This window comes from Bufo bufo, chromosome 6, assembly GCF_905171765.1.
Source record: "Bufo bufo chromosome 6, aBufBuf1.1, whole genome shotgun sequence".
NCBI lineage: Eukaryota > Metazoa > Chordata > Amphibia > Anura > Bufonidae > Bufo > Bufo bufo.
The window spans coordinates 151,169,825-151,241,913 of record NC_053394.1 but is presented as its reverse complement, the minus strand read 5'-3'; the positions used below and the strand labels follow the sequence as shown (position 1 = coordinate 151,241,913).

At 44.3% G+C, this 72,089-nt stretch overlaps 1 protein-coding gene across 2 annotated transcripts; it reads left to right on the top strand.

Annotated features, from left to right (window-relative positions):
• Positions 1 to 23,290: 23,290 nt before the first annotated feature.
• On the top strand, positions 23,291 to 44,727 carry SPATA2 (spermatogenesis associated 2). Of its 2 annotated transcripts, none has more exons than XM_040435392.1 (3): positions 23,291 to 23,365; positions 32,180 to 32,608; positions 42,892 to 44,727. In XM_040435392.1, the coding sequence occupies exons 2-3, from the start codon at positions 32,291 to 32,293 to the stop codon at positions 44,143 to 44,145; spliced, it is 1,572 nt and encodes a 523-aa protein (XP_040291326.1). In that variant the 5' UTR covers positions 23,291 to 23,365; positions 32,180 to 32,290; the 3' UTR covers positions 44,146 to 44,727. The 2 variants fall into 2 exon arrangements, with proteins under 2 accessions (XP_040291326.1, XP_040291325.1); XM_040435391.1 differs by having other exon boundaries at positions 23,327 to 23,440.
• Positions 44,728 to 72,089: the final 27,362 nt, after the last annotated feature.

Here is a 72,089-nt window from a genome sequence, read left to right as displayed (position 1 = left end):
CGCTTGCTATTACACTTTTTGTGATGTAAAGTGACAAAAAATGGCTTTTTTAAACCATTTAAAATTAAAAATTTTTACAGTGTTCACTTGAGGGGTTAGGTCATGTGATATTTTTATAGAGAAGGTTATTACGGACGCGGCGATACCTAATATGTATACTTTTTTTAAATGTACTTAAGTTTTACACAATAACAGCTTTTTTAAAACAAAAAAAAAAAGATGTTTTAGTGTCTCCATATTCTGAGCCATCGTTTTTATATTTTTTTGGCGATTGTCTTAGGTAGGGGCTCATTTTTGCGGGATGAGATGACGGTTAGATTGGTACTATTTTGGTGGGCATATGCCTTTTTGATCGCTTGCTGTTGTACTTTTTGTGATTTAAGGTGACAAAAAATGGTTTATTTAGCACAGTTTTTATTTTTTATGTGGTTCATCTGAGGGGTTAGGTCATGTTATATGTTTATAGAGCCGGTCGATACGCGGCAATACCGAATATGTCGATATTTGGGGAAAATTAAGTTTTTTGCTTATTTTTACTTGAAACTTAAATTTTTTCGGGGGGGGGGGGGGGGAACTTTATTTTTTAAACTTTTTTTTTCACTTAATTTTTTTGTCCCACTTTGGGACTTCAACTTTTGGGGGTCGAATCCCCTTTACAATGCATTCCAATACTTCTGTATTGGAATGCATTAGCTGTATGAGTAATAAAGTGTGTATTACAGGAGAGGTCCAGGGGGCTGGATCTCACAGGAAGGCAGCGCCAATGCCTAAGGAAGGCATCGCGCTGCCTTCCATGCCATCGGGTCCCCCCTACAGCCGCACAGGGAGCCGATGGCACCGCCGCAATCTGTAAAAGCCGCAGGTCTGAATTGACCTGCGGTTTGCGGCAATCGCCGACATGGCGGCGGTGATTGGAACTACACATGACGTACCGGTACGTCATGTGTCCTTAAGTACCGGGACATCATGCCGTACCGGTACGTCATGTGTCCGGAACAGGTTAAGGAACTGATAGGTCTTGTAGGGTTTAGTGACAGCAAGCCGCTATGGCATAATCCTCAACTACCGGTACTGTTCAGAGTGGAAGGCTTTTCCCCTTGGGGGGAAAAATATATTTTATTTCTTCATCAGGTTCAATCGGAAGGGGTTATGAAGCCGTTCACGCAGCTTCAGGCAGAGTTTGGCCTACCTAGAACAGTATTTTTCCAATATCTACAATTGAGACATGCTTTCCAGATGCAGTTCAAAGATGGTCTGCAGCTGTCCGCTTCCCCTGCTAAAATGCAACAGTTATTGTGTGGTGGTAACGCTAAAGCATTCATATCTCTGTTATATAAGTACTTATTTAATAAATGTACTACATTAGGCACCTGCCTGTTAAAGGGGTTCTGCAGTTTTTTAAATTAATGATCTATCCTCTGGATAGATCATCAGCATCTGATCGGCAGGGGTCCGACACCCGGGACCCCCGCCGATCAGCTGTTTGAGAAGGCAGAGGCGCTGGCAGTAGCGCCTTGGCCTTCTCGCTGTTTACCGCAGGCCCAGTGACATCATGACTAGTATCACTGTCGTGTTTAAAAAAACTACAGAACCCCTTTAAAGAAAAATGGGAGCGAGACGTCGGTGGTATCTCTCAGGAACAATGGAATGATGTCCTGGCTTTAACCCCCAACCTCATGCTTAGTGAGGCTCAAAGATTATCCCAGCCATACCTGGTACATTGAGTATATAGAACTCCCATGTTTCTATACAATATAGGTACGAGGACAGACTCAGACTGCCCCCGCTGTGGAAGGGCAGATGTGTCTCTGATACATATGTTCTGGGAGTGCTCTGAGCTGGAGGTGTATTGGGAAGACATAATGAAGATCATAGCCCAAACAACACAGATACAAATACCTAGAGACTCCAAAGTCTGTGTATTAGGTCTTTTAAACTCACCGGGAATAGATGATAAAATATCCTTGTGCATTCAAAGAATGCTGTTCTAGGCTAGGGTATTAATTGCTAAACATTGGATATAGAGGAATCCACCTACCAGGCAGGAATATGTAAACCGACTAAATACTGTTCTACCATTCGAAAGAGGGGTATACCTGAAAAGGAGATGCCCAGCTAAATTTGTGTCAATATGGCAAGGATGGTTTGCAGTTCCCGGTCTGGCGTCTTTGGTGCTGACAAGGGATTGTTTGAGGGGGCAACTGTCTATAGCAGAGCATGTGACCTGAGTCCTTGGGGCATCTGCCGAGACAGTGGCTTGATACTACAGTCACACACCATGGCCGTATCTGACATTTTATTTTCTATGTACTCATACACAGAACAATTCCCACAATGTGCCTATCATGATGCGCTTTATTTAACTCGTCCCAATAGGGGATGGGGGGGGGGGGGGGGGTTATTTGGTTTGGCTTATGTACTTTGTTATTTTTGTAGACATCACTGTAAACTGTTTATGAAACAGGACAATATTTGTACTCTTATCTTGCTTTATCATTTATTGACACGAATATACACTCACCTAAAGAATTATTAGGAACACCTGTTCTATTTCTCAATAATGCAATTATCTAGCCAACCAATCACATGGCAGTTGCTTCAATGCATTTAGGGGGGTGGTCCTGGTCAAGACAATCTCCTGAACTCCAAACTGAATGTCAGAATGGGAAAGAAAGGTGATTTAAGCAATTTTGAGCGTGGCATGGTTGTTGGTGCCAGACAGGCCGGTCTGAGTATTTCACAATCTGCTCAGTTACTGGGATTTTCACGCACAACCATTTCTAGGGTTTACAAAGAATGGTGTGAAAAGGGAAAAACATCCAGTATGCGGAAGTGCCGTGGGCAAAAATGGCTTGTGGATGCTAGAGGTCAGAGGAGAATGAGTCGACTGATTCAAGCTGATAGAAGAGCAACGTTGACTGAAATAACCGAGGTATGCAGCAAAGCATTTGTGAAGCCACAACACGCACAACCTTGAGGCGGATGGGCTACAACAGCAGAAGACCCCACCGGGTACCACTCATCTCCACTACAAATAGGAAAAAGAGGCTACAATTTGCACGAGCTCACCAAAATTGGACTGTTGAAGACAGTTGTTGCCTGGTCTGATAAGTCTCGATTTCTGTTGAGACATTCAAATGGTAGAGTCCAAATTTGGCGTAAACAGAATGAGAACATGTATCCATCATGCCTTGTTACCACTGTGCAGGCTGGTGGTGGTGTAATGGTGTGGGGGATGTTTTCTGGGCACACTTTAGGCCCCTTAGTGCCAATTGGGCATCGTTTAAATGCCACGGGCTACCTGAGCATTGTTTCTGACCATGTCCATCCCTTCATGACCACCATGTACCCATCCTCTGATGGCTACTTCCAGCAGGATAATGCACCATGTCACACAGCTCGAATCATTTCCAATTGGTTTCTTGAACATGACAATGAGTTCACTGTACTAAAATGGCCCCCACAGTCACCAGATCTCAACCCAATAGAGCATCTTTGGGATGTGGTGGAACGGGAGCTTCGTACCCTGGATGTGCATCCCTCAAATCTCCATCAACTGCAAGATGCTATCCTATCAATATGGGCCAACATTTCTAAAGAATGCCATCAGCACCTTGTGGAATCAATGCCACGTAGAATTAAGGCAGTTCTGAAGGCAAAAGGGGGTCCAACACCGTATTAGTATGGTGTTCCTAATAATTCTTTAGGTGAGTGTATGTCCATTCTTTATCCTTTGTATAGGGGGAAAAAAAACGTTATTTCAATAAAAATTATATTTGATTTAAAAATAAATACAAAAGGGGGCCATTATATATACTAATAATACACAGGGGCCATTTTATATACTAATAATACAGAGGGGCATTATATATACTGATAATACAGAGAGGGGCCATTATATATACTAATAATACATAGGAGATCATTATATATACTAATAATACAGAGGGGCCATTATATATACTAATAATCCAAAGGGGGGGACATTATATATACTGATAATACAGAGGTGGGCATTATATATGCTAATCATGCAGAGAAGTACATTATAAATACTAATACAGAGGGGACATTATATATACTAATACAGCGGGGGTCATTATATATACTAATAATACATAAGAAGCCTTTATATATACACTAATAATACATAGGAAGCTATTATACACTGACCAAAAATATAAACGCAACACTTTCGGTTTTGCTCCCATTTTGCATGAGCTGAACTCAAAGATCTGAAACATTTTCTACATACACAAAAGACCCATTACACTCAAATATTGTTCACAAATCTGTCTAAATCTGTGTTAGTGAGCACTTCTCCTTTGTCGAGATAATCCATCCCACCTCACAGGTCTGGCATATCAAGGTGCTGATTGGACAGCATCAATATTGCACAGGTGTGCCTTAGACTGCCCACAATAAAAGGCCACTCTGAAATATGCAATTTGATCACACAGCACAATGCGACAGATGTCGCAACGTTTGAGGGAGAGTGCAATTGGCATGCTGATTGCAGGAATGTCTACCAGAGCTGTTGCCCGTGCAATAAATGTTTATTTCTCTACCATAAGCCATCTCCAAAGGAGTTTCAGAGAATTTGGCAGTACATCCAAGCGGCCTCACAACTGCAGACCACGTGTAACCACACCAGCCCAGGACGATCATGGAGGTGAACATGCTGGATGTGGAATCCAGCATGTTCACCTCCATGATCGTCTGAGACCAGCCACCCGGACAGCTGCAGCAACAATCGGTTTGCATAACCAAAGAATTTGTGCACAAACTGTCAGAAACCATCCCAGGACAGTTCATCTGCATGCTCATCGTCCTCATTGGGGTCTGGACCTGACTGTAGTTCGTCGTCGTAACCGACTTGGAGTCTGGCACGTTGGAGAGGCGTTCTGTTCACGGATGAGTCCCGGTTTTCACAGCGTGTGAGTAAATGGTTTGCTGACGTTAACGTTGTAGATCGAGTGGCCCATGGTGGCGGTGGGGTTATGGTATGGGTAGGCGTATGTTATGGACAACGAACACAGGTGCATTTTATTGATGGCATTTTGAATGCACAGAGATACCATGACGAGATCCTGAGGCCCATTGTTGTCCCATTTATCCAAGACCATCACCTCATGTTGCAGCATGATAATGCACGGCCCCATATTGCAAGGATCTGTACACAATTCCTGGAAGTTGAAAACATCCCAGTTCTTGCATGGCCAGCATACTCACCGGACATGTCACCCATTGAGCATGTTTGGGATGCTCTGGATCGGCGTATACGACAACGTGTTCCAGTTCCTGCCAATATTCTGCAACTTCGCACAGCTATTGAAGAGGAGTGGACCAACATGCCACAGGCCACAATCAACAACCCGATCAACTCTATGCAACGGAGATGTGTTGCACTGCGTGAGGCAAATTGTGGCCACACCAGATACTGACTGTTTTTTTGTGTGTGTGTCCCAGTAAGGCAAAACTGTGCATGTTTCAGAGTGGCCTTTTATTGTGGGCAGTCTACGGCACACCTGTGGAATATTCATGCTGTCTAATCAGCACCTTGATATGCCACACCTGTGAGGTGGGATGGATTATCTCGGCAAAGGAGAAGTGCTCACTAACACAGATTTAGACAGATTTGTGAACAATATTTGAGAGTAATGGGTCTTTTGTGTATGTAGAAAATGTTTCAGATCTTTGAGTTTAGATCATGCAAAATGGTAGCAAAACCGAAAGCGTTGCGTTTATATTTTTGGTCAGTGTATATACTAATAATACAGAGGGGAACATTATAAATACTAATAATACATAGGAAGTCATATATACTAATAATACATAGGAGACAATTATATATACTAATCACAGAGGGGGACATTATATATACTAATACAGGGGGTCCATTATATATACTAATAATACAGAGGGGGCCATTATATATACTAATACAGAGGGGGCCATTATATATACTAATACAGAGGGGGCCCATTATATATACTAATACAGAGGGGCCCATTATATATACTAATAATACAGAGGGGGCCATTATATATACTAATAATACAGAGGGGGCCCATTATATATACTAATAATACAGAGGGGGCCATTATATATACTAATAATACAGAGGGGCCATTATATATACTAATAATACAGAGGGGCCATTATATATACTAATAATACAGAGGGGCCATTATATATACTAATAATACAGAGGGGCCATTATATATACTAATAATACAGAGGGGCCATTATATATACTAATAATACAGAGGGGCCATTATATATACTAATAATACAGAGGGGCCATTATATATACTAATAATACAGAGGGGCCATTATATATACACTAATACAGAGGGGCCATTATATATACTAATAATTAGGGATGAGGGAATTGAGCTTCTTTAGTCGATTCGCTTCAAACTTTGTTTTAACACCATACGGAGATCCGTCTCCATACAGCATTAAAATGTATAGGCTCCGGTGAGTAACTTTGGGATCTGATTTTTCAACTTGAAAACCATTTTAAAACTTGTTTCTGAAGTCAGCTTTGGTATCGAGGTACCAGTCAGTAGCAAAGCCAACAACGGATTCCTGTTAATTTTCAAAATCGAATGCCAAAGTTATTCACCTCAGTCTCACAATGCTTTGGTGATAACTCACTTCAACTCGTCGGAGCCCATACATTTAAATACTGTACAGAGACAAATCTTCCTATACTGTGCTGTCTTTAACACAGGTCAAAAGGGGCAGCTGCCCCGTTCCTAGTTGCTCCTGGGGGGCCCAAGGCAGCTGCCTCTTGAGCCCCGCTGGCCACTGGTGACGTGGGGGGCAGCGGCAGGGCACAGGTAGATGAGCGCTTCCATTGTGGAAGCGCTCATCAACAGTCATCTGTATCGCCATCCTCAGGACAGCGATACAGATGGAGGTGTTGGAGGGGCAGTGGAGGGAGAGGCGTATCCCTTCCCCGTTCCTCTGATAGGCTGCAAGCACCTAGCAGAGGCCGATGCAGGCGGCGCGATGACGTCATTGCACCGCCTGAGCCGTACAGCGCGGGACACAGGCCGGAAGAGGCCTGCATTGCATTGCTGCCAGCCTGATGGAGGTAAGCATAAGTGTTTATTTTTTTTATATGGTACTACTACTGGCACATGATTCAGGGGCATCTATGGGGCACCTGTTACTGGCACATTATTGGGGGGCATATATGGGGGTACCTGTTACTGGCACATGATTGAGGGGCATCTATGGGGGCACTTGTTATTGGCACATGATTAGGGGCATCTATGGGGGCACTTGTTACTGGTGCATGATTAGGGGGCATCTATGGGGGCACTTGTTACTGGCGCATGACTGGGGGCATCTATTGGATCACTTGTTACTGGCACATGATCGGGGGGCATCTATGGGGGCACTTGTTACTGGCACATTGGGGGCATCTATGGGGGCACATCTTACTGACACATTATTCGTGGCACTTTTTACTGACACATTATTGGGTGGCACTATGGGGCATCTATGGGGGCACTTTTTACTGGCACATTATTGGGGGCACTATGGGGGCATCTACTGAGGCCACAAAGGGGTATTTTATATGGGGGGCTCTGTATAGGGGCATTTTATACTGGGGCACATTATGGTGGATACTATGGGGAAGGGGAGAGAGGAGTACTATGGTCTCATCTATGGGGACATTGAGGGCATCTACTGGGGCACTATATATGGGGCATTTTATACTGGTACATTGAGGGGGGCACTAGGCAGAAGGGGGAGAAGAGCACTATGGGGGGCATTTACTGGGGGCACTATGGGGACATTAGCTCAACTGGGGACATTAAAAGGGGGCATTTTTTGCACTGGCACATTATAAGGAGAATTACTACTGGGGGGCATTATGATGGGCTTTATTACTACTGGGGGTCTATAGGGAACATGATTACTAGTATGGGCACTATGGGAGCATTATTACTTTTTGGGCACAGTGGGGACATGTTTGGGGCACTGTAGGAGCACTATTACTACCATGTGTGCTCTAGCAGAGTATTATTCCTATTGGTGGGACTTTTGGGAGCACTATTACTGTGGGGGCACCTTGGCACAGTATCAGCTTACCACAATTATTTTTGGGGGATGTTATGTTTACACTATTAGTGTCAGGGGCACTATTTGCTGGGCACAGTTATTTTAGGGCACTGTGTGCCAATAATTATAACTATTATCAGGGGATTTATCTGTTTCTGCAGTATAGTATTGGGGAGCACAGTAGCACAGTATTTGGGGGTGGTAGGATGAATTGTCCAGAAGATGGGAGGATGATGGAAAAGTAGTAAACTAAGATTTTGTTTGACAAAATGCAGAGATGAGAAATGGCAGAAAAATGGTGATCTGGTCTCAAGGTCTGAAAGGAGAAGATGAGGAAAGAGACATCTACGTACATCATAGAGACGTCACTGGATGTAAGAGGTATGTGGCGCTGCATTACCCTGTATGTAGGGGTGGATGGAGTGGTTAGTAGTACAGTAGTATCTGTACATTGTAAAAAAAAAAAAGTATTCTGCTAAATACTGTACTATATATTTGTGTTAGTTGGTAGAAGTTGTGCTTTTTTAATTTTTAGAATAATGATACAGCCATTTTAATTTTATTTGATACCTTTGTGCTGATTCTTTCCCCCCCCCCCTCTATATTAAGGGACACCAGAACCACAACAGCTAAACGTAGTAGTTCTGGTGTCTATAGCATGTCTCTGCAAGCTTTTTAATGTAAACACTGCCTTTTCAGAAAAAAAGGCAGTATTTACATTACTGCCAAGGAACACCTCTAGTGGCCACTCATCATTATTAAAGTTTACTACGAGGTGTGTGGATTTATTTTTTGTGTGTGTGTTGTGGTGGAGGGCGTGATTGCATGCTAGGGTGTGGGAAGGCGGGATCCAGGGGGCCCAAATAAATTCTTGCCCAGGGTCCAATCAATATTAAAGACGGCCCTGTTCGTATAGTATTCAAACGAAGTTTTGAGCGAAGCAACTTCGGATCTAGGATCCAAAGCTCCCTTCGCTCATCACTACTTATAACACAGAGGGGGCCACTTTATCTAGTGGCACTGCAGGGGGCATTATAATACAGGGTACACTACAGAGGTTCATTATAACTATATGTGGCACTGCAAGGGTCTTTATAAATACTGGGGCCACTACAGAGGTCTTTCTAAATACTTGGACCATTATAGGAGGCATTATAACTACTGAAGACATTATAGGGCAATTTATTACTACTGTGGGCTGTATAGGGGCATCTTATAGAGGGGCCTTGTTAAAGCTGCAGGCACTATACGAGTCCTTATTTCTATTAGGGGCCCTATGGGGACATTAATATTGGGGGTGCTATGGGGTGTTATCATTGAGCACAATATGGAGGACATTACTACTAATGGGATTGCTATTGGGGGTGCTGCATGGAACACTATTACTATTGAGTACAGTTTGGGAGCAAATTATTATGGGGGACTATCTGTGTGGCACTAGCACAGTTTTGGGGATAGCAGCAGGATGACAGTATTGAGGCACCAGGAGGGAAAGGATGATAGTAAAGTGAGTGAGGAATCTAAAATGTTTGTGTGATAAGCTCTGCAGAGACAAGACGCGGCTGAAAGAAGGTATCATGGCGGTCTTATCGCCGAATGGAGACGTTGAGGAAAATTATGATTACACTTACCGGTAATCGGATTTTCCTGACCCCACGACAGCACTTTAGAGAGACGGCTCCGCCCCAGGACAGGAAACCTGCAGCATAAAAAGGTGGAGCCGCTCTCCCACCTCAGTGAGTTTCCAGAGCATGAGAGGGACTCCCCTTTACGTTAGTTATTACACTTTTTTTTTTTTGCAACACCCGTGAACACACAGCCCTACACCAACAGGGAGGGAATAAAGAGGTGCTGTCGTGGGGTCAGGAAAATCTGATTACCGGTAAGTGTAATCATCATTTTTCCCCTCCCCCACGACAGCACCTTAGAGAGATTTCAGAGATCATCCTCAGGGTGGGAGACAGTGCTCAAGACTTTTGTACCAAAGAGAAGGTCAGAAATAGAGTCAAGCTGAAGCCTATAGTGTTTATAGAAGGTGGACGGAGAAGACCAGGTGGCAGCCCGACAGATCTGTTCAATAGATACGCTGGCCCTCTCAGCCCAAGAAGTGGACACCGCCCTTGTGGAGTGAGCCCTCACAGAAACAGGGGGAGACGCCCTGGATACTGAATACGCCAAGGATATAGCTTCTCTGATCCAGCGGGCAATAGATGCCTTAGAGGCTGTATTACCTTTTCTAGCCCCACCGAACAGGACAAATAAGGCGGAAGATTTTCTCCAGTCTTTAGTCACATCCAGGTACTGCAAAATACACCTCCTAACATCAAGGGAATGCAGCTCCTTCTCTGTCATCTTTTGGTTCTGAAAAGAAAGCTGGAAGAAATACCTCCTGAGCCCTATTTGTCCTAGAAGGAACCTTCGGCATAAAACCAGGATCTGGTCTGAGAACTACCCTGTCTTCTCTAATGGACATAAAAGGGGGATTAATGGAGAGGGCCTGAATCTCCCCAACCCTCCTGGCTGACGTTAAGGCCACTAGCAAAACTAGCTTAAGGGAAAGAACTTTAACCGAGCAAGAGACTAGAGGTTCAAAAGGATGTCTGGTAAGGGCATTTAACACTAGGTTAAGGTCCCAGAGAGGAAATCTAGGACCTTCTACCGGGGTAATCCTATCTACTGCCTTAAAAAACCTAACGACCCAAGGGTCCATGGCTAAACTCCTTCTCCCTAAGACCGACAAAGCTGACACCTGCACTTTTAGTGTACTTTTTGCCAACCCGAGCGACAATCCCTTTTGTAAAAAATCCAACACCTGAACCACTGAAAATTCTAACGGCCAGGAAACCCTTACTGCGCCTATAAAGGACAGGAACTTTCTCCAGACCCGCGCATAGATAATATTAGTCACCTCCTTCCTACTTTTCATTAGAGTGGAAATGACCTCCTTAGAAAATCCCTGACTAGCTAGAAATGACCTCAAATTCCACGCCGAAAGATGTAGACTCTACTTCCGGGTGGAACACTGGGCCCTGTGACAATAGGTCCAGAATTCCTGGCAGGATCCAAGGATCCGAAATCGACATGGCTCTCAACAGGGAAAACCACGCCCTCTTGGGCCAGAAGGGAGCTATCAGAATTACTCTTGCCCCTTCGTATCTGATCTTCCTTATCACTAGAGGAATCAATTGTAGCGGGGGAAAGGCATAACCTAGAGGAAAGTCCCATCTCTGGAGGAAGGCGTCCACCCCAGATGGGCACTCCTCTGGACTGAGGGAGAAGAATTTCTGTACCTTTCTGTTCTCCCTTGTGGCGAACATGTCTACTGAAGGCAGACCCCATAAATCTACTATCTGGGAAAAAATCTCCTGATTCAGAGACCACTCCCCCTGACGTAACCTGTGGCGACTCAGGAAGTCCGCTCGATAATTCTCGACCCCTCTGATATGAATGGCCGAGAGATGAAGCACTCTCCCCTCCATCTCTTCGAAAATCCAATTCGTCTTTTTGTAAGTACCTTCAGGTCACACTGTGTTCTGAATTCTAGGGCCTCACACCAATTTACTACATTATCTATACTCAGAGAGCTATCACTGTTATCTGTGGTGTTACATAGGACTGCAGGTAACACCAACATTATCTGTACTCAGAGTTATTACTGTGTTATCTCTGGTGTTACATAGGACTTCAGGTGACATCTACTACATTATCTATAGGAGAGTTATCACTGTTATCTGTGGTGTTACATAGGACTGCAGGTAACATCTAGGGTTGAGCGGTAAACCGGTGTCAACGATATACTGCGATATTAAGAAACAGCGATATGGCAATAGCGCTGTTTCCAAATAACCGCGGTATTTGGTGACGTCATAGGAGCGGTCATATGTGTGCTGACCGCTCTTAAATCTGTGTTAGCCCGCCCCTGCATCGTGCATATACGTAGCATACATATTACTTCCTGCAGCGGCCGCCCCCAGCTCCTCCTCGTTCACATATTCAAGTCTCCGCCCACTGGCCGAGCACAGTCAGCAGTCCGTGTCCAAGCCAAAGTGGGGGAAGAGGAGTGAGAGAGCCTAACTGCCAGGGGCGGATTAAGTGCATGATAGGCCCGGGGCTGTCTACCCAACTTGGGCCCCCCCCCCCCTCCATTTTAGTTTAGTTTTTTTTTGTATGAAGAGGCTGCAGTGCTTCATGGGCACCACAGTCTCTTCTTAGGCCATATGACATCTTCAGACAAAAAAAAATAATAAATACCCCAAATTGGGTCCTAAACTGAAAAGTTTGGTCGCCAAATTTAAAATACATAGAATTGTAATAAAAAAGACATGGAAGAGAATACAACACCACATACCTCTTACATCCAGTGACATCTCCTGTCATGTAGACCTTCTCTTTCCTCTTCTCCTCCGTTTGACCCAGACCACCATGGCAAATTCTTTCAGCTGCATCTCGTCTCTACAGTTTGTAACACAGACACGTTAGATTTCTCAATTTTTCCATCAACCTCCTCATCCTGGTGTCCCCACAGTGTCATCCTGCCACCCCCAATACTGTCGGTTGTGCTCCCCAATGCCCCAGGAACTATACTAAAAAATAGTGACCCTAATAGACATAATTGGGGTAATTTATCAAACTGGTGTAAAGTAGAACTGGATTTCCAAAAGAGCTGTCAAATATGAAAGGTGGAATCTGATTGGCTGCTATGGGCAACTAAGCCAGTTCTGCGTTACACCAGTTTGATAAATTACCCCAAATGTTCCTATAGTGTCCGCAGCAGCTATAATGTCCCCTAGAGTGCCCCAAGTAATAATACCACCCTCTATTGTCCTCCAGGCAATAATCCCTGTATAGTGCCCCGAGTAATAATACCACCCTCTATTGTTCTCTAGGCAATAATCCCTGTATAGTGTCCCCAGAAATAATAGAATTGCCCCTACAGTGCCTCCCCAATAGCAACACCCCCATATAGTAATTTCCACCACACTGCCCCTACATGGCAATTTGCCCCCACATGGCAATTTGCCCCCACACGGCAATTTGCCCCCACATGGCAATTTGCCCCCACACGGCAATTTCCCCCACACGGCAATTTCCCCCACACAATAGTTTCCCCCTGTCACAGCTGAGGATGGGGAAAACCCTCAGCCGTGCGGTATCAGCAGATAGAAGGTCGCTACTTGGCCAGTAACACAGAATTAGGGAGCAGGTCACCTCCTAGAGCTTCCCTAATCTGACCCTGACTCCTAGCTGCATGAGCCGCCCTTGAAGGTAGGAGGGCTCATGCTCAGGAAACTTGGATCCCTTCTGACCCTCCGACGATCCCTGTACTAGGAGCTGGGTAGACAGCCCGTTCCTCCTGGACACGGAGTAACAGGAGTCTAAAATGGCCAAGCTATAAAGAAAGGGGAACATAAACAGACATATGGCAATGGCAAGTAAGTGAGACTAGTTCCACACTTACCTGCCACAGACACACAACCTGGAACCCACGTGCAAGTGCTGCTGTCCACAAACAACACAAAGGACACCGCACACAGACATCACACGGGAACCCAGGAAACCATATTCTGCAATAAACAAAGACCAAACAAACATCTTCTAAACACCATACATAAACCTATGACCACAAGGGTGGCCCCCACTGGCAGATGGTATAACAGGAGGCTGTCTCCAGCAACCATGGCTGAAGAACCCCTCAGCTAACTGAAAACAGCAGAGGCTTTATAGCCCAAAGTAGCCACACCCACACTCAGACACACCAGGTGATCACACACACAGAAGGGAGTTAACCCTTCCAACACAAGGCAAGGGAAGACGGCCACTTAAAGGGGAAGTACACACATAAACACACACTTCACCTGTTGCCGCGGGCAACGGCATGCGTGGCAACCATGTCCTGGGGATCAGCCATAGGGCTGAGACACTGCCACCACATGCACACAACACCACACGTTGCCATGGGCAACCAAGTGAAGGAAAGTGTCACAAAACACACCATAGGCAGTGACACCCCCACACTGCCCCCATATAGAAATTTGCCCCCACATAGTAGTCCCTCCCATAATAATTTGCCACCACACTGCCCCCACATAGCAATTTGCCCCCACACTGCCCCATCTAGTAATTTGCCCCCACATAGTAGTCCCTCTCATAATTATTTGTCCCCACATAGTAATTTGCCCCCACATAGTAGTCCCTCTCATAATAATTTGCCCCACATAGTATTTCCTCCCATAATAATTTGCCCCCACACTGCACCCACATAGCAATTTGCCCCCACACTGCCCCATCATAGAAATTTGCCCCCACACTGCCCCCACATAGCAATTTGCCCCCACATAGCAATTTGCCCCCACATAGCAATTTGCCTTACACTGCCCCATCTAGTAATTTGCCCCCACATAGTATTCCCTCCCATAATAATTTGGCCCCATACAGCCCCCACATTCCCCCCCCTGTACTCGATTTATCTTCCCTAATATGTCCTCCTATGTGTCCCCCCCAAAGTAGGCACATGAAATAAAAAAATAAAAAATGAACAAAAAATGAAAAGATAAATACTCACCTATGTCCAGGGCCAGTCGCTTTCTCGCAGAGGAAGGCGGGATGAGTCAGGCGCGTCACAGTGCTGCATCCCGGCACAGGCGCGCGATGACGTCATCACGCACGCCTGCGCCGGGATTTCACTACCGCATAGGCCCCAGGCCTACAGGGCCTGAAGCCTATGGCGGTGATCGGCGACGGGACAGGGAGCTATGTGCTCCCGTGCCCCGCTGCAGTATGTGGGCGTTCGGGTCAGCGTTGGGCCCCCCAGCGGTGCTGGGCCCGGGACTGCCGACTCGAACATCCCTATTGTAATCCGCCACTGCTAACGGCCCAGGTGTCATAAATAAAGGTTGTACTGTCTATGTCTTCTGCGGCCCCGGCCCTGCCTGCAAGCTGCACTGCACATGGTGATGGCACTTGATAAACTATAATGTCTCCCTGTTGCCCCCATACAGGAGCAACAAGAAGACATTACTGTATGGGGGCCACAAGACATTATTATACTGATGGCGGAGGGGTTACAAATTGTTGTCGCATACAGTATAATGTCACCTTGTGGCCCCCTTACAGTATAGTTCCTAAGTTCAGACAGTATAATGTCTCCTGGTGGCCCCTTGCAGTATAGTGACTCTTGTGGCCCACTGCCTGCCGAGCAGCCAGCCCATATAATATATAATGTCTCCTTGTGGCCCGCTGCCTGCACATACAGTATATAATGTCTCCTTGTGCCCTGCTGACTGCCCATATAGTATATAATGTCTCCTCGTGGCCCCCATACAGTATAATATGTACTTGTGGCCCCCATATAGTATAATATCTCCTTGTGGCACCCATACAGTATAATGTCTCCATGTGGCACCCATACAGTATAATGTCTCCTTGTGGCTGCCCCATACAGTATAACATCTCCTTGTGGCTGCCCCCATACAGTATAATGTCTTCTTGTGGCTGCCCCCATACAGTATAACGTCTCCTTGTGACTGCCCCATACAGTATAATGTCTCCTTGTGGCTGCCCCCATACAGTATAATATCTTCTTGTGGCTGCCGCAGTGCCCCATACAATATAACGTCTCCTTGTGGCTGCCCCCACACAGTATATTGTCTCCTTGTGGCTGGCCCATGCAGGATAACGTCTCATTGTGGCTGCCCCATACAGTATAACGTCTCCTTGAGGCTGTCCCAGTGTCCCATACAGTATAATGTCTCTTTGTGGCTGCCCCATGCAGTATAACGTCTCCTTGTGGCTGCCCCATACAGTATAACGTCTCCTTGTGGCTGTCCCAGTGCCCCATACAGTATAATGTCTCCTTGTGGCTGCCCCATACAGTATAATGTCTCTTTGTGGCTGCCCCATACAGTATAACGTCTCCTTGTGGCTGCCCCATGCAGTATAACGTCTCCTTTTGGGTGCCCCATACAGTATAACGTCTCCTTGTGGCTGTCCCAGTGCCCCATACAGTATAATGTCTCCTTGTGGCTGCCCCATACAGTATAATGTCTCTTTGTGGCTGCCCCATACAGTATAACGTCTCCTTGTGGCTGCCCCATGCAGTATAACGTCTCCTTTTGGGTGCCCCATACAGTATAACGTCTCCTTGTGGCTGTCCCAGTGCCCCATACAGTATAACGTCTCCTTGTGGCTGTCCCAGTGCCCCATACAGTATAATGTCTCCTTGTGGCTGCCCCATAAAGTATAATGTCTCTTTGTGGGTGCCCCATACAGTATAACGTCTCCTTGTGGCTGCCCCATACAGTATAACATCTCCTTGTGGCTGCCCTAGTGCCCTGAACAGTATAATGTCTCCTTGTGGCTGCCCCATACAGTATAACGTCTCCTTGTGGCTGCCCCCATACAGTATAATGTCTCCTTGTTGCTGCCCCCCCATACAGTATAACGTCTCCTTGTGGCTGCTCCATACAATATAATGTCTCTTTGTGGTTGCCCCATACAATATAACATCTCCTTTCCTTGTGGCTGCCCCAGTGCTCCATACAGTATAATGTCTCCTTGTGGCTGCCCCATACAGTATAATGTCTCCTTGTGGCCCCCATAGAGTATAAGGTCTCTTTGTGGCTGCCCCCATACAGTATAACGTCTCCTTTTGGCTGCCCCTATACAGTATAACACCTCCTTGTGGCTGCCCCAGTGCAGGGCTGCCATCAGAAATTTTGGGGCCCCTAACACAGCTCAAGTCCTGGGCACCCCCGCCCCTAGGCGAAAGCTAACTTTGCCGCCCCCCTTGACTCAGCCCATTGACCACACCCTTTAACCCGCCCCTTTTTGTCGGCCACCTATTTAATGATTGTTTCATGCAACATTTTACTTGACCAGCTAATTTTAGATATTCTAGATATTCTTGGTGGTCATCTGTGCCATTTTGGCCTCAAAACATTGCATGGCCCCCTACACTACATTACATTATTGACAACTGTAAGTTTTTACCTTGACTGGTGGTGGCCTAGGTGTGTTTATCAGCAGGTCTGCTCCAGTCACTGTTATGGGGGGATCTGTGGTTGGCACTGTTATGGGGATCTGTGGATGGCACTGCTATGGGGGATCTGTGGATGACACACTGTTATGGGGGATCTGTGGATGACACACTGTTATGGGGGATCTGTGGATGACACACTGTTATGGGGGATCTGTGGATGACACTGTTATGGGGGATCTGTGGATGACACTGTTATGGTGGATCTGTGGATGACACTGTTATGGTGGATCTGTGGATGACACTGTTATGGGGGATCTGTGGATGGCACTGTTATGGTGGGGGATCTGTGGATGGCACTGTTATGGGGGGGGATCTGTAGATGACACTGTTATGGAGGGGGATCTGTGGATGACACTGTTATGGAGGGGGATCTGTGGATGACACTGTTATGGAGGGGGATCTGTGGATGACACTGTTATGGAGGGGGATCTGTGGATGACACTGTTATGGAGGGGGATGTGTGGATGACACTGTTATGGAGGGGGATCCGCGGATGACACTGTTATTGAGAGGGATCTGTGGATGACACATACCGTATATAGCATCTTATGCTATGTGTTATCCACAGATCCCCCTCCATAACAGTGTCATCCACAGATCCCCCCCATAAGTGTCATCCACAGATTTCCCCCATAAGTGTCATCCACAGATTCCCCCCCCATAAGTGTCATCCACAGACCCCCCATAACAGTGCCATCCACAGTCTAGATCCCCCATAACAGTGTCATCCACGGATCCCCCTCCCTATAACAGTGCCGCCATCCATAGATTCCCCCCCCCCCGCCGCTCACAGTAGTATACATTTATAAACTGTAATCCGTATCCTGCAGACAGTAACTTTAAATCAGCGCTCATCTCTTTATCCCTTACATTCAGCTCCCTCCAGTAACAGGCAGTGCGGGCGGCAGCGCTCACTCACTGATGTCACACGCCTGCGCCGCCTACTGGGAGGAGCAGGTGCGTGACGTCAGTGAGTGAGCGCCGCCCGCACTGCCTGTTACCGGAGCTGAGTCAGTGTAAGATAGTAAAGATATGAGTGCTGATTTCAAGTTAACACACAAAAAAAAAAAAAGGCTCGGGACCGGCCGGGCCCCCCCTGGGTCCGGGCCCCTTACTGGGGTAACAGCTTTTCCCCCTGATGGCAGCCCTGCCCCAGTGCTCCATACAGTATAATGTCTCCTTGTGGCTGCCCCCATACAGTATAATGTCTCCTTGTGGCTGCCCCATACAGTATAACGTGTCCTTGTGGCTGCACCCATACAGTATAACGTCGCCTTGTGGCTGCCTCCCTTACAGTATAATGTCTCCTTGTGGCTGCCCCATACAATATAATGTCTCTTTGTGGCTGCCCCCATACAGTTTAACATCTCCTTGTGGCTGCCCCAGTGCTCCAATACAGTATGTCTCCTTGTGGCTGCCCCATACAGTATAATGTCTCCTTGTGGCTGCCCCATACAGTATAATATCTCCTTGTGGCCCCCATACAGTATAATGTCTCCTTGTGGCCCCCATAGAGTATGATGTCTCCTTGCGGCCCCATACAGTATAACGTCTCCTTGTGGCTGCCCCATACAGTATAATGTCTCCTTGTGGCTGCCCCATACAGTATAACATCTCCTTGTGGCTGCCCTAGTGCCCCATACAGTATAATGTCTCCTTGTGGTTGCCGCAGTGCCTCATACAATATAACGTCTCCTTGTGGCTGCCCTCACACAGTATAACATCTCCTTGTGGCTGCCCCATGCAGTATAACGTCTCCTTGTGGCTGCCCCATACAGTATAATGTCTCCTTGTGGCTACCCCAGTGCCCCATACAGTATAATGTCTCCTTGTGGCTGCCCCATACAGTATAACATCTCCTTGTGGCTGCCCCATACAGTATAACGTCTCCTTGTGGCTGCCCCATACATTATAACATCTCCTTGTGGATGCCCCAGTGCTCCATACAGTATAACGTCTCCTTGTGGCTGCCCCCATACAGTATAACTTCTCCTTGTGGCTGCCCCCATACAGTATAACGTCTCCTTGTGGCTGCCCCCATACAGTATAATGTCTCCTTGTTGCTGCCCCAGTGCCCCATACAGTATAACGTCTCCTTGTGGCTGCCCCCATACAGTATAACGTTTCCTTGTGGCCCCAAGTGTTTTTTTCTTCTAAATGGGTACAAACCGGATTCCAAAAAAGTTGGGACACTAAACAAATTGTGAATAAAAACTGAATGCAATGATGTGGGAATGGCAAATGTCAATATTTTATTTGTAATAGAACGTAGATGACAGATCAAACGTTTAATCCGAGTAAATGTATCATTTTAAAGGAAAAATACATTGATTCCAATTTTCACGGTGTCAACAAATCCCAAAAAAGTTGGGACAAGTAGCAATAAGAGGCTGGAAAAAGTAAATTTGAGCATAACGAAGAGCTGGAAGACCAATTAACACTAATTAGGTCAATTGGCAACATGATTGGGTATAAAAAGAGCTTCTCAGAGTGGCAGTGTCTCTCAGAAGCCAAGATGGGTAGAGGATCACCAATTCCCACAATGTTGCGCAGAAAGATAGTGGAGCAATATCAGAAAGGTGTTACCCAGCGAAAAATTGCAAAGACTTTGCATCTATCATCATCAACTGTGCATAACATCATCCGAAGATTCAGAGAATCTGGAACAATCTCTGTGCGTAAGGGTCAAGGCCGTAAAACCATACTGGATGCCTGTGATCTCCGGGCCCTTAAACGACACTGCACCACAAACAGGAATGCTACTGTAAAGGAGATCACAGAATGGGCTCAGGAATACTTCCAGAAACCATTGTCAGTGAACACAATCCACTGTGCCATCCGCCGTTGCCAGCTGAAACTCTACAGTGCAAAGAAGAAGCCATTTCTAAGCAACATCCACAAGCTCAGGCGTTTTCACTGGGCCAGGAATCATTTAAAATGGAGTGTGGCAAAATGGAAGACTGTTCTGTGGTCAGACGAGTCACGATTCGAAGTTCTTTTTGGAAATCTGGGACGCCATGTCATCCGGACCAAAGAGGACAAGGACAACCCAAGTTGTTATCAACGCTCAGTTCAGAAGCCTGCATCTCTGATGGTATGGGGTTGCATGAGTGCGTGTGGCATGGGCAGCTTGCATGTCTGGAAAGGCACCATCAATGCAGAAAAATATATTCAGGTTCTAGAACAACATATGCTCCCATCCAGATGTCATCTCTTTCAGGGAAGACCCTGCATTTTTCAACAAGATAATGCCAGACCACATTCTGCATCAATCACAACATCATGGCTGCGTAGGAGAAGGATCCGGGTACTGAAATGGCCAGTCTGCAGTCCAGATCTTTCACCTATAGAAAACATTTGGCGCATCATAAAGAGGAAGGTGCAACAAAGAAGGCCCAAGACGATTGAACAGTTAGAGGCCTGTATTAGACAAGAATGGGAGAGCATTCCTATTTCTAAACTTGAGAAACTGGTCTCCTCGGTCCCCAGACGTCTGTTGAGTGTTGTAAGAAGAAGGGGAGATGCCACACAGTGGTGAAAATGGCCTTGTCCCAACTTTTTGGGGATTTGTTGACACCATGAAATTCTGATTCAACATATTTTTCCCTTAAAATGGTACATTTTCTCAGTTTAAACTTTTGTTCCGTGATTTATGTTCTATTCTGAATAAAATATTAGAAGTTGGCACCTCCACATCATTGCATTCAGTTTTTATTCACGATTTGTATAGTGTCCCAACTTTTTTGGAATCCGGTTTGTAATTATCGCGATAAATTTCTTAAGATCGTTATTATGGGAATATTTTTGATATCGCCCAACCCTAGTAACATCTAGATCACGGGTGTCAAACACAAGGCCCGCGGGCCGAATCCGGCCCGCCAGACCTCGTCATGTGGCCCGCGTAGCCGCAGGCGGCCCCCGCTCCTCCCGGCTCCTGTATCGGGTGTATCGCATAAGGAGCGCTGTGTATTACCGGTACTTACAACTACAAGCGCTCGCCGAGAGGAGGCAGGCTGGGAGGACGGGCGCTGGCAGTGTGAGTCATACGTCACGCGCCTGCGCCGCACACTTTATGAATGAAGCAGGCGCGTGACGTATGACTAACGCTGCCAGCGCCTGTTCTCCTGGCCTGCCACCTCTCTGCTACCTACCGAGCGGCGAGCGCTTGTAGTTGTAAGTACCGTAATACACAGCGCTCCTTATGCGATTACATACAATTACAATTAACTATTAGACATAGGATTATACAGTGAGCGGGGCCCGTGTAGTAGAATAGTCACTGCACGGACCCCGCTGTCATTATAAAAGCAGATGCCGGCCCTTAGCCCGTGTATTGGGGGTCATTCACACTACAGGGACACTTATGGAGGGGATCTGTGGATGACACATAGCATAAGATGCTATATATGTGTCATCCACAGAACCCCCCATAACTGTCACACACAGATCCCCCATAAGTGTCACCCACAGATCCCCCATAAGTGTCACCCACAGATCCCCCATAAGTGTCACCCTCAGATCCCCCATAAGTGTCACCCACAGATCCCCCATAAGTGTCACCCACAGATCCCCCATAAGTGTCACCACAGATCCCCCATAAGTGTCACCCACAGATCCCCCATAAGTGTCACCACAGATCCCCCATAAGAGTCACCACAGATCCCCCATAAGTGTCACCCACAGATCCCCCATAAGTGTCACCCACAGATCCCCCATAACAGTGCGTCACCCACAGATCCCCCATAAGTGTCACCCACAGATCCCCCATAAGTGTCACTCACAGATCCCCCATAAGTGTCACCCACAGATCCCCCATAACAGTGCGTCACCCACAGATCCCCCATAACAGTGCCATCCACAGATCCCCCATAACAGTGCCACCCACAGACCACAATTAGTTCAAAACCCACCAAAAGCACACCTTTTGGTTAAATTTTTTTTTTCTTATTTTCCTCCTCAAAAACCTAGGTGCGTCTTATGGGCCGGTGCGTCTTATAGGACGAAAAATACGGTAACCCTTACAGTTCTGGAATGTGTTGGATAACACTGACAGCATTATGTCAGTGTTATCCAACACGTTCCAGAACTGTAAGGGTTACATAGCATCATAAATCAGTATAATGCTATGTGACCCCAGTCAGCGCTTGCAGGTCAGGCCGGGACCGGCCCTTTGAGGGGGACCAAACTGCTGATGCGGCCCCCGATGAATTTGAGTTTGACACCCCTGATCTAGATTATCTATACTCAGAGAGCTATCACTGCGTTATCTGAGGTGTTACATAGGGCTGCAAGTGACATCTACTACATTATCTATAAAAAGAGGTGTGTCCACAGGTTGGGGGGCGCAATACTTAGCTTGCCCCGCGTGCTGGGAACCCACGCTACACCACTGCAGACACCAGAGGCACACAGGGTCACTGTGTGTACATACTATGAAGCTATGCACACCGCCATATACATCCAACACCTGGTGTTGCATTCCATAGATATGCTATATGCTCCATTACACGTTGATAAGCATGATCCGTTGGGTCACTATGGGATCTGTCAAACAACATCTGTGAGTAAGGCAGTATAGAGGCAGCGTTTCAGGTTTTCATCTGAGGTGAAAATTTCCTGACATAAATGTACAACGTATGCCAGTTTATAGATTTAGACATATAACGCCATGTCTCCTATTAAGGGCTCGTGCACACGAATGTATTTTTTGTCCGTGTCTGTTATTTTTTGTGGCCCTTATGCAGAACCATTCATTTCAATGGGGCTGCAAAAAAAAGTCCTTTCTGGAAAAAAATAGAACATGTCCTATTCTTACCTGTTTTGCGGACAAGGACAGGCATTGCTACAGATCCGTGTTTTGCTGACCGCAAAATACATACGGTCGTGTGCATGAGCCCTAAATCTGATGCTCTGGGCCAGGCTCTTTCCCCCTCTTTTTTCTGGTATTTTTTTTGTCTCATAGACAGCTATCCACTTTTTTTGCCCTGCTTAAAAAACCACAAGTGGCATTATTTTTATTTCATTCCCCATCCTGAATTTCTTATCAGGTAAGTGACAAGCGAAGTGGATTGCCTCCTCAGGCTCGCCCTCTGGGCCAGTAGCAAAGGCGCAGGCGCACTCAGCCCGCCAGGGACTCGGGGACGCGCCTTCTGACAGGTCCACGCCGACGGGCGCGCACATGGCTGTGTGCGTGCTGACGTCACATGAAGGAGGAAGTGAGTGAAGCATTCTTCCATAATGGCGGAGGTGAGGGAGAAGCTGCGGCTCGGGATGTGACAGGGAGCGCAGTTGCCGGTTTTGCAACACGTTTTCCCGGCCTGGGTGCGTATGAGAGGCGGCGCAGGCTGTGCTGTTTTGTCCGAGGCAGGTGTTCGGGTTCGAGACGCCCGTAGGCCGATTCTGGGTGTATTATGACTCCTGTCAGGGGGAGGAGAGTGACAGGGAGCCGGGCAGGGGGCAGCACCTCTTCCCAGACCCTGCACCTGCCCTGGGGATTACTGTGTCATCTGGTCTTGGTCCCCCGTGCAGCTCCTGACAGGAGGCGGCTGTGTGCTGCTACATGGGCGCTCACACCTGGGGATGTACAGGGGGAACTGCACCCTATGGACCCTGCCATGTATGAAGGATGGGACTTACTGCTGTACACTGGATCCTACACACAGAGCTCTGCTATATGGGTAATGATCTATACTAGCTACAAGGTTTATTATCCTGCTCCTGGGAAGTAAGCCATGATTTCTGGGTCCTAATCCTGCCATACTGTACATTGTATCGTATAGACCTCACACATGGTCTATAATGAATTATCCTGCTGTATTGTACGTCTCAGCCGTGCTCAATAGGCAAGTTATGTAATGGTTGTAAAGGTTATTATACCGCTGTGCTATTAGCTCTGCACTGGTATATGGGTGGTGATGATGTGTGGATTATTTGGCTTGATTTTTAGATTTTACTGTATAAAACTCAGCACTGGTATATATCTAATGCTATGTGTTGTATATAGGGATTATTGGTTGTAGTGTGTATTGTACCCCAGAGACTCTGCATGGCATATAGCTAATGCGATGTATTGGATATAGCGATTTGTATCCTGGGGTGGGCGATATGGCCTAAAATCTATATTGTGATATAATTTGAAGCATGTGCGAGATACGATATATTTTTTTTCTATATTGGGGGGGGGTAAACTTTTTTTTAAAACTTCTTATTTGATAACTATTAGCCTCCTTAGTGGCTAGAACCCTTGTCATATTCACCCTAATAGAGCTCCATTAGGGTGACTGGGACTTCACACTCTCCCTGCTGCCCTGTGCTTTGTGCACACAGCAGCAGGGAGCTGACTATGGCAGCCAGGGCATCAGTAGCGTCCTGGTTGCCATGGCAACGGATCGGAGCCCCAGGATTACGCTGCTGGGGCTCCAATCAGAAGCGGCAACTGCACCACCAATGGGTGAGGAGGGGAGACTCTGGGGCCACTGCCACCAATGATTTCATTGTGTGGAGGAGGGGGGGGGGGGCGTAATTAATATAATAGAAGAGGGGGAGTAGAAGGGAGGGGCTGTGGCCACTGCGCCACCAATAAATATAGTTAATGCCTGAATACAAATGTAGCTTGCGTGTGCCGACCATATCCCATACATGGCCTCTATGACTGCGCGCTGCAATCCGCCGCAATTAACCCCTCAGAACCTGAGGGTTTAATTGCGAAGGATTGCAGCGTGCAGTCATAGAGGCCGGGTATGGGATATGGTCGGCACACGCAAGCTACATTTGTATTCAGGAATTCATTGGTGGCGCAGTGGCCACAGCCCCTCCCCTCCTACTCCTCCTAATGCTATGTATTAGATATAGGGATTATTCTCCTGCTATATTGTACCCCAGAGGCTCAGCACTGGTATATAGCTAATGCTGTGTGTTGTATATTGTACCCTATAGACTCGGCATGGTATATAGCTAATGCTGTGTGTTGTATATTGTACCCTATAGACTCGGCATGGTATATAGCTAATGCTGTGTGTTGTATATTGTACCCTATAGACTCGGCATGGTATATAGCTAATGCTGTGTGTTGTATATTGTACCCTATAGACTCGGCATGGTATATAGCTAATGCTGTGTGTTGTATATTGTACCCTATAGACTCGGCATGGTATATAGCTAATGCTGTGTGTTGTATATTGTACCCTATAGACTCGGCATGGTATATAGCTAATGCTGTGTGTTGTGTATTGTACCCTATAGACTCGGCATGGTATATAGCTAATGCTGTGTGTTGTGTATTGTACCCTATAGACTCGGCATGGTATATAGCTAATGCTGTGTGTTGTGTATTGTACCCTATAGACTCGGCATGGTATATAGCTAATGCTGTGTGTTGTATATTGTACCCTATAGACTCGGCATGGTATATAGCTAATGCCATGTGTTGTGTATTGTACCCTATAGACTCGGCATGGTATATAGCTAATGCCATGTGTTGTGTATTGTACCCTATAGACTCGGCATGGTATATAGCTAATGCTATGTGTTGTGTATTGTACCCTATAGACTCGGCATGGTATATAGCTAATGCTGTGTATTGTACCCTATAGACTCGGCATGGTATATAGCTAATGCCATGTGTTGTGTATTGTACCCTATAGACTCGGCATGGTATATAGCTAATGCTGTGTGTTGTGTATTGTACCCTATAGACTCGGCATGGTATATAACTAATGCTATGTGTTGCATATAGGGATTATTCTCCTGCTATATTGTATATTGTACCCAGAGACTGGTGTATAGATCGTATCATCTGATGGATAAATGAACTCTTATACTGCTATGTGTCCTGTATACTCAGCTCTGGTATAAAAATAACATTATGTGTGTATGGGCTTTACTGCAGTTCTGTACATTGCACTCTGCATATAGTTATTCTGTCCATAACGGCATAAACCAACATTTCATCCTATAGCTCCACCATTATATGGAGCTATAGGGATGGAGCCTCCTACAGTTTACCAAGCCAGGTCTTCATGTCAGGCCTGATGCACATGACCGTATGTGTTTTGCAGTCCGCAAACAGTGGATCTGCCAAACACGGACACCGTCCGTGTCTATCTCGCCATTTTATTTTTACCTTCTACAGAAATGTCTTATCTATGTTCGCAAAATGGACATGTTTTTTTTGTTTTTGTGGAACTGAGTCACAGGCATACACTTTTTTTTTTTTTTAAATGGGTCCTCCTCCGATCAGCAAAAAATGTGGATCCGATGCGAACCCAATATACAGTCGTGTGCTTGATGCCTCAGACGGATCCATAGTAATGTATTCTGCTCGTTGTAGACGGACCAATAGAGCTAGTTCTTAGATTTGTCTGTTTTAGTACAGTATTAGCTAAGCTTCCCCTATACTGGTCAATGGGTGACACTGACTGCACATAGACAGGTTCCCCTGGATTATACATTGATATCATCCTCAAAAGATGGCATGCACCATGTTAATGTGATAGAATAAACTCCAGCAAGATTTGCTTTGGTGTTGTTCATTTATTGTAATGCGGCAAAGTAACACTTTGTGTGACGTTTCGGCACAATAGCCTTTCTCAAACACAAGCCGCTCTGGAGGAAGGAGCCATATAATGCTGCGCTGAGGAGAGGTACAGCATACAACTGTATGCGATCGGTATAGGCGCCTATGTACCTCTCCTCAGCGCAGCATTATATGGCTCCTTCCACCGGAGCGGCTTGTGTTTGAAAAAGGCTATTGTGCCGAAACGTCACACAAAGTGTTACTTTGCCGCATTACAATAAATAAACAACACCACCAAAGCAAATCTTGCTGGAGTTTATTCTATCATATATATGGGGTGGGATCCCGACTCCACGCTCCACCACCAAGTGTGCCACACTGGTCTACTATATGCACCATGTTAACCCATAAAGTGCCAGTTTATTGTCACAGTGTAAAATCCAATATAGAACTGCTGATGCGTTATGAGCTTCTACAAGACCTTAGTCATAGCATCATTGTCAAATTGCAGACAAAAAAGTACGATCATTTTAACAACCAATAGAAATCAGGCTAAGCGGAGGAGCAAAGGTGACAGTGGCTAGAGCAGGGATTTGCTTCCGGATGCAATTCGTTTTTCACTGAAGCCCCATTAACTTCTATGGGGCCAGGGTTGCGTGAAAAACGCAGAATATAGAACATGCTGCGATTTTCACGCAACGCAGAACTGATGCGTGAAAAAAACGCTCATGTACACATTGAAATGGATGGGGCCAGATTCCGTGTTCACGTCACTCATTGCACCCGCGCGGAAAATTCGCTCGTGTGAAAGGGGCCTTAGTATGGGCAGCATAAAGTTGATGACAGGTTCCCTTTAGCCCTTTGGATACCGGAGGTTTTTTCGTTTTTGAGTTTTCATTTTTCTTCCCTATTTTCCGTGAGCCATAACTTATTATTTTTTTTATTTTTTTTCGGTCTCATAGCTGTATGAGGGCCATTAATTATGGCATAAAATGTTGTGGGAAGCTGTAAAAAAAATTCCAAATGGGGTGAAATTGGGGGAAAAAAACGCAATCTCTCCACCATTTTACAGGATTTGTCTGGGTCAGTACGGTTACAACGATACCCCATATGTATAGGTTCTTTATGTCTAAATAGTGTAAAAATATATATTTTTTTTATATTCACATATTCTGACCCGCATGACTTTTTTATACTTATGCCTACTGAGCTGTTTATGGGCTCATTTTTTGCGGAACAACATCTGTACTTTTAATTGATACCATTTTAGAGTATGTGTTACTTTTTGATCACATTTTATAAAAAAAAATTGTGTAAGAGAAGCAATGAAAAAATGGCATATTGGCCATTTTGACACTTTTTTTCCGTTACGCCATTCATCGTGTTGGAATTTTTTTTTTTCTATTTTAATAGTATGGACATTTTCGCTCCTGGTGATACCCATGATGTTTATATTTATTGTTATTTAGGTATTTATTTTTTTATTATACGGAAAGGGGGTGATTTTAAACTTTTATATATTTTTTTAAATGTTTTTATTTTTTGTGATCATTATGTGCCTCATATATGAGCTTATTAAAAAAAAATATTTTGGTTTATCAGGAATTTATTAGCTTATTTTTCTCACTTTTGCTCATTTCTTATCCTGGCCTGCCATCTGGTGACCAAAATAAGACTTGCAGTTTGAATACTGCTAGCTTACTCAGTAAAGCTACCAGTATTCAGCGCAACTTTCTATGCCCGGATTGGACACACGGGGCATAGGTAGGAAGCGTGAGCTTCCGGGTTTTTGCGCATTTAGATGCCGTGATCTCACTTGATCATGGCATCTAAAGCATTTAATTGCTGTGATCGGCATTATTGCCGGTCATGGTAATTAGCCGCAGGTTTGCAGGCCATGATGCAGATCTGCAGGCCATGATGCCCGCTGCACGTGCGAGCAGGCGTCATGTTTACACATCACACCAGCGCGATACATGTAGCCTAAGGGTTAAAGGTGTTTTCCAGGTGCTTGCCTATTCTGAGGATAGTTCAACAATGGTAATCAATATCTGATCAGTGGGGGTCTGACACCTGGAACCCCCGCTGATCAACTGTGGCACTCCTCGCCGCTCACCAAGCACAGCACCGTCCATTGCATAACTTCTCTGCTTGGTGTCGCAGTTCAGGCTCATTCACTTGAATGGGAATGTGCAGCACATGGGCCATGTCATGTGACCGATCAACGTGACGTCATTGGCCTTGGAAAAGGCCGCAGCACTCGCCGGAGAGCCCTGGCCTCTTCCAGCTGCTGGGAGTTGGCCTCCCACTGATCTGATATTGATGACATATCTTCAAGATTGAGCACCCGGAAAAAACCCTGTAGGCTCTAATTTGCTTAATTATTAAAGCAAGGTTTGTTCAATACCACACAACACATTGGCTAAAAGGGGTTTTCCAAGAGTTTTTACTGAGTGTCTGATCTGTGGCGGTCCAACACCGGGGACCTCTGCCAATCAGCTGTTTGAGAAGGCAGCAGTGCTCGCAGCAGCGCTGCGGCCTTCTCCAGTTTTTCCTAGGCCTGTGACATCACGCAGCCTAGGCACAGCTCAACCCCATTAAAGTGAGTGGAGCTGAGCTGCGATACCAAGTACAGCCGCTATACAATGTACAACACTGCGCTTGGTAAGCAGAGAGGAGGGCGTGGTGCTACTGCAAGCGCTGATGTCTTAACACGTGGTGGAAAAATCTGCCAGAAAATAAGCAGCATAGCGATTTCCCCGACATGGGGTTTAAAGGGTCCATCCCTGCCCTGTGTGAATAAGATTCAGCTGTGTTAAATGATGTGTTGCAGTTTTTCTAAAGCGGAATGTAACCATTTATTTCAGTGGGTGATGTAATCTGGAATAAAATCCGTACCTTTGTGAAAATCTGCACCCGTGTATTTTCTGGCTGATTTTTTTAACAGCTAGCCCCTAATAGAACAGTACTATCCTTGTCTGTAATGCGGATAATAATAGGACATATTCAATTTTTTGGCGGAATGGACATACGGAAACGGAATGCACTTGGGAGTAACTTTGTTTTTTTTTGTGTAACGTATGCTGAACAATTCATTTCAGTAGGTCCGCAAAAGGGACGGACACGGAAAGAAAACACATTTGTGTCCATGTGCCCTTAGCCAGTAAATATATAATCTTTTCCGTTAGCCATTAAAAGGTATCAACCACTGAGGAATCTAAATCTCTTTATCTCATATAAGGGTACTGCTGCACAGAAACAATGATTCTGTATGGGGACAAATGATCACAGCAGCGATCACTCGTCCCCATAGAATGGATGATTGCCAAGTGTAAATGCAGTGCTCGCTTCCTGTAACGTGTTAGGCTACTTTCACACTGGCGTTTTGGCTTTCCGTTTGTGAGATCCGTTCAGGGCTCTCACAAGCGGTCCAAAACTGATCAGTTTTGACCTAGTGCATTCTGAATTGAAAAGGATCCGCTCAGAATGCATCAGTTTGTCTCCAATCAGTCTCCATTCCGCTCGTTTTGGTGTCCGCCTGACGATGCGGAGGAAAACTGAGTTTTCACTGACACAATAGAAAATGGATCCGTCCCCAATTGACTTTCAATGGATTTCATGACTGATCAGTCTTGGCTATGTTACAGATAATGCAAACGGATCCGTTCATGACGGATGCATGCGGTTATATTATTGTAATGGAAGCGTTTTTGCACATCCATGACGGATCCGCAAAATAAGCTAATGTGAAAGTAGCCTAAGGCAAATTACCTGCGTCTGGCTGTTCTGGCAGAGAATGGCAGGAATCTGCCGGACAAATAACACTGCACTCAGTGATTTTTGCCCAGCTGGCATATTTGCCAAATAGCGGCTGGATCTCTGCTGAACCCCATTATAGTCAATGAGGTCCGCCATATCTGGAGAACTATTCTATGCCTGAACAGTCTGCAGGAGAGGCAGCCGCAGGCATGAAACTAGCCTAAGCGATTATCAGGACCAAATGGTACGTTCCTGATATAGCCTGTGTACATTACTGAAGCTACCACTGATCTTTCGTTCTGTTTCGCTGTCACATGACAGACTCCAGCGGCTCCCTTTGACTATAAAGGGGTGCCATGTTTCCATTATGGTGACATTATCCTAAATAGTGATGGATACTGTATTGTTTTCTGCGAACAGAGCCTCCTGTATAGCCTATGGTTGCTATTACACCCTTGTAACCCTGTACCTGCATGGTTCCAGTTGGACCACCGGGCCTATCCTGAGGACTGGACAACCCCTTTGTCACCAGGATTCTGGACTGCTATCGGCAGTCATTTCTGAGTCCTTTATTTTCCTGCTCCAGGGGCGCCGCGGCTGATCAGGGTCATGTGAAGCAGCCCATAGGGCTTATACAACCTCAGAATGTATAGAAGGTTGTTCTGTATGCAATTTCTTTTTAATTTTTTTTTAAATTTATTTTTTTACATCACAAAAAAACTTCTGTTTTCTCGGTTGATGGGGTGTGGACACCCCTGTGATTCCTTGATTCTGTGTCTCAGCATTTTCATCGTACAGGTGGAATTGCCGGCAAATGACTTTTACACCGCCAGATAATCACTCATAGGGACACTCGTTAGCAATTATGTTGCAGATTCTCGGCCCGTGTAAAGGGCCTTTTACGGTGAAGTCAGGATTATGGCCTCTACTGTGTACAATTGGGGCTGGATGATCCCTTCCAACAGATTAGATTGCCAGTAGAGCCTGCCAATGTTCTTTTGTATTGGTAGCTTGATTCTGCAGTATGTGATCAGCTGCACTAAAAATGGAGAAAAGACAATCTATTGCTCCCCGTTATCAGCTATTCCAGGCTTGTGAGAAGATGATGGTTGGGAAGGTAAAGTACACTATTTCTGTTATCAGATGGGAGGAGAAGCAGAGACTCTTCCGCCCCCCTTTAAACATGATGTGCACGGCGTGTGTGAAAGCGGGATTGTTGTCTGGGTTGTAGATTTGTATATTAGAAAACACTATGATGCGACTTCCGCCCATGGGGCAGCTGGATGGTTGTAATCTGGGGTGATGCTCGGTTATGTTTTTAATCATATCACTGTATAGGAATGCATGTGCTGTAGGGGGCAGCATGTTTGGGGCAGCAGTTGGGGATTTTCAGGTGGTTTACACACAGGCATGTGATTCAGGGTTGAGGGGTTTCTAGGTTCTGCATTTGGCAGCTTTACATGGAGTGATATGGGCTCAGTTTGCCACACTATTCTCTCCTACAAAAAAAGACTGAAACAAATGAAAAACAGGTCAAATAGAGTTTAAAGATGGCTGCTTTGGACTCATTGAAATGAATGGGTTAATCAGTGTACATTTGAATACCTTTCCCTCAATTAAAAGTCCAACAGAGGGCTATGTACCTTAATGTCGGTCTGAGCTCGGCCTTTACACAGCAGAGTGATGGTGAGAGAGGTTATCATCCCAGCAATATAAATATCTGTTATTCCCCATGTTGGGGTTTCCCTTCTGCTTACCGTTTGTTATAATTGTTGCTCCTGCTGCAGGGTCCACACGTTCAGCGGAATGACTGATCATCGTCTCTTGAATCTCGCCGCCGCAGAAAAGCCATGGATTGGATGAGGTAACTGCAGACCTGCGACCAGAACCACATTTCAATGGATACAAAGTACAAGGAAGATCTCTTCAGAAAATATGTACAGTTCCACGAATCCAAACTGGAAGCCTCAGATAGTAAGCAGCGAGTCGTCAGCGATGAATACCTCCGCACCGCTGCCTCGGCCTTACTCAGCCTGCCGAAAATTGATCCCATTTATAGATTCAGGCTGATCAGGTTCTATGAAGTCTGTGAGAACTCCCTGAAAACCCTGCGAACATCCAATCTGCGCTCACTTCATAATGCAGCAGCTATGCTGGAGACTATCGGCATTAACCTATTCCTTTACCCCTGGAAGAAAGAGTACAAAAATATTAAGGTGAGAACCGGCTTGAGATGCCCACTCAAATTTAACAACCACAAATGGCCCCCATTATGGTGCCCATACATGTAAGACAAAAGTAAGCTGAATCAGCTGCATTTGGCAGAACTGTCTGGTAATAACAAAACAAAATGCAGAACATGAGCTTAAAGCTAGGTGCGCATCTGTGGCCAAATTCCAGTTTTCTGTTCTGGCATAGGCACAAAATACTGGAATTGACAGATTTGGCATATGCCAGGGAATGCTGGCATCCAACACATCCCATTCTCTATAGTAGGGTCCATCGAGTTTGCTAATGGAAAACCTTAAATTCATTAAAACTTGTAATTTTTAAACATTTAAAGGGGTTGTCCGTTTCTTTTTATATTGATGACCTATCCTGAGGATAGCAGGGCTCCAGACTAAAAAAAATATCAAGGAGCCATTGGCTCCTAACCTGAAAAATTTAGGAGCCAAATGAAATTTTTAGTCGCCAAATTTAAAATACATAATATAGTTGGGATGCTTAGGAGCATGGGGTTTTCTAAGCTACAGCCCACGCAGTTTAAGGAGTTGTACACTCATTTCCATGACCTGTCAGACTAGCCAGATTCGCGTTGATAATCCCTAGGTGCTGGGTCCCGGCTCATTCGCTTCCTGGCCTCCGCTGCTTGTCTTGGGCTTCTCCATGAAAATGTTTGGCTGCAGTGGCATCAAGACAATCTCTGCCCACGGTGGAGATCTGCTCCCCTTGCATCACATGACCATTTAACATAATGCATGGGAAGCAGTGGTCAGTCATTGGCTGTAACACCGTCAAATAGGAGGTTTTCATGAAGGGACCCAAGACAAGCAACAAAGGCTGGGGGGCAAATGAGGCGGGATCCAGCACTGGGCATCAGGCAAGTTTGATCACCAACAAAGGTCCTGCCAGTCTGAGGTCCAGAAATTAGTGTATCCAAACCCCTTAAGGAGTAATTTTTATATTTTTCTTTAAGGGGTTTCAAACCAGTATTATTCTATATGTGACACAGAATGGGTTCAAAAAAACTATCCCCACTGCACTCCTTAAAAGGCCAATCACTTGAGTCACCACTGCAACCAGTGACCACATCAGCAGGCATCACGTGTTGACGGGACCAGCATGACAGTGGGGGAGGGCAGCTTTTTTTTTTTTTTTTTTTTTTTTTTTTTTTTTACATCAAGAAAAAAATATAACAGCTAAAAATATAATACTACACAAGCTTTACTCTTTATTCTCAACCCCTCTGCTTGCCGGTCAGTGAATGAAAACCTCTTGTTTGCTGTTGTTTCTTGAGGAAAGATTGCCCATATTCTAGTGCTGCTCACTGTGTAACTGTGGCTGGACATGGACATTCAGTCTGTCAATGTCAACCTTAAAGGTTTCCATTTACTGCCCTCAAGCAGAGATGTAGGAAAACTAGGGGACCTCCTCTGGCAGCTGAACTAGCCTGTGCTTAACCCCTTATAGGCTGCTTCAGTGCCATTTTCCCTCTTTAACTCTACCACATGTCTTTGGCACAGAAAGGAGCAGTTAAGGGCTCTATGCCCATCACCCCCGTGTCAGTAAGGAGCCGTGCACGGACATCGCCCTCCTTTTCTAGAACGTGCGCAGTATAGGCGTCAATCTCTCCTTGTCAATCTGCGTGCCTTGGGACTGCTGAGCGAACCCCTAGGCCGGGGGAGTCCCACCGTTTCATCACGGACTGACGGGAAGGTTGGCATCCGATTGCTATTCCCTATGTGGAAGTGAATACTGGTCTTGTGAAATAAGGGGAATAGATTAGATGATTTATGATCAGAAATGGTTATTAGTCTGTGCATGGATAGGATTGCGCTGGTTTCACACCGGAGTCTGTCTGCAGGAGCTCTGCACTGCCGGGGTCGCAGAGCATTATATTGATTTATGATGCTATGTAACCCTTACAGTTCTGGAATGTATTGGATAACACTGACCGCATTAGGTCAGTGTTAGCCAGTACATTCCAGACCTCTAAGAGTTACATAGCATCATAAATCAATATAATGCTATGCGACCTCGGCAGTGCTATGCAGACCAGGACAGCGAGTGTTAAAGCAGCACAGCCGGTGCTTATACTTGTTCTTACGGATCTCTGCCTTCTCCTTGTGACCCCATAAGGACCCAGTCCTATAAAACACACTAATAAATCTGCATACGGGTGACTCGCCTCGTGTTATCAGCCGTGGACTGTGTGGCCCTAGTTGAAGTGTCTCCAGCAGCTCAGCGCCACAGCACAGACTCGACTCCAAAACTTGCCAGACTGCTGGAAGCGGGAGCACAAGCCACGCCCACCCTCTATGCCGGGTAATGTGAGGGGCGGGTCTTCACCCAGCAGACGTCTGCAGCGTGTGTTTGTCTGCTGGATGAAAGCCCTTTTTTTTCTTAGAGGCAGAGCAGCTCAGATCGACGGGGGGGTGCACGCGCATATCTCCCGGCTCCCCCACCCATAAGCTGTTTGAAGCAAAAGCGGCACTCATACAAGTGCTGCCTTCACAATTGCAACAGCGAGCAGGTCTAATTACAACTAAGCCCCGTCCCATTCACTTCAATGGTACGGTTCCCTTCTTGTTCAAGTGAATGGGACAGCTGTGTTGTAATTTCACCTGCTCACCGTTGCGATGGCGAGCAGGTAAACGATGAAGAGAAGTCGGCTTTCTCTTCAAACAGCTGATCGGCGGGAATGCCAGGAGTCGTCGTCGTCATCCACCGCCCCCCCAATCTGATATTGATGACCTATTCTGAGGATAGGTAGTTAATATTAAAAAAAGTGAACAACCCTCTTTAAATCTAATCTCTGCTGGTTGTGAGCTGAAGATGGCCAATTTGGCTGTTGTCAGTGATAGCATTCTCTTTGTAAAGCCTTATTCACACGTCAGTGATTGTGAGCCAAAACCAGGATTGGAGCCTCCACAGACATGACTGTATGACTATTAGATAAATTGTGATAAACTATAATGCTTAGATATACAGGGTATTCTTGTAAATTATAAAAGTCATGTCACCTAGTGGGACAAAAAAAGAATAAAGTTTAAAAAAATAAACTTTTGTTTTCATTAAAAGGTAAAAAAAAAAAAAACTAACATAACCCCTTCTTCTCTCTTGAATGAGTGGAGCATTTCATGTTCCGAGGCTCCCCCTTGCCCTGCACTGAATTATGCTGTTCAGCCCCCAAAAATAAATTTTAATCAGAAAATGCGATATACCCCCCAAAAAAGGTACAAATTAAAATTACATCTCACCCTGCAAAAAACAAGCCCTCAAAGTAGGGATGAGCGAATTGATTTCGGATGAAACATCTAATGTTGTTTCGCATAAAACTTTGTTCCAATAATGTATCGGCTCCGATGAGCTGACATTATTTCTTCGCAAACTCTCTCAAACCTTGGGAGCGAACAAGAGTTCAGGAATAGTTTTTTTTACAGTACAAATTAATTAATGAAGTTATTACGTGAAGTCTCGATTCGCTCATCCCTACTCATAATCCTACAACAAAATTGAGTTCTGGCTCTTGGAACGTGGTGACATAACGTGACGTGCTATAATTGTGCAAAAGTAGTAAGAACCACATAAAACTATGTATATTTTACCATATATCTCCATAATCATACTGACTCGTAGAATTACAGTAACACCCTAGTTATGCCGCTCAGTGAACTTTAAAATGCAAGTCAGTGGAGAGGAACTGGTTTTTCCTGTTAACCCCTAAAAAAGTAATAAAGTCCTCATGCAGCTACATAAACAGAAAAATGATAGTAATGGGCTGAAATGAAACAGCCGCCCAGCATTTTATTTCCTACCCCTCTTCGGCTAAAAAAACACCTAAAAAAAAAAGAGACTTATTTTTACTGTTCTGTAAAGAATTTTGTTCAACCTCCGCTGGCAAAAATACATTCCACATATTTAAACAGTGTTTGAGATTAACAAAAAGCTAAGCACTGAGGATAGCAAGGGATGCAGGAGATCTACAGGTTTTCCCATCTCTCCACTGACAGATCGGGCATGGAAAGATCGGGCATGGAAAGATCGGGCATGTTGGATTTCAGCACGCCTGATTATTGGTTCTTACTTTAGATAAGTCGCTGCTGGAAGTGTTTGCCAGCAGCTTATTCCTGTCTCCTAAGTGACTACACATAGATGCCTGGCCAGGGGAGTCTATATACTATCACTGCATGTATAATACTGTTGTGGGAGGCCTGGCAATCAAATGTATTAGCCCTCCTGTGCAACTCCCCCTTCTGCGGCTAGCCAAGATATTTCTGTCTACAGAGCTGTATGAGGGCTTTTTTTGGTGGGACAAACTGTAGTTTTTATTGTTACCGTTTTTGGGGTACGTACAACTTTTTGATCACCGTTATTCTGATCTTTTTTGGGGGCAATGGGAGGGCAAGGTGAAATTTAAAATCAGGTGCTTTTTTTTATTGATTTCAGTTACTGAGTACAACATGCAGGAAAAATATTTATATTTTTATAGTCTAGACACTTTTGGACACAGCGATACCATTTTTTAATGCATGTGTGCATATGTAAGTGTGCCAAAATAAGCACTAGTACGTGGAAGAATAGCGGGGCAGAGAGGGGAGGCTGCCATGTACTGCATGCTATAGTACAGAAGGCTGACACAGGAAGGAGTGGGCAGAGGATAAGATGGCTGCCTCACAGCTGCCATGTAGCCACCCCAGCCTCTGCCCACTCCTTCCTCTGCCAGCCTCCTGTACTATAGCATGGCTGGAATGGCTATATGGCATCAGCTGCATGCTGCAGCCTGCCTTGCACACTCACAACTTTGCCTGTCCCTGGCCCCACTACCTCTCCTCTCCCAGCTGCCCTGCCTTCATGCCTGGAACCTGCAGATCAGGGAGGGCATTCTCTGCTATGAGGCAGGGGCCAGGGGCACATACCTGCATAATTTGAAAGCTGCTGCTGCCGCCATGCCTTCCTGATCTGTCCTTCTGGTCTGTTTCCCGGGCAGGCACTTATCGCTAACTGCACGTCATCCTCCCTCAGGATACGCATAGCGTGCAGTCGGCTTAGGCTACTTTCACACCTGCGTTAGGTGCGACTCCGTCTGGTATCTGCACAGATGGATCCGCACCTATAATGCAAATGATTGTATCCGTTCAGAACGGATCCGTTTACATTACCATGAACAATGACAACACTTACATTGTAAGTTAGGACGGATCAGTTTGGCTCCGCATCGTCAGGCGGACATCAAAATGCTGCAAGCAGCGTTTTGGTGTCCGCCTCCAGAGCGGAATGGAGGCTGAACAAAGGCAAACTGATGCATTCTGAATGGATCCTTATCCATTCAGAATGCATTGGGGCTAAACTGATCCGTTTTGGGCCGATTGTGAGAGCCCTAAAACGGATCTCGCAAGCGGACCCAGAAACGCCAGTGTAAAAGTAGCCTTATATTGTGCAGTGTATTATTTAAACAGCCTGCTGAGTGGGGTGGACGGGCCCTTCCTTTCATGAATTAAAATGGGTGAGCCCCCAATGTGACCTGGCCTGACCCAATTATAGTAGACAGTACTGCTCCCAGGCCCTGAGGCTAAATGTACATGATCAGAATTGCGTGTGGATTTTCTGCGCGGAAAGTCCACAACGTAGGTCATGCACATTGTATTTTATGAGAATTTAAAATTCTCATGCACACGATACAGATTTTTTGTGCGGATTTTAAAATCTGCAGCATGTCAATCTAATATATAAAGCTGAGTGTATGCATGTCCACTAAAGGAATCCGCACCGTCGCATTTATCATGAAACTTGGCACACGGGTACATCAGGTTTCCGGAAAGATTTTAGACTGGGTCTCTGCTCTCTAGCATGTACCGTTCCTGAGATATTCCCCCCCCCCCCCCCCATTGTTAAGGGGGTGGGGTGTTGTGGAAATCACTGTTAAGGAGATGAGGTACTGTGGAGGTCATTAATAGGGAGGCAGCGGCTGTGGAGGTCACTGTGAAAGGTGCGAGCGCTGTGGAGGTCTCTGTTAAAGGGGTAGGGAACGGTGGAGGTCAAAAGTAAGGGGACAGTCCGCTATGGAGTTCACTGTTAAAAGGGCAGGGTGTTGTGGAAGTGACATTTTAAGGGAGCGGAGCTCTGTGGAGGTCACTGTTAAGGGGGCGGGTTATTGTGAAATCACTGTTAAGGAGACTGGGTACTGTAGAGGTCACTGTTACAGGGGCGGCTGCTGTGGAGGTCACTACTAAAGGGGCGAGTGCTGTAGAGTTCACTGTTAAGGGGGCACGCCCCTATGGGGGTCACTGTCAAGGGGGTTGGGTGCTGTGGAACTCGCTGTTAAAGGGGCAGGCTGTTGTAAATGTCCCATTTTAAGGAGGCGAGGCACTCTGGGGGGGCAGGGTACTGTAGATGTCACTGTTAGGGTCCATTCACACGTCCGTAAGTGTTTTGCGGATCCGCAAAACACGGACACTGGCAATGTGCATTCCGCAATTTGCGGACCGCACATCACTGGTATGGTACTATAATAGAAAATGCCAATTGCGGACAAGAATAGGACATGTTCTATTTTTTTTGCGGAAACGGAAGCACAGATGCGGAAGTGTGGATCTGCAAATGCGGATGCGCAGAGCATATTCCGGCCCCATTGAAAATGAATGGGTCTGCACCCTTTCCGCAAAATTGCGGAACTGATGCGGACCCATTTTGTGGACGTGTGAATGGACCCTTATAGGGGATATCTTTTAACGACGCACACAAACATTAAATGAGCTGGAAGCAATGGCTGACAGCTATTGAAGGTATATGGCCTTTATGGGTTGTCTCCTATTCTCAGAGTCTTTTGAACTACTCATCAGCTGATAGAATGTGGACTGTTGTACTGAGCACTTCAAAGTAAAAGTTCACCCCGGACAGGGTTTTACAGTTGCTTTTAGAATAAATCTCAATAAAAAGTCACTTTGTAAACAGATTCCTTATCTTATACTGACTGAAAGTTACAACCTGTATTATACTCCAGAGCTGCTGTTAGAATTCTGCTGGTCATTATTGGAAGCTGTCAGCAGGCATACCACTGCTATTTTAGCTGAGTTCCTGTAATGAAATAGGATGCTTGGTGTAAAGATGACATTTTGCACAACTTTCCCAAAGATCATCAGATCATTCTTGAATTGCTTGGAGAGGTCCGCTCTGAGACGGCAGAGTGCAGCTCTGGAGTATAATAAGAGGATGTAACTCAGGATAAGTAATGTACACATACACTCCAAAGATGAACTCACTATTCTGCTGGTGGACTCAAATACAGGCAGTAGCTCAAAATTCCTCAGTAAAATTTATTCTTTCTGGCCTTGTGTGCACCGGTCAAAATCTTTCCTGTTCTGGCATGAGAAGTGAAGTGGTTATTAAAGGGGTTCTGCACTTTGGGTTCTGCACTTTGTTTAAACTGATCTATCCTCTGGATAGATCATCAGCTTCTGACCGGCGGGGGTCCGACACTCAGGACCCCCGCCGATCAGCTGTTTGAGAAGGCAGCGGCGCGGCCTTCTCACTGTTTACCGCTGGCCCAGTGACGTCACGACTAGTATCAACTAGCGTGGGCGGGGCTAAACTCAATTCAAATGAACAGAGCTTAGCCCCACCCACGCTAGTTGATACTAGTCGGGACGTCAGTGGGCCAGCGGTAAACGGTGAGAAGGCCGCGCCGCTGCCTTCTCAAACAGCTGATCGGCGGGGGTCCCGGGTGTCAGACCCCCGCCGATCAGATGCTGCTGATCTATCCAGAGGGTAGATCATCAGTTTAAACAAATTGCAGAACCCCTTTAAGGGGGAACGCATGTTAATTGTGGTGCACTTCGTGTTTGCCATGTGCCAGAAATGATATTTGCTCCAGCCAGCTTTCTGCAATTTCCAGTTTTGCCCTTGCCATTTTTCCAAAAATTTTGCGGTACGTGGGTAGGAGGAGGTGGGTCATCGGCGGAATCTCTGCTGCTCGACTCGTTAAAAGAACATCTGTCACCATGATCAGTCCTGATAAACCAGGCTTATTGCCTGACTGGGTGATCATGGTGGCTAAAATGAGCCCTTTTTCTTTTCAAGTGAGATTGACAGGGCCAGGCATCCTCACTCTTCCCATGCCTGGCCCTGATATCTTGCGCATGTGCCGGCGGCACTATCACGTATGCATGTGCAGTTAAAGGCGTTGTCTCACTTCAGTAAGTGGCATTTATCATGTAGAGAAAGTTATTACAAGCCACTTACTAATGTATTGTTATTATCCATATTGCTTCCTTTGCTGGCTGGATTCATTTTTCCATCACATTATACACTGCTCGTTTCCATGGTTACAGACCACCCTGCAATCCATCAGTGGTGGTCATGCCTCTCTGGTGGCGGGGACCATGGGAGCGCACATAGGGTAGTGCTTTTTCCTATAGGGTGCAAGCATGACAACCACTGATGGATTGCAGGGTGGTCGATGCTGGATACGAGCAGTGTATAATGTGATGGAAAAATGAATCCAGCCAGCAAAGGAGGCAATATGGACAATCACAATACATTAGTAAGTGGCTTGTATTAACTTTCTCGGCATGATAAATGCCACTTACCGAAGTGAGACAACCCCTTTTAAGATCAGATAGCAGGAATAGCAGCATGAGCTCTTCACAGCAATAGTACATGTGTGAAATTTCAGGGCCAGGCATCGAAGCAGTGAGGATGTGTGGTCCTGTCAATCGCACTGGGAGGGGTAGTGGCAACAGGGAGAGGCAGAGGTGAAGTGTGCTCCTGGGGGCCAGGCCAGACCCTTGCTGCTCCAAGCACCTCATTTGCATATAAGTATTAAAAATGAGAATTCCTGTTCATTGGTGATACTGATTGCAAAGAGAGAGGGCTCACTTTAGTCACTATGATCAACCATACCGGACAGTATGACTGGTTTAATAGGATTGATCATGGTGACAGATGTTTTTTAAAATGAGTCCGTCCGTGGAGATCTTGTCCACAAAGCGCTTCCTCCTACACATGTGCTGCCCACTTATTGGCAAAGTGGCAAGGACATTTGAAAAGGCTAAAAGCTCCTAAGAAAACCTTTTGTACAGCCATATTAAGTCTCCCCCACAGTTCTTGGTGTGGAATTGAAGAAATGTTGCTGCATCATCTATATATTTTATAGATTTAAAGAGCTATTCTCATCTTGTAAAGTGATGGCATATAACTTAGTGATATGCTATTACTTTATAATCAGTGGGGATCTGGGCTCTGTAAACGAATGCTGCACAGCCACATGACTCTGCAAAGAACTGTAGTCCTCTAACTATGGACCTCTCAATCTCGGGATCTGTTATGGTCCCAGAGGTAGGACTTCCACCAATCATTGCAGCCACCTCTAGAGTTGAACGTGCGCTGTTATTATGGAGTCTCAAGTATAACAAAGTTCCGTAAACTCCCTCTAGTGGTCATTGAAGCTTATGTCTATGTAGGGTGTTTGGAGCTCTGTATCAGAATCACAGATATGACTGCAATGAAGATATAATTCAGTCAGATTTTTGGATTTAAAAATTGCATAAATAATAAACAAGTGGCATTGGCTTAAAGGGAATCAGTCACCTGGATTTTGGGTATAGAGCTGAGGACATGGGCTGCTAGCACTTCCGCAATATCCAGTCCCCATAGTGGTGTGTGCTTTTACTGTGTCAAACGATTTTATAGATATGTAAATGAGGCTACTATTGTTTCCAGAGCCCAGCACCGGCCCGCGTCCTCAATCTCCTCCTTGCTCCTCCACGTCACAAAGCTAGAGCGCCGTGATCTTGCAATGTGCGAGCTAGCGCATGCGCGGTTCGTTCCCTGAGGCTGATGCCAGCACAGGGAAGGAACACTATGCTGACACTGCGCATGCGCTAGCTCGCGCATCGCGAGATTATGGCTGTTTAGCTTTGTGACGTCGGGGAGCGAGGAGGAGATTCGAAGGATGCGGGGCAGTGCTGGGCCCCTTCACAGTGGGCGTGGCTGGGCTCTGGAAACGTTAGTAGCCTCATTTACATATCTATTAAATTGTTTTTTGACACAATAAAAGCACACAGAGCTATGGGGACTGGATATTGCGGATGTGCTAGTGGTCATCTAGCAATCCATGTCCTCAACTCTATACACAAAATCCCAGTGACAGGTTCCCTTTAAGCTTATAATTGAGTTTTTGCTGGTTTTGCTCAGTGCCTTGCCAGACATTGATAAGGCTGTGTGTTTGTGCTGCTCTGTTGTTCTGTCGGTCCCTAACATTTTCTTGTTTCCTCACCAGACATACACTGGGCCTTTTGTATATTATGTGAGAGCTGCTTTAATCGATGACGACATCCGGCACATATTGAACCATATGGGTTATGTACAAGAACAAGGGACAGTTTACAGACTGAAAGACCATGTGGACACCACGCAAGTCAAAAGAGTCTCCTTTGAACTTTTTCTAGCCCGAGTTGAATGTGAACTTCTACTGGAAATCTACCTGCAGGTAAAGGATAAAGGCTACTTGGAAGTGGACGTGGTAAATGAGCGTAAGAGCAGCAATGAGGACGTCAGGGGCTGCACGGACGAAATGAAGAGACGAGTGGAGTGCAAGGAATCCTTAAACATATCCATGGCTAGGATGGTTCTGCAGAAATCTGCCAGTGAGAGGGCGCCATCCAAGGATTATTTTAAGCAGAAGGTAACAAAACCATCCAAGTCCGTTGACACCTACGACAGCTACTGGGACAGCAAGAACAAGCCCCCGCTTACCGCATCCCTGAGCCTGCGAAAGGAGCCTATCCTGGTAGATGCCGAAGACGATCTCAAAGATGAAATTATACGTCCCCCACACTCCCTTCTGAACATGGCCAGCTCTCTGCATGGCTGCTCTGATGAATTTTTAAACCTTTCCTCCAACCCTAATGGGCTATTACGAGCCAGCGCTACATACGGCTACTTCCCCAACGAAGACGATGTAGACTTGTATACGGACATGGATTCTAGACTACTAAATGTGAAGAGGCAGGAGCTGGCCAAGCCTGACTCTTGGCTGTTGGAAAACAAGATGAACCCATCTTTTCACAAGCGTTCTCATGTAGCCAAAGAGACCGTATTCATGAAGTGCCAAAACTGCGGCGTATCCTCTGGTGGCCCAATATGCCAAAAGTGCGACAGTATACTTATCTACAGACCCGATGGCCCTTTGCTAAAGCAGAACAACCTGTCGATCAAAACTACTGTACAGAATGACGGCTACTCCTCCTCCGGCTCAGCACTGCGAGAGAAGTCTTCGTATGGGACATCATCCCAGGAACGCGCGTCTCAGCAGAACGCCAAAATGAAGCCTTCCACCACGCTGCGCTGTGGCTTTTGCAACCGAGCTGGAGCTTCCAACACCTGCACAGTTTGTTCCAAAGTCTCGTGCGATGCTTGCGTTGTTGCCTACTCTCATGAGTATTGTTGCCGAAAAAGCGATCATCACCGGTTTGCACCAAACAATCAGCTAAACTATAAATCCTCTCAACTGTCCCACCTTGTGTACAGATAAATGCGCAAATTCTTTTTTAAATTTTATTTTTTTTCTTCGTTATTATTATTTTTTATTATTATTTTTTTCCCTTCCTTTGAAAAAAGGGCTAAAGGAAAGGACCTCTGAACTGGAATATCCCACTGACCGCTAGAACAAGAACCACATGGTAGGGTTCAGGGAGGAGATCCCAATCAGTGTTTTGTGGTTACTTACACACCTTGCTGCTATACCGTGGTGCAATAAATCCTTAGGCTTGCTATTTAAATTAAAATCCTTTCAAAGCAGAAGCTAAAATCTGTTTAGAAAGATTGATATTTCTATATATAAAAAGCCATTGTGTGGTTTGGATTCTTAGAGAAGCGCTTCCCCAGTGTTGCTCCCCTCCTTTCCTGGTTCCGAAGTTAATTTTTATAGCAAGTGAGCACTTTCAAGGATTTGTTAGGTAAGCATGTCACAGGAAACAATTCTAAGAGGCAGAAAGTTTTTTTTAATTTTTTTTCTAGTTGCAGATGTATATTTGAAATTCGTGCAGATCATCTCCATCCGCAATGCAATTTCTTTCTTTTTCTTTTGTTTCCCAGGATTTTATTAGAATAAAAATATAATAATAATCTCTTGATCCAGTTATTTAACTTGGTGGTTCATGTCTGGTTTGCATGCAGTGACCCTGCCAAATGGTATTTAAGGTTCAGTGTCTTGCTGTTGTTCCCTTTTATTATGATCTATGGCAGTCTTACTGTGTATACTATAGGTTAGTGGGAAATATATATATATCTCCTGTAAATGCGGGAATTTTTTTATCGCAGTTAAAGTTGGTATGTATAACTTTTCAGATTTCTCTATAAAACAGTTAAATTGATGTCCTCTTCCATGGTTTGTTGCACAGAGAAATTTATCAGCGTATTGAAAATCCTAAATAAAATTGGATTGAGGTGTATTTGCAGATGCTTTATTTATTTATTTTTTTGCCGCCCCCCCCCCCAGATCTTTTGTCTTTTTGGTGTAGAGTTTGAAATTGCCTAGTGGGATTTATGGACTTGGTCTGGCTTTGCATCTTCCTTTGTAACTGAAGTGGTGAATTTCTGACAGTTTCATAGACATTGGGAGGAATTGATTAAGACTGGCGACTTGTATGCCAATCTTAATAAGAAGCGTACTGGAGTAAGATGCACCAGTTTTTATTAGGGGGGCTATGCATTTGGCACATCTTCTGGTAGTCTGTGCACTAGAAAATCAAATCTGTGTCAGCTATGAGTTATATTTGAGCTGTTGTTTACTCCAGTTTCTGGTGTGAATGACAGTAAATCTGAGAGGCCTTGGGAGGTCACACCTTTCCTACTAAGCCTCAAAGGGCTGAAAATTGAAAAGCTGCTTGTGCAAAAATGAGACCTTTTGTATGACTGAAAAACCGGCTTACCTCCTTGATAAATTCCCCGAGTTCCATGCTAAAGTTCTGTCTGCTTGCATCTACCACTAGGAGGAGTTTAGTGTAATAAGACCTCAGTGTCAGAGAATCTGTTAAATGGCTGACAAAATAATGCAGTGTACTGCACTATTTTCTACGGCAAAATGACAGACCACATTATGGCTATTTCACAAACCCTATAATTGTCAGTGTGGTTTGTCAGGTGCCATTTTTGTCCATTTGACACTGCTGATATTTTTTTCTTTTGCTGTTCCTATAACGGAACATAAAAACGGAAATGACAGCAAAGATGTAATTGTGGCCTGAGCAGGAAACTCTCCCTAGTGGTGGCTACAGATAGATGTAATTTTATGGCTGTACAGAGATTTTGAGATCTGTATTGGAGAAACGGAGACCTGAACGCTATAAAGACAGATTGAGATTAACAACACATAATATTAAATCTAAAAATCAATGTGATAAGTGCGGAATCTCTTTAAAGCTTAAAGGGGTTGTCTCATCTGAGACAATGGGGCCATACCACTAGGATATGCCCCCATTGTCTTATAGGTGTGGGTCCCACTGCTGGGACCCGCACCCATATCGGGAACGGAGCCCCGCAAAATGGTGGCTGAAGGACTCCGGTACTGCCACCACCAAGCAATCCCCCTCATGGAAGTGAATGGGAGCGCACCGTGCATGACCGTCCACCGCTCCCATTCACTTCTATGGGCCTCAACAGAAATGGCTCGGCTATTTTCGGTGGCCCCATAGAGAATGAATGGAAGACGGCTGCACATGCACAGTGCGCCCTCCAACACTTTCAGGGCTCTGTTCTTGATATAGGTGCCGGTCCCACTACTGGGACCCGCACCTATCAGACAATGGGGGCATATCCTAGCAATATGCCCCCATTGTCTGAGATGAGACAACCCCTTTAAAGACGTTATGGCACACCTAGTCAATATTTTTTATTAGTTGCATTGTATGTTGGAAACTCCTCATTTCCTTTTGAAGTCCGGATTCCCCACTGATTGCCAAACTAATAGTACAAGATTCCTAACATCACATTCACAGATCATTGGGATCTTTGTGGGCCCCAGTTCACAATCCCCCATGGGTGTTCTCTTCTGTGAGAAGATGCATTTCAGTGGAGTTCCCTTTTAAACGCCTGTCCAATCTTCAAACATTTGGCATAGGTTATATAGTGCTAAACTATATTGTCTCCACTGTGGGGGGGCAGAGTCCAAACCTTGCCAAGCGTGAATAATAATGATCATGTTCCGATTCTTTGCACATTTTTCTGAGGCTACAATTTTGCACTCATACAAGTATGATCCTCTTAATATTTCGGTCTTCAGTTTGGTTCATTTTACCAGATAAAGCGTCCTATTGGTAATCATGGTGGAGTTATGTTGTTGAGTCAGGCTGTAATTCTCTTCCCCTCCTGTTGGTGTCAGCATCACAGTTCAAGTATATGCTGTGTATTATTTATATATTATTACTCCATTGATCCATTATGTAATAAACAACAAAAATGAATAAAAATGCCATGCAGCTTTTTTGTATGTAAATAATTTACGAATATTTCTTGTAGGAAATATATACTGTATATATGACATATTATAAACTGTATCATGTTTATGGTTTCTGTCAGCAGGGAGCACCGCGTATTAGTGGAGGAGATGAACTGAGTCAAGGAACTGCTGCAATAATCGCTACACTTGACAGCATCCATGTCTACTGTGCAGCTCTATACGGAGAGGTTATTAGTATTATTTTTGTCATCGTGCAGAGTTCAAACAAAACAAAGACTCATGATTTAGATTTTTAATTAGTCTGAGGGGTCGCTTGGATCTTCTGAAAGTCCTGCTAGTTCCGTGCTGCTTCTTCATTGTCTGGCACCATATCTACTACTTGCAGGAGGAGCAGCTCTGGACTAGCAGCAGTGTTCAGGCTTGGTGAACCTCACGCCTTAGTAAAGGTGCAAATAGTTCCCCAACCCTGAGGTGAGCGCAGAGTATATTGCCTGGCAGGATTTGGTGTTAATCCAAATGTAAATATCTTCATTTTTATATAGATTTTTAAAAGGACAGAAGCAAAAAAAAAAAATATATATATATATATATATATATATATATATATATATATATATATATATATATATATATATATAATAATAATGTACCTGGGTTTGGATGCTGGGGAGAAAGCACATAGTTTACCTTGGTTGACGAAGAGTTAAAAATACTCAATGGTTGTATACTGAATGTTTTGCGTCTGTTTTTCAGTTCCTTGCCATTTCAAGATCTCTGCTTGATGCCAGTGAGTAAAAATATAAGTTTTGATCTAGTTCTGCTATCACAGGTGGACTATTGGTAAAATGTCTGTGTAGGCTTGGCAATCCTGACGGCTAAATGCAGTAACTGCACGAGTCCATCTTGTGGCTACCAGGCTGAAAGTGCACATCAGAGGTGATCCAACATAAATGCCGGCTGTCAGCTGGACAAAAACTGCTGCAAGCAGCGATTTGTCCAGCTGAAACCTCGCATTTATGCCAGAAAGTGTCTGAACCTCCATTAAAGTCAATGTGGATCCGAGGGTGATCTAGTGAATCCGGCAATGCCAGGTGAGGTGAACCTCGGCAGGCTGTTCTCTGCCAGCCTGCTGGAAAGGTTCACCCGCAATGTGAACTGGGCCTAACCTACACTGATATATTGTATCAGACCCATCGGCCATATGAGCAGGCTTAGGTTAGGATGGGTTTTCAGCTAAAGGATGCAAGCAGCGATCTTGAATGATGACTTAATACACAGTCTTGTTAGAAAGTTGCAGAACTTTTTATTATGCAATGATTGAGCTTTATTAACAGGAAACGGGACAACTCCCAATATTCTGTTACAATGGATGTGGTCCACCAGTGACTGATGGCTGCCTGATACCTTGCATCTGTCGTCCTCTCTTACTTGCACTTCAGCGCTGACCACTTGCAGTGACATTTGGCTTTCGTTTGCAGTTGCGGCATTACAGAGCGTGCACAATGACTATAAACCAGCAGTGGGCGACCTCCCTGTTCCCTCCACCAGTGTAAATTTATAATGTGAATACCATTGATGGCTCTTATTAGATGTACATATGTAATGTGTGTATATAAGGAATATGTAATTTTAGGAAGGCCTGGACATTTATAACCTGTACAGCACCGATCACATGTGATGTTACTTCTAGCAGCCGCTTGCCGGTCCTTTATAGACAATGCCAGCGTCCTCCACCTCGGAAAATCCAGCACTACATAGCGGAGCCTGCAATGCCACGTATCCTCTCCAGTGATCACAGCTAGGGCAGCGTGCGAGTCCTGTGCGTATCTAGTGCCATACAAATGAGTAGTCGTATGAACTGTGTTGAATTGAGAGTTATATCGATGCTATTTTTGTGAATATTCATTGTATGGATTTGCTGTGATGGCCGTCAAGATTTAAAATTATAAAATCCTTTAAGATCTGGTTGTTTTGGGTTTTATTTCAGTGTCAAACATGCAATAAATGCAAACTTATGATGTAATGTGTTTATTATTTAGTCAGAGAATGTGAAATTCACCATCTGTGGCTTAAAGGGAGTCTGTCACCACATTTGAGCCTATTAGACAGATCCAATAGCGTTATATGTGCCACCCAGAAGTTTAAAACTGTACCTTTGTTGCATATACCGGAGTCTTGTTTCAGCCAAAAATGAACTTTGTAGGTTCTGTAAATGCGCCCTCTCAAGTGCCCAGGGCGGCGTCTCAATCTTCCGAGCCCAAGACCGGACCTCCCCAACGGCTCATAACCCCGCCCTCTGTGTGCCTCTGCCCGCCCGTTTACGCTCCTTCTCTCTCCTGCGGCGCAGTGGAAAAGGAGAGAGGAGGAGCGTAAACGGGCGGGCAGAGGCACACGGAGGGCGGGGTTATGAGCCGTTGGGGAGGTCCGGTCTTGGGCTCGGAAGATTGAGACGCCGCCCTGGGCACTTGAGAGGGCACATTTACAGAACCTACAAAGTTCATTTTTGGCTGAAACAAGACTCCGGTATATGCAACAAAGGTACCGTTTTAAACTTCTGGGTGGCACATATAACGCTATTGGATCTGTCTAATAGGCTCAAATGTGGTGACAGACTCCCTTTAAATATTTGTTTTAATAGATTTGACTCCATGATGCCGAAATAAAATATTTGGAAGCCATCAGTAAGTAGGCTGCCTACTGCTTACAGATCTTAAAGAGGACCTTTCATCAGTTTTGACATAGGCTAATTATGGTATTACCTTGTAGGGCGGCACCCCCACTGTTGCCATGGGTGTATTTTTATTTTTTTTCAAAATCCCCTCCCCCTTAAACTTAAACTCGCAACGGGGAGGAGACGCAGTTTTCTGCTGTGGGCGCGATCGAATTAGAGCGGACCGCTCACAGCGCCAGGGAGAAGGAGCGAGATTTAAATGAATTGAATTCAAATTAACTGAATCTTTTCCTAGAAAACTATAGGAAAATCTGCTCCGCTCCTCCTGCTCTATAACATGCTGCCTTCAGATTGCCCTGCGTTTTCATGGTTATAGGTCCTCTTTTAATGAGTGGAAGGAACTGTCTAAAACAAAGATGTTTTTTGGTGTGTGTGAACTTCCACCATATAACTTTTTAGCCCCTTTTAGGTCCCCCCCCCCTTCTCGGTCTCTTCTATTTTTGAAAATGTGTCACACTTGAATGTTTAATATCATTAAAGGGGTTCTGCACTTTGTTTAAACTGATGAGCTTCTGATCAGCTGTTTGAGAAGGCAGCGGCGCTCCAGCAGCGCCGTGGCCTTCTCACTGTTTACTGCAGTCCCAGTGACGTCACGACTTGTAACAACTGGCCTGGGCGGGGCTAAGCTCCATTCAAGTGAACAGAGCTTAGCCCAGCCCCGGCCAGTGATACTAGCCTGGGCCAGCGGTAAATAGTGAGAAGGCCGTGGCTCTGCTGGAGCGCCGCTGCCTTCTCAAACAGCTGATCGGCAGGGGTCCGGGGTGTCAGACCCCCACCGATCAAAGCTGATCTCTCCAGAGGATAGATTATCAGTTTAAACAAAATGCAGAACCCCTTTAAGCTACTTTTAATATTAGACAAAGATAACCCAAGTGAACACAAGATGCTGTTTTTAAAAGATTTAATTTATTCAATGATGTTCATCTCTACCTGGTCTTGTGTATAAGGGCTTGTTCACACGACCGTGGTTTGGTTTTGCATCAGAGTCTGTTTTTTTTTTTATTTTTATGCAGTTTACGCAGTTTTGGTGCATATTTTCTGCATACGGAAATGCAACTTGTGCAGTTACCCTCAGGCCACCTGCACACATTGTGGAATATGTGCAAAGTATGAGATTACACAAATCTCATGTACACTTTGCAGATTTTTTCCATGTGAAAATTGACCTACATTGTGGAGTTCCAAATCCACAGCACAACAATTATGTTTGCAGTTTTAGCTGCAGGTTTCACTCTTTTCAATGTAAAGCCTCATTCACACGTCAGTGTTTTGTTCAGTGATTTCCATCAGTGATTGTGAGCCAAAACCAGGATTGGAGCCTCCACAGACATAAGGTATAAGGGAAAGATCTGCACCTGTTCTGTGTTTAGAGCCGCATCTAGTTTTGGCTCACAGTCACTGATGGAAATCACTGACCGAATGAGGCCTTAGGGTGAGATCTGCTGCAAAACCGCATCTAATCTGCACCAACATTTGCAATTAGAAATTTTTGTTATGCTGCAGAAACGCAAATAAATCCACATGGAAATTTGTGGTGATATTACATGCATTCACCTGGCCTTAGGGTGCTGCCACACAATGCAATTGGAATGCAGTTACTGCATCAACATGCATTCACAATGCAGTTAAATAATTTACTCATCTACAATTAAATGATTTCTCTTGTGCACAATACCAGTTTTTAATTAGGCTGCTAAACTCTAACTGCATTGTTAATGCACATTTGTTGAAGCAGTAAGTGCTTATTGAGCTTGTGTACTTTGTGTCCGTTCTCTTTTTTTTTTTTTTTTTTTTTTTTTTTGCAGACTGTCCGCAAAAATTGGAAGTTACTGTGTGCATTCCATTTCCGCATGTCCTATTATTGTCCGCATAACATACAAGGATAGGACTGTTCTATTAGGGGCCAGCTGTTCCGTTCTGCAAAATACGGAAGCACATGGACGTCATCTGTATTTTTTGTGAATCCGTGTTTTGCTGACTGCAAAATTCATACGGTCATGTGCATGAGCCCTAACACGGCCATCCTTGCTCCTGGTGTCAGCCACATCTTCTGGACCAACCATGGCTCTTTTTACCTGAACTGACTGCATTAAGGCTCATGCACACAGCTGTTGCCCGGCCCCATATTGCAGCCTGCAGCAGGCAATATGCGGGCATCGGGTGTGTGCGCTCACTGCATCACTAATGCGGACCCTTTCACATGTTCTATTTTTTTTTGCGGTGTGGACGGATCATGCACCCATTCATGTTGAATGAGCCTGGAGCTGTCTGCGGAGTCTGCACAGATGTTGCCTGTGCATTGGAGACCGCAAATCGCGATTCCCAATACACGGAATGGCCAAGCAACAGCTGCATGCATGAGCCCTTATCTCAGTTCCTATCCGATCACAGGTTTAATGTACAGTACTCAAATCATGTGAGTACAGTACAATAGACCTGTGATCAGATGGAACTGACTGTCATAAAACACTGGGCCTGATTTATGATACACAGGCTGCATATTCCGGCGTATGAAAACCCTGTGCGCTCTTGGAAGTTATGCCTAATTTATGACTATGCACCTTGTAATTAATTCTGCGTAGCAATTGGCAGTCCATCTGCTCCATGAGCACTGCAGCCTTTTCCTAGGCCATGTTATATCACATGGCCTAGTTGCGGCTCAGCCCTATAGAAGTGAATGAGGCTGAGCTGCGATACCAAGCACAGCCACTATACTATGTACAGCACTGCACTCGGAAAGCTGCTAGGAGCCAGCTGTGCTCCCAGAGCTGATCAGCAGGGTTGCCAGGACCTTGACCACCACTGATCTAATTGATGACCTATCCTAGGGATAGCATGCTGCAGTATTATCTCTGTCCTGAACAGTCAAAAAGACTAAACTAAAGACATCCTGAACGGATTGCTCTCCATTCAGAATGCATTAGGATAAAACTGATCAGTTCTTTTCCGGTATAGGTATAGCTCTTAGGATGGAACTCTGTCGGAAAAGAAAAATCGTAGTGTGAAACTAACCTAAAAGGGGTTGTGCCACTAATATAAATGTATCCCTCCTAACAGTTAGTGGCTTGCAAATGTTTGGGCACCCCTGGTCAAAATTACTGTTACTGTGGACAGTTAGGCCTTATTCACACAGTCAGTGATTTCCATCAGTGATTTTTAGCCAAAACAAAGTGCGGGTCCCAAACACAGAACAGGTGCAGATTTTTCCCTTCTACCTTTGTCTGTGTAGGATCCACTCCTGGTTTTGGCTCACAATCACTGACCAAAACACTGACTGCGTGAATGAAGCCTTAAAGTTGAAGATTAAATGATCTCCAAAAGGCATAAATGTAAACACTCTTTTCAACATTTTAAGCAATATCCATTTATTATTTTGGTTTTGTAGAATTTTAGAGTAGAAAAAAAAGGAAAGGAGTACTTTGCAAAAGTATGGGAGCCCAAGGAGATGTGAGCTCAGATAACTGAGGTCTCATACCTTAAATAGTTTGTTAGGGTTAATCATCGTTATGAAAGACCAGGTCATGCAAATTTCAAAGCTTCATATATACCCAGACTCTTCTAACATTGTCCCAATAAACAGCCCCCATGGGTTCTTCTAAGCAGCTGCCTAAAAGCAATTTTAGTATTATTCCATAGAAGTAAAGTCATGCAGAGACTCACACCATTATAAATCATTATAAAGCCATGTGCTCCTGCACTGTACATAACGGGAAATTATTCTCACATATGGAGTGTGACTTCAGCATAGGACACACTTGTTTGAAAGAGGCCTAACACTGAAAATGAAGATGGTTGACTTCTACAAAGCAGAAGACTATATAGAAGATAGCTTTGTCAATTTGATATTGCCTCAGTTTGAAATGTAATTAAGAAATGGCAATTAACAGGAACAGTGGAGGTCAAGAGAAAGTACCTTTATATATAATCTCTCAGTGGGTCTGATTCTTTAACCCCTTCCTGACTGCCCACTGTGTATATACATCCTATCTGCGCATGCCCCATGCAGATATCACGTATATATACACATGCAGGCAGCGCTTTAATCCCAGTGGGGATTAAAGGTCCTGCTCCTGCAATCTAGCAGGAGCAGGTCGGGTCCCAGCTGACAGACACAGCAGGGACCCTGAGGAGAAGACGGGATCGGTTTATTACTGCTTCTGCCTTCTCCTGTGCCTGAAGTAGAGCACTGAATGAGCGCATGGTGTAGGGAGCAGGAAGCGGCAGACCCCACTTCCTATGTTAGGCCTCTTTCACACGGGCATCGTGGGAAAATGCGCGATTTTTCTGCCCGAGTGCAAAGCGTTTTAATGCGTTTTGCACGCGCGTGAGAAAAATCGGCATGTTTGGTACCCGGACTTCTTCACAGAAGTTCGGGTTTGGGATCGGTGTTGTTTAGATTTTATTATTTTCCATTATAACATGGTTATAAGGGAAAATAATAGCATTCCTAATGCAAAATGATAAGTAAATTAGGAATGGAGGGGTTAAAAAAATATGTAACTCACCTCATCCACTTGTTCGCGCTGCCCGGCTCGTCGTCTTTCTTCTTCTTTGAGGACCTGGGAGAAAAGGACCTTTGGTGATGTCACCATGGTGATGGGTCATGTGATGAGCGCTGTGACGTCACCAAAGGTCCTTTTCCTCCCAGGTCATCAAAGAAGACGACGACGAGCCGGCTAGCGCGAACAAGTGGATGAGGTGAGTTTAAAGAGGACCTTTCACCGATTCTTACCCTATGAACTAACTATACAGATATGTAGAGAGGCGCCCGGGGATCTCACTGCACTTACTATTATCCCCGGGCGCCGCTCCGTTCTGCCGCTATGCCCTCCGGTATCTCCGCTCACTAAGTTATAGTAGGCGGAGATACCAGTCCCTAAGTTATGGTAGGCGGAGTCTGCCCTAGCGCTGGCCAATCGCAGCGCAGAGCTCACAGCCTGGGAGGTTATTTTCTCCCAGGCTGTGAGATCTGCAATGCGATTGGCCAGCGCTAGGGCAGACTCCGCCTACCATAACTTAGGGAACGGAGATACCGGAGGGCATAGCAGGAGAACGGAGCGGCGCCCGGGGATAATAGTAAGTGCAGAGAGATCCCCGGGCGCCGCTCCACATGTATGTATACTTAGTTCATAGGGTAAGATTCGGTGAAAGGTCCTCTTTAATAAAAAAAAATAAAAAAAATTTTAACCCCTCCATCCCTATTTTACTAAGCATTCTGTATTAAGAATGCTATTATTTTCCCTTATAACCATGTTATAAGGGAAAATAATAAAGATCGGGTTCCCATTTTGATCGTCAGCTAGCACTTGCTTGCGGATACTTGCGATTTTCATGCAGCCCCATTCACTTCTATGGGGCTTGCGTTGAGTGAAAAACGCACGATATGGAGCATGCTGCGATTTTCACGCAACGCACAAGTGATGCGTGTAAATCACAGCTCATGTGCACAGCCCCATAGAAATGAATAGGTCTGGATTCAGTGCGGGTGCAATGTGTTCACCTCACGCATTGCACCTGCATGGAAAACTCGCTCGTGTGAAAGAGGCCTTAGTCCCAGCGGTGTCTGGAGCAGAGCTGCAGGGTCTAAGGAGACCATGATCAGCTCTACCTGTGTGTTTTCCCCTATAACTGGGGCTCCTGTGGATGCCCCAGTTACAGTGGAAACAATGGAAAAAAAAAAAAGTTTGTGTCCTCCAGGTCTTTTAAGGACCTCCTGGAGGGACATATGTGCCAAAAAGAAATTAAAATATACAGTGGATATAAAAAGTCTACACCCCCCCGTTAAAATGTCAGGTTTCTGTGATGTAAAAAAATGAGACAAAGATAAATCATTTCAGAACTTTTTCCACCTTTAGGGTCCATTCACACGTCCGTGTGTGTTTTGTGGATCCGCAAAACACAGACACCGGCAATGTGCGTTCCCCATCGCCGGCACTTAATAGAAAATGCCTAGGACATGTTCTATTTTTTTTCAGGATCGGAATTGCGGACCCGGAAGTGCAGGTCCGCATTTCCTGATCCGGCCAGCACATCGTGTGGCCCCATAGAAATGAATGGGTCCGCAATTCCGTTCCGCAAAATGCGGAACGGAATTGCGGACGTGTGAACGGAGCCTTAATGTGACCTATATACTGTACAACTCAATTGAAAAACAAAGTGAAATCTTTTAGGTAGAGGGAAGAAAAAATATAAAAATAATATAATATGGTTGCAAAAGTGTGCACACCCTTAAACTAATACTTTGTTGAAGCACCTTTTGATTTTATTACAACACTCAGTCTTTTTGGGTATGAGTATCAGCATGGCACATTTTGACTTGGCAAGATTTGCCCACTCTTCTTTGCAAAAACACTCTAAATCTGTCAGATTGCGAGGGCATCTCCTGTGCACAGCCCTCTTCAGATCACCCCACAGATTTTTAATGATTCAGGTCTGGGCTCTGGCTGGGTCATTCCAAAACTTTAATCTTCTGGTAAAGTCATTCCTTTGTTGATTTGGATGTATGCTTTGGGTTGTTGTCATGCTGAAAGATGAAGTTCCTTTTCATGTTCAGCTTTCTAGCAGAAGCCTGATGGTTTTGGGTCAATATTGACTGGTATTTGGAACTGTTCATAATTCCCTCTAGCTTAACTAAGGCCCCAGTTCCAGCTGAAGAAAAACAGCCCCTTGGCATGATGCTGCCACCACCATGCTTCACTGTGGGTATAGTGTTCTTTTGGTGATGTGCAGTGTTGTTTTTGCACCAAACATATCTTTTGGAATTATGGCCAAAAAGTTTAACCTTGGTTTCATCAGACCATAACACCTTTTCCCACATGCTTTTGGGACACTTCAGATGTGTTTTTGCAAAATGTAGCCTGGCTTGGATGTTTTTCTTCGTAAGAAAAGGCTTTCATCTTGCCACTCTACCTCATAGCCCAGACATATGAAGAATATGGGAGATTGTTGTCACATGTACCACACAGCCAGTACTTGCCAGATATTCCTGCAGCTCCTTTAATGTTGCTGTAGGCCTCTTGGTAGCCTCCCAGACCAGTTTTCTTCTCGTCTTTTCATCAATTTTGGAGGGATGTCCAGTTCTTGGTAATGTCACTGTTGTGCCATATTTTCTCCACTTGATTATGTCTTCACTGTGTTCCATGTATATCTAATGCCTTGGAATTTTTTTTGTACCCTTCTCCTGACTGATACCTTTTAACAATGAGATCCCTCTGATGCTTTGGAAGCTCTCTGTGGACCATGGCTTTTGCTGTGGGATGCGACTAACAACATTTCAGGAAAGACCAACTAGAGCAGCTAAACTTTATTTGGGGTTAATCAGAGGCAGTTTAAATGATGGCAGGTGTATGCTTGCCTATTTAACATGATTTTGAATGTGATTGCTTAATTCTGAACACCGCTACATCCCCAGTTATAAGAGGGTGTGCACACTTTTTTTTTGTTTTCTTCCCTCCACCTAAAAGATTTCAGTTTGTTTTTCAATTGAGTTGTACAGTTTATAGGTCACATTAAAGGTGGAAAAAGTTCTGAAATGATTTATCTTTGTCAAATTTTTTTACATCACAGAAACCTGACATTTTAACAGGGGTGTATAGACTTTTTATATCCACTGTAAGTTAAAAAAATATATAAAAAATAAATAAAATAATGCAGTCTCTAATAGAAACCGTCACCATAGTCGCGACGTTCTCTCAAACCTATACATGTTATATATGAAAACGATCGTCACAAAATGGGAAACCCATTGCAATAATTTGTGTCAGTTTTAATATATAACCTCTTCTGGACACATGACGTATCGGTCTGGCATGTTGTCCCGGTACTTAAGGACATATGACGCATCGGTACGTCATGTGTATTTCCGATCACCGGCGGGCGGTGATCGGAACAAGGTGCCTGCTCAAATCATTGAGCAGGCACCTTGGGTCAATGCGCGGGGGGGGGTCATGTGACCTCTCCCCCCTTCCCCCACCAGGTCGGTGATCGCTGCAAACCACAGGTCAATTCAGACCTGCGGTTTGCGGCTTTTACAGGTTGCGGCGGTACCATCTGGTCCCCGTGGGGCTGTAGGGAGGACCCGATGGCATGGAAGGCAGCGCGATGCCTTCCTGTGACGAGCCTGTGATATCCAGCCCCCTGGATCTCACAGGCCGGAAGCTGTATGATTAATACACACTGTATTACTCATACAGCCAATGCATTCCAATACAGAAGTATTGGAATGCATTGTAAAGGATCAGACCCCCAAAAGTTCAAGTCCCAAAGTGGGACAAAAAATAAAGTGAAAAAAAAATTAGGGGGATGGGGGGAGTAGACATATTAGGTATGGCCACGTCCGTATCGACCGGCTCTATAAACATTTCACATAACCTAACCCCCTCAGATGAACACCATAAAAAATAAAAACTGCTAAATAAACCAATTTTTTTTGTCACCTTACATCACAAAAGTACAACAGCAAGCGATCAAAAAGGTGTATGCCCACCAAAATAGTACCAATCTAACTGTCACCTCATCCCGCAAAAAATGAGCCCCTACCTGACACAATCGCCCAAAAAATAAAAAAATATATGGCTCAGAATATGGAGACACTAAAACATCATTTTTTGGGTTTTAAAAAAAAGCTGTTATTGTGTAAAACTTACATAAATAAAAAAAGTATACATATTGGGTATTGCCGTGTCTGTATTGACCGGCTCTATAAAAATATCACATGACCTAACCCCTCAGATGAACACTGTAAAAAAAAATTCACCTCATCCAGCAATGAGATTGACCCTTGACCTCTGTAGGGGCAGGAACACATAGAGAGAGTTTAAATTCCCCCCACCCCTCCACCCCCTCAGTGTTTTTCCTGCCCCTATGGGGGGTTAACACATGTAGAGAGCCCTCCTGATGGAGGGAAGAAGAAAGAAAAGAAATTCCACTCCTTTACCAGATCTCCTGCTGTCCTCTTGCGGCAGGGGCTTAGGCTGGGCAGCTGGAGCATTGAGGACCCTCGTTCCGGCTTATGCTGGGGCCTGCGGTCCTTCCTTTTCAACTGACCTCCTTCCTCTGGAGGAAGCAGTCAGCTGCGACGGATTCACTGAGAGGTGCGAGTGCGGCGCCCTCTTGTTACAACAAGTGATCGGTGGGGGGAGCAGGTGTGGCGCATGAAGCGCTGCGGCTGAAGGCAATGCGGCGCATGAACGAGCCGGCAGCCAAGGCGCAGTCTGATGACGTAAGATGCCGGAGTTTGAAAAGATTGCGGGCTCCTCTCAGCACTTGCCTGCAGATTACCCACGATGTCGGAGACACCTACTTCCCGTCAGGAGGTCCCGGACCCCTCTGCAAGCACCTGTACTGTGAGTCCCCTGCAGGTTTTTTTTTATGCTAGACTCCTCTTTTGTAGACAGGCGTTCTAGCTGTATTAATTGGTGTATGCTTGGTTGTTCCTTGTTTCCAGGGCACAAAGGAACCTAGATTAAAGTCTAGGATACTAAAATCTAATGCCTGCTCTAAAAAGCTTCCTGAGAAGTACAAGAAAAAACTTTGCAAGTCGTGTCTTTCTGAGTTATGGAAGGGGAACAACCAAGTATTTTTTTCTGAGATGAAATCCTTTATTCAGGATGAAATAAAGTCCTCCTTAGCCTCTATATCCGCTCCCGGTGGCCCCCTTCATCATCCAAAAAAGCGTAAACTTTCTGTCCAGTCCTCATATGAGGCAGAGGAGATCTCGGTCTCATCTAAACAGATTATGGAGGAAGATCCCTTATCTGAGGTAGAAATTATAGAGGAGGATAAGAAGTATTTTTTCTCATCCGATCAAATGGAGGAACTTTTAAGATCCATCAGATCCACTATGGGGATAGAGGACACGCCTAAACCATGCACGGTCCAGGACGAAATGTTCGGAGGTCTTAGATCAAAAAAATCTATTGTTTTCCCGATAAATGAGAACATTAGAGAGATGATCATGGACGAGTGGCTAGACCCAGAGAAGAGGCTGGGTGTCTAAGTCTCTAAAGAATTTAGAAACAGGCTTTGTTTCGACCAGTCTGAGTGTAAAGTCTTTAATGAGACTCCTAAGGTAGATATTCAAGTGGCGAAAGTAGTTTAAAGAACTGCTCTTCCATTTGAGGACTCCTCCCAACTAGGCGATCCAATGGACCGCAAAGCTGATGGCTTATTAAAAAAGGCCTGGGAATCATCTATGTTTAGCGTAAAGGCCAACATAGCTGCAACATCTGTTGCTAGGGCCATGTATATCTGGTTAGCGGAGCTGGGTGAACATCTTAAAAACAAAACCCCAAGAGAAGAGATAAGAGAAGGCGACTGCCTTCTTAGCTGACGCCTCTGCAGAAACCATTTGTTTCTCCGCTAAAGAGGGGGCACTATCAAATGCCGCCCGTAGGGCTTTATGGATGAAAGCCTGGTCCGGTGACAAGGCTTCTAAAGCTAAGTTGTGTTTAATCCCCTTCTCAGGAGAGTTCGTTTTTTGGCCCTACCTTAGACAAAATTTTGGAGAAGGCAGCGGACAAGAAAAAAAGTTTTTCCGGAAGATAGGGATCAAAAGAAAAAGCCCTTTCGTCAGTTTCAACCCCAGCAGAGATCCTATAGGGGAAAAGGTAAAGGGGGCAGATGGAGTTACCCCAAAGGGGGGAGAGGTAGAGGTTTCATCCTTAACCCTCAAAACAGACAGCCTAATAAACAACGACGCCAAGGTGGGGGGCAGACTGTTGGGGTTTCTATCTTCATGGGAGCAGATCACAACAAATCCCTGGGCATTAAACATTATTGCACAGGTATACAAGATAGAATTCTCTTCAGTTCCCCCTAGAAGATTCCTTACCTCGCCTCGGGGCAGGTCAGACTTACCCAAGTTATGGAAGGGGGTTCAGGAGCTTTTGAGCTCAGGCATAGTTCAAAGAGTTCCAGATCTAGAAAAAGGGGACGGATTCTATTCAAACCTTTTCCTAGTAAAAAAAAAAAGCCAGACCAGTCCTATCGTACCATTATAAACCTAAAACCGCTAAACAGATCGGTTCTGTACAGAAGATTCAAAATGGAATCCATCAGATCCACAATACCACTCATTCCGAAAGGGGCATTCATGTCTTCAATAGACCTCAAAGATGCCTACTATCACATTCCCATCCACCATCTCTCACGAACATTCCTCTGTTTTATAATAAAGTATCCAAGAGGCACCTTAGATCACTTCCAGTATGTTTCACTTCCATTCGGCATCTCCTCCGCTCCCAGAATATTCACAAAACTTGTAGTAGAAATCTTTGCTTACCTTCGCAAAGAAGGTTTAATCGTTATTCCCTACCTCGACGACTTCCTGATTATCGCCCGATCAAAGGAAGAAAATATTGCAGCAACCCAAAGATTCCTAAACATCGATTCAAAAATTGGTTGGATTATAAACCTAAAGAAGTCTTCCCTCACTCCATCAAAAAGGATAAGATTCCTAGGAGTAGAATTAAATTCGGACTCTCAAAAAACCATCCTACCACAGGACAAAGCAGAAGGTCTTATTCAAAAAAAATTGAGATTTCAAAGAGCTCACAAATGTTCCATAAGAGAAGTAATGAGTCTGCTAGGGAATTTAACGGCCTGTTTAATTTCTGTTCCTTAGAGCCAAGCACACTCAAGAATAACTCAAAGTTGGATCCTGAAAGAATGAAACAGGAGCCAGTTGGATTTGGACAGGAAATCCAGATACCTCAGCGGGTGAAGTTCGATCTCGATTGGTGCAAACTCAGAAGAAACCTTCTCCAGGGAGTGAGGTTAAGACAGCCAGAATTTCAATTGATAACAGACACCAGCACCCTAGGCTGGGGTGCAAAGATCGTAGATCATTTCTTTCAAGGCACCTGGCCGGAAAACATAAAGAGAAGTTCCTCCAACTTCAGAGAGTTATACGCGGTCCTCATGTCTCTAAGGAAAGGGGATTGGCTTTTAAGAGGTCAGCATCTGAAAGTTCTGTCCGACAACGTAACAACAGTAGCTTATCTAAAACACCAAGGGGGAACAAGATCTACCCCACTAGAAGAAATAGCAAGGAAGATTTTCGCCGGGGCAGAAGAAAATTCCCTATCATTATCCGCAATCCACTTAAAAGGTTCGGAGAACATAGAGGCAGACTACCTCAGCAGGAGAAGAATAGAGGCAATAGAGTGGTCTCTAAACAGAGGCATCTTCCGGAAGATAGTCTCCAGATGGGGCCTCCCAGAAATAGATCTATTTGCTTCAAAAGAAAAGGCCCAAGTAGATCTCTTTTGTTCCCTAAATCCAAGGGACAAGCCTTGGGCAGTAGACGCTTTTTCAACAAGCTGGAATTAAAAGCTAGCATACGCGTTCCCTCCAATACCCCTTATCCCCCGGATCATTCAGAAGATCCAAAGAGAGACCGCCACAATAATCCTGATAACTCCTCTCTGGACCAAGAGGAGCTGGTTCCCCAGTTTAAAACATTTAGCACTGGCGGACCCGTGGAAAATCCCTTTCCAAAAGGATATGCTTGTCCAGGGCCCTCTAATTTATCCAGATCCCCAGATATTCAAGTTAGCGGTATGGATCCTGAAAGCGAGACATTGAGAAGAAAGGGCCTTTCTGATAAAGTAATCCTTACGCTCAGAGCTTGTAGGAAAAAGGTTACTTCTTCCATTTACCTTAAAATTTGGAAAAGGTTTTATTCCTGGCTAGGAGATAACCACCCGGATACATCTTCCCCCCCCCCCCCCCCCCCCATTAGCAAAATTCTAGATTTTTTACAGATTGGTCTAGAACTTGGGCTAAGACCCAGTACTCTTAAAGTGCAAATATCGGCCCTGAGCACCATCTTTGATACTAGCCTAGATGGATAAGAAGATCAAAGCGGCGGTTAGATTAAGACCTACTCTAAGATCCAGAGTTCCCACGTGGGATCTGAACACAGTGCTTGAGGGATTAATGATGCCCCCCTTCTTCCCTTTATCCAACATATAGTTAAAACATCTATCCCTGAAACGGCCTTCCTAATAGCTATTACTTCGGCTAGGCGCATTGGAGAGTTACAGGCTCTCTCTTGTAGAGAGACATATCTTCAGATTCTGGAGGACCATATTCGTCTGAGACTAGATCCAGGTTTCTTGCCAAAGGTGGTCTCTTCCTTCCACCGAGACCAGGAGATATTCTTGCCTTCCATTCCCTTTCACCAGGAAGGGGCCATGGAAGACAAAACAAAACTCTTACATGTTAGCGAGACAGTTATTCAGTATCTAGAAGCCAGCAGAGAATTTAGGAAGGACGATAACTTGCTAGTCCAATTCGCAGGTAGAAATAAGGGTAAGAAGCTTACTAGATCTTCCTTAGCCAGATGGATCAGATCCACTATTGAATGCTGTTATTCCATCCAAAACAAGTCCTGTCCGGGGGTAGTTAAAGCTCATTCTACTAGAGCCACCACCTCCTCCTGGGCAGAAAAAGGTGGAGTGCCCCTAGATCAGATCTGTAGGGCCGCAACTTGGTCAAGTGCAAATACTTTCATCAGACACTATCGCCTTAGTCTGCCTGATTCTACGGAAATCCAGTTTGGCCAGAAGGTTTTACAGGCGATTTCCCACCCAGGTTAGTTATTTGATACTTCTTATTGTGGCCGTCATGGTGGATGAGGTGGAAAAACCGTAATTAGTCTTACCGGTAATTCCGTTTCCTTGAATCCACCACGACGGTCCACACTAACCCCATCCCCCCCCCCAAAAAAAAGAAGTGAGTGTATATAATATATATATATATATATATATATATATATATACAAAAAAATAATAATACATTTTTAAGATGGTAAGGGAAGGACCCTGCTTATTTGGGGTATGAAGTAATATCCTAATTTTTTCTGTTCACCTACCTTGGTAATTTGTTAAACACTGAGGTGGTGGAGGGGTGGGGGGAATTTAAACTCTCTCTGTGTGTTCCTGCCCCTGCAGAGGTCAAGGGTCAATCTCCTTGTGGCCGTCATGGTGGATTCAAGGAAACAGAATTACCGGTAACATTAATTAGTTTTTTTTTGTCACCTTACATAACAAAAAGTGTAACAGCAAGCGATCAAATGTCATATGCGCCCCAAAATAGAGCCAATCAAACCGTCATCTCATCCCGCAAAAAATGAGACCCTAGCTAAGAAAATCGCCCAAGAACTGAAAAAACTTACTTACATAAATAAATAAAAATAAACATATTAGGTATCTCAGCGTCCGTAATAACGTGCTCTATAAAAATATCACATGACCTTACCCCTCAGATGAATACTGTAAAAAAATAAAAACGGTGTAAAAAAAGCCATTTTTTGTCACCTTACATCACAAAAAGTGTAATGGCAAGCGATCAAAAAGTCATACGCACCCCAAAATAGTGCCAATCAAACCGTCATCTCATCCCGCAAAAATCATACCCTACCCAAGATAATCGCCCAAAAACTGAAAATACTATGGCTCTCAGACTATGGAAACACTAAAACATGATTTTTTTTATTCAAAAATGAAATCATTGTGTAAAACTTACATAAATAAAAGAAAAGTATACATATTAGGTATCGCTGCATCCGTGACAACCTGGTCTATAAAAATACCACATGATCTAACCTGTCAGATGAATGTTGTAAATAAAAAATAAAAACGGTGCCAAAACAGCTATTTCTTGTTACCTTGCCTCACAAAAAGTGTAATATAGAGCAACCAAAAATCATATGTACCCTAAAATAGTACCAACAAAACTGCCACCCTATCCCGTAGTTTCTAAAATGGGGTCACTTTTTTGGAGTTTATACTCTAGGGGTGCATAAGGGGGGCTTCAAATGGGACATGGTGTCAAAAAACCAGTCCAGCAAAATCTGCCTTCCAAAAACCGTATGGCATTTTTTTTCCTTCTGCGCCCTGCCGTGTGCCCGTACAGCGGTTTACGACCACATATGGGGTGTTTCTGTAAACTACAGAATCAGAGCCATAAATATTGAGTTTTGTTTGGCTGTTAACCCTTGCTTTGTAACTGGAAAAAAATTATTAAAATGAAAAATATGCCAAAAAAGTGAAATTTTGAAATTGTATCTCTATTTTCCATTAATTCTTGTGGAACACCTAAATGGTTAACAACGTTTGTAAAATCAGTTTTGAATACCTTGAAGGGTGTAGTTTCTAGAATGGGGTCATTTTTGGGTGGTTTCTATTATGTAAGCCTCACAAAGTGACTTCAGACCTGAACTGGTCCTTGAAAAGTGGGTTTTTGAAAATTTCTGAAAAATTTCAAGATTTGCTTATAAACTTCTAAGCCTTGTAACATCCCCAAAAAATAAAATGTAATTCCCAAAATGATCCAAGCATGAAGTAGACATATGGGGAATGTAAAGTAATAACTATTTTTGCAGGTATTACTATGTATTATAGAAGTAGAGAAATTGAAATTTGCAAATATTTCCAAATTTTTGGCAAATTTTGGTATTTTTTTATAAATAAAAATGCATTTTTTTACTCCATTTTACCAGTGTCATGAAGTACAATTTGTGACGAAAAAACAGCCTCAGAACGGCCTGGATAAGTCAAAGCATTTTAAAGTTATCACCACATAAAGTGACACTGGTCAGATTTGCAAAAAATGGCCTGGTCTTTAAGGTGAAAATGAGCCCAGTCCTTAAGGAGTTAAGAAATAAAAAACACTTACTTTTTAAATAACTTTTTAATAATTAGCGATTTTCCTCCAAATTAAACCTAAAAAACCCTCTAAAAAACATTCTAATAAAAAGTCTTAGGTGTCAAGTTAAAAAAAAAAAAAAAACACAAAAATGATTTTGTTAGTCAAACAAATAAAAAGGCTACGGTCACTAAACTACCACGTGCACAAAATCACCAAAAGTTGCTCGGACATTCAGGCCTATTTTGGGCCCGGTCATGAAAGGGTTGTTGGGTGTAATAAATGAGACACAAGAGGTAAACTATGAAATATGTATATTGTACAAAGTGAAAATATTTATATTACAAATATTATTATTGATGAGTGTATATAGACGTATAGTTGAACAACAAATAAATATTACAAACAGAGAGCCTTTTCCCCATTATTTTTACAATTATTTAGACTACAAAATTACAATATAAAGATACCGTACTTCCAAGACCATTTGGTAACTAAACAACTAAATTCCTTAATCCTTCTAGTACAGTGTAGTTACCATAAATGAGTCTTTTTGGGTCTCTCCAGTCCCTGTCTTTTCTATGGCCCCTCCAGGTTTCTCAGGCACTTACTTCTCTTTTCATCTGTGTTCCCTTCTGTTCTTCTCTCTCATCCTCCTTCTTTTGCTCATTTCTCTCTTTTTCTGTTCCTCTCACATCCTGGCCTTTTATATGATTCATAGCCAGTTCTAAAATTTTCTAGAATATGGGCTGGACACATCTGATTGGATGCTTCTTATGATTTTCTAGCACTTTCTGGTAAACTCTTAAAGATTGATAGAAGTAGCTGGAATGTCCAGCATTTTCCTTCCCCACTAGCCACTGTACCACCTACTGGACAATTGTGCATCCAATAATTAAAAAATCTATTAAGCAATTTTATTATGAAGGACAAACAAACAAACACTTAAAAATTGTATAAAATAAGAGATGTGCCGGTATGAATAAAACCAGGCACAGACCTGTAAGTGGGCCTATGTCAGAAAGAGGAAGCTGGGTATTCCCAGCAATGCGCGCTGGGCAGTCTTTCTGACATAAATCCCAGACCTGTATGTGGACCTATGTGACTTATATTTCATCTCTGCAAGTATTGTCTTATATTTATTGATGCTGCATTATTATTATTACATTAATACTAGATTTGATTGTGTATTATCCCGGACTTTACATGTTTGGTCCATATTTGTGGACTTTGGTGGGCTGGTTGTCTGTGCCTGGTTTTATTCATACCGGCACATCTCTTATTTTATACAATTTTATTATATAAAGTGTTTGTTTGTTTATCCTTCATAATAAAATTGCTTAATAGATTTTATTTATTGGATTTGCAGTTTTCTGCGGTTTTCTTGGTCTTTCGGTTGCTCATTACTATGTTCAAACCTTTTTTGCACTCCTTATTATGATGAGTGTGCCCCTCGTGTCTATTGTTATTAGCTACTGGACAACTGTAACACATTACTTAGGCAGTTGTCAACTATTTGCTGCCTTTGATATGTTAATGTACCTTTGTCCAGATAGACAGTACCTGCTCATACTGGCTTTGAGAAGACACTAATTAACAGAAAGTTGCTGAAAACCTTAGATACATCCAGAATACCAATACAATATATGACTTACAATATCTTTCAAAAAAATCATAAAAATCTGTAATTCTTACACTGGAAGACCAAGAAAAATTCAGAGACAGCTGCTCATAGGATTGCTAGAAAGGCAAATCGGAACCCCCACTTGACTGCAAAAGACGTTCAGGAAGATTTAGCAGACTCTGGAATTATAGTACATTGTTCTACGTACTTTTCAGTGACCTCTTCACAAAAATGACTATCATCATAGGAAAACCTCTTCTCACTACAAAATTCAGCTTCGGAGGTTTGCAAAAGAACATCTAAACAAGCCTGATGCATTTTGGAAACCGATGAGGTTAAAATAGAACTCTTTGGTCACAATCTGCAAAGATATGTTTGGGGGGGAAAAAAGCACAGAATTTTATTTAAAAAAAATTCAAGAAAATTAAGGTGGATCAAATCAGGCTTTGGGGCTGTGTTGCAGCCAATGGCATGGGGAACATTTCACGGGTAGAGGGAAGAATGGATTCAAATAAATTCCAGCAACTCCGGAAGCAAACATAACATCAGTTGTTAAAAAGATGATGGCTTCTACAAATAGATAATCCTAAACACACCTCAAAATCCACAATAGACTACCTCAAATGGAGCAAGCTGAAGGTTTTACCATGGCCCTCACAGTCCCCTGAATTGAACATAATTGAAAATCTGTGGATAGACCTCAAAAGCGCAGTGCATGCAAGACAGCCCAGGAATCTCACAGGACTGGAAGATTTTTGCAAAGAAGAATAGATGAAAATCCTTCAAACAAGAATTAAAATTTTTGGCTGGCTACAAGAAGCGTTTACAAGCTGTGATGCTTACCAAAGGGGGTGCTACTAGGTACTAACCATGCAGGAAGACCAATGTTTTGGGAAGGGTCCTTTTCCTTTTTTATTTTGAAAATGTAAAAGATGAAAAAAAAAAAATATTTTTTTTTGCTTAATCTGTAGAAAACCCGGACGTGACTTAACCCCTTAAGGACCGGGCTCATTTTCACCTTAAGGACCAGGCCATTTTTTGGAAATCTGACCAGTGTCACTTTAAGTGCTAATAACTTTAAAACGCTTTGACTTATCCAGGCCATTCTGAGATTGTTTTTTCGTCACATATTGTACTTCATGACACTGGTAAAATGAAGTCAAAAAAATTATTTTTTTTGCACAAAAAAATACCTAATTTACCAAAAATTTGGAAAAATTTGCAAATTTCAAAGTTTCAGTTTCTCTACTTCTGTAATACATAGTAATACCCCAAAAAATTGTGATGACTTTACATTCCCCATATGTCTACTTCATGCTTGAATTGTTTTGGGAATGATATTTTATTTTTTGGGGATGTTATAAGGCTTAGAAGTTTAGAAGCAAATCTTGAAATTTTTCCGAAATTTACAAAAACTCAATTTTTAGGGACCAGTTCAGGTTTGAAGTCACTTTGCGAGGCTTACATAATAGAAACCACCCAAAAATGACCCCATCTAAGAAACTACACCCCTCAAGGTATTCAAAACTGATTTTGCATACATTGTTAACCCTTTAGGTGTTGCACAAGAGTTATTGGCAAATGGGGAGGAAATTTGAGAATTTGATTTTTTTGTCTAATTTTTCATTTTAACCCATTTTTTCCACTAACAAAGCAAGGGTTAACAGCCAAACAAGACAGTATCTTTATTGCCCTGACTCTGCTGTTTACAGAAACACCCAATATGTGGCCGTAAACTACTGTACGGCCTCACAGCGGGGCGTAGAGTGAAAGGTGCGCTGTTTGGTTTTTGGTAGGCTGATTTTTATGGACTGGTTTATTTACACCATGTCCCATTTGAAGCCCCCTGATGCACCCCTAGAGGAGAAACTCCCTAAAAGTGACCCCATCTAAGAAACTACACCCCTCAAGGTATTCAAAACTGATTTTACATACGTCGTTAACACTTTAGGTGTTGCACAAGAGTTATTGGCAAATGGAGATGAAATTTGAGAATTTCATTTTTTTGCCTAATTTTCAATTTTAACCCATTTTTTTCACTAACAAAGCAAGGGTTAACAGCCAAACATGACTGTATATTTATTGCCCTGACTCTGCCATTTACAGAAACACCCAATATGTGGCCGTAAACTACTGTACGGTCACACAGCGGGGCGTAGAGTGAAAGGTGCGCCGACTGTTTTTTTGACACCATGTCCCATTTGAAGCCCCCCTGATGCACCCCTAGAGTAGAAACTCCATAAAAGTGACCCCATCTAAGAAACTACACCCCTCAAGGTATTCAAAACTGATTTTACAAACTTTGTTAACCCTTTAGGTGTTGCACAAGATTTAATGGAAAATAGAGACACAATTTCAAAATTTCACATTTTTGGCAGATTTTCCATTTTAATATTTTTTTTCCAGTTACAAAGCAAGGGTTAACAGCCAAACAAAACTCATTATTTATGGCCCTGATTCTGTAGTTTACAGAAACACCCCATATGTGGTCGTAAACCGCTGTACGGGCACACGGCAGGGCGCAGAAGGAAAGGAATGCCATACGGTTTTTGGAAGGCAGGTTTTGCTGGACTGTTTTTTTGACACCATGTCCCATTTTAAGCCCCCCCTGATGCACCCCTAGAGTAGAAACTCCAGAAAAGTGACCCCATTTTAGAAACTACGGGATAGGGTGGCAGTATTGTTGGTACTAGTTTAGGGTACATATGATTTTTGGTTGCTCTATATTACACTTTTTGTGCGGCAAGGTAACAAGAATTAGCTTTTTTGGCACCGTTTTTTTTTTTTGTTATTTACAACATTCATCTGACAGGTTAGATCATGTGGTAATTTCATAGAGCAGGTTGTCACGGACGCGGCGATACCTAATATGTATTACATTTTTTTAATTTATGTAAGTTTTACCTAATGATTTCATTTTTAAAACAAAAAAAAGTTTTAGTGTCTCCATAGTCTAAGAGTCATAGTTTTTCAGTTTTTGGGCGATTATCTTAAGTAGGGTCTCATTTTTTGCGGGAGGAGATGACGGTTTGATTGGCACTATTTTGGGGTGCATATGACTTTTTGATCGCTTGCTATTACACTTTTTGTGATGTAAGATGACAAAAAATTGCTTTTTTTACACAGTTTTTTTTTTTTTTTTTTTACGGTGGTCACCTGAGAGGTTAGGTCATGTGATATTTTTATAGAGTCGGTCGATACGGACGCGGCAATACCTAATATGTATACTTTTTTTTTATTTATGTAAGTTTTACACAATGATTTCATTTTTGAAACAAAAAAAATTATGTTTTAGTGTCTCCATAGTCTAAGAGCCATAGTTTTTTCAGTTTTTGGGTGATTATCTTAAGTAGGGTCTCATTTTTTGCGGGATGAGATGACGGTTTGATTGCTACAATTTTGGCGTACATGCGACTTTTTTGATCACTTTTATTACCTTTTTTTGGGAAGTAAGGTGAGCAAAATTTCAATTTCATCATAGTTTTTTATTTTTTATTTTTATGGCGTTCACCGTTCGGGTAAAGTAACATGACCGTTTTATAGATCAGGTCGTTACGGACGCGGCGATACCAAACATGTGTAGGGAATGTTATTTTTTTAATTTTTAATCAGTGATAAATGTGTTTTTGGATTTTTACTTTTTTTTCACTTTTTTTCACTTTTTTTTTTACCCAGATCCACTGGGTTCTTGAAGATCCAGTGGGTCTGATGTCTGTATAATACAGTACAGTACAATATATATTGTTCTGTACTGTATTTTACTTACACTGAACAGATCTATGCTTTCAGCACAGATCTGTTCAGCACCATGGACAGCAGGACGCCTGAGAGGCGTCCTGTTGCCATGGGAACCTTCCCCGTCTGCTCAGAACTTCGCAGACGGGGAAGGGTAAGGATGGGATCTGGCGGGGGGCTGTCTGGGAGCTCTCTCCCTCTCCATCGGGGGGCTGCAAAGGCACAGCAGCCCCCCGATCGGAGAGGGAGGGAGCTCCCTCTTACTGTTAACTTTTTCCATACAGCGGTCCGTACGGACCGCTGTATGGAAAGGGTTAAACGGCTGACATCGCATCACCGATGTCAGCCGTTTATACCAGGGTGCCAGCAATGTGCTGGCACCCTGGTATACCCACTCTACACCAACGATTATTCAATGGGAGGCGGGCGGGGGATCGCGATCCCGCCTGCCGCACCGCCCGCCTCCCGCACCGCCCCCACCGCCCGCAACACCCCCCCTGCACCTCCCACCGGGCTAAAATCATTCAGAGGTGCAGGGGGGGGTGATAAAAATATATTTTCGGCACACTAAAGTTTCTGATCGCCGCGGTCAGGGACCGCAGCGATCAGAAACAGCAGAAAGCGCAACAAACCGCAGGTCTGAATTGACCTGCGGTTTGTTGCGATCGCGGACATGGGGGGGTCACGGGACCCCCCCGCGCATTTAGCCGAGGTGCCTGCTCAATGATTTGAGCAGGCACCTTGTTCCGATCACAGCCGGCCGGGCGGCAGTGATCGGAACAACACATGACGTACCGGTACGTCATGTGTCCTTAAGGACTCGGGAAACATGCCGTACCCATACGTCATGTGTCCTTAAGGGGTTAAGGCCCAGCACCATACATGTACGGCACGAGGTCCACCGGGCTCTGGGTGAAAATCGCGGGGGGACCGTAGTGCGATGGCTGCTCTTACCGACAGGCAGCCATGCCGCGTATGGGCAGCATCGGCTATTTCGGCCCCCTGCAGCTCTGTGCGCTGCGAATCGCCGATCAGTGAAGATGGCACATCGCAGCGCCGGAAGCACATGTAGCACGGGTCACCTCCGAGGTGAGGCAGGGGAAACCAGTGTTTTGGGTCCCCTGCCAGTGCTGCGATTGGCTGGAACAACGTTCCAGCCCATGGCAGTGCTATAGCTGCACAGGAAAGGGCAGAACCTCCCTGCATGCAGCCATTCTAGCTGGTGACTGCATGCTGAGAGATTCTGTGCTCGATCAGCTTTCACTGCCTTTCCTGCTC

Coding starts and splice junctions, on each gene's coding strand:
- SPATA2 (XM_040435392.1), top strand. CDS start 32,291: ATGGATACAAAGTACAAGGAAGATCTCTTCAGAAAATATGTACAGTTC. Junction 32,609..42,891: donor AAGAGTACAAAAATATTAAG/GTGAGAACCGGC, acceptor TTTCCTCACCAG/ACATACACTGGGCCTTTTGT.